General features: G+C 42.0%; 1 protein-coding gene across 1 annotated transcript; it reads left to right on the forward strand.

Moving 5' to 3' along the window:
- Positions 1-15710: 15710 nt before the first annotated feature.
- On the forward strand, positions 15711-50998 carry LOC112433129 (protein NLRC3-like). Its single transcript, XM_076876038.1, has 8 exons — positions 15711-15871; positions 25937-26221; positions 27052-28828; positions 32992-33165; positions 33394-33567; positions 40161-40334; positions 49524-49697; positions 49780-50998. Exons 1-8 carry the CDS (start codon positions 15823-15825, stop codon positions 49781-49783), a joined length of 2811 nt encoding a protein of 936 aa, XP_076732153.1. The 5' UTR covers positions 15711-15822; the 3' UTR covers positions 49784-50998.
- The last annotated feature ends 21091 nt before the right edge of the window (positions 50999-72089 follow it).

Here is a 72089-nt window from a genome sequence, read left to right on the forward strand (position 1 = left end):
AGGCTGCCCAGGCCGATGTGTGTTCTCTGATCAATACTTACCCATCTCTGTTTGCTGACACTCCGTCTCGCACTACTGTCCTCGACCATGACATAGATGTAGGTGACCACCCTCCGATCAAACAACACGCTCATCGTGTGAACCCTACCAAACGTGCACTTTTTCAGCAAGAAGTTTCCTACTTGCTGGAAAATGGTCTTGCTGTCCCTAGTTCGAGTGCCTGGAGTTCCCCATGCCTTCTTGTGCCGAAGGAAGACAAAACTCCACGTTTTTGTAGTGATTTTCGAAAAGTGAACAGTGTGACCAAACCCGACTCCTACCCTCTTCCCCGCATGGAAGATTGTGTTGACAGGGTTGGCTCCGCAAAGTTTGTCACCAAACTGGACTTATTAAAGGGTTATTGGCAAGTTCCCCTCACTCCGCGTGCATCTGAAATTTCTGCTTTTGTCACTCCGGACCACTTCCTCCAATACACCGTCATGCCTTTTGGCCTTCGAAATGCCCCTGCCACATTCCAACGCCTTATGCACATTGTCTTAGGTGGTGTCACAAACTGTGAAGTGTACTTAGACGACATTGTAGCCTATTCAGAGACTTGGTCAGATCACCTTGGAACACTCACGGAGATTTTTGAAAGATTACAGGAGGCATCCCTTACCCTAAATCTTGCCAAATGTGACTTTGGTAAGGCCACTGTGACTTATCTAGGGAAGCAGGTGGGTCAGGGACAGGTGCGCCCCCTGCTGGCTAAAGTCCAGGCTATCCTAGATTTCCCTGTGCCTCGCACTAGACGTGAGCTTCGCCGGTTCCTTGGTATGGCCGGCTATTATCGTGGCTTCTGTAAGAATTTTGCAGATGTAGTTGCACCTCTCACCAGTCTCACAAGTGTGTCAAAACCATTTGTATGGTCCCCCACATGCCAGAATGCTTTTGAGTCTGCCAAAGCTCTCCTCTGCAGCACACCAGTACTTGCCGCTCCTGTTTTCACACATCCGTTTAAACTTGAGGTGGATGCCAGCGCCAACGGTGCAGGTGCGGTACTGTTGCAGGAGGATAGGCAGGGTGTTGATCACCCAATTGGTTACTTTTCGAAAAAATTCAACTCCCACCAACAGAAATACAGCACCATTGAAAAAGAAGCTCTCTCCCTATTGCTTGCTCTACAGCATTTCGAGGTCTATGTCGGTTCCAGTTCAGCACCTGTCATTGTTTACACAGACCACAACCCCCTCGTGTTTTTGACCCGAATGCGAAATTCTAACCAAAGGCTCATGAGATGGTCCCTCTTAGTACAAGATTTCAATCTGGAGATCCATCACAAAAAAGGGACAGAGAATGTACTGGCAGATGCGCTGTCACGTGGTTTCCGGAACCCCTAAGCGCCAAACATCTTTAGGGGAGATGTTTGGTCTTGGGAAGGGGGGTGTTATGGCCCTGTCCATAATCTGTTTTGGTGGCTGTTGTTGTCTGTGCCTTTAAGTCTTTGCAGGTCCCGGAGTGGATGAGCTGACGGCTGCTGATTGGTCCCCTGGCCATGTGATCTTCATTCAAATCCCTCACCAGCAGTTGTCCCGGGGCAGCCACTGACAGCAGCAGCAGACCTGACCCTGGCCTCCAAAACCTGAGACTTTTGTGCCTGTGACTTTGTGCGACTTTTTTGGAGTTTTGTATATAGTGTGTACATTAGTTTTCATTGTAAATAGCCTTGTAAATAGCACTGCAACAGAAGGGGTGAGCTGCCTTATTGTTTTTCCTTGCACTGTTTTCTCCTGTTTATTTCAGTTAGGGAGTTAGGTGTAGCGCTTGTCTTTTGTTTGATGTTTGATTTCACATAGGGTTCTAGATAGCACCTCCTCCTGACTTAGCTTGTTTTGTTTGTTATTTTGGCCTTTGTTCACCCTGGAGCTTCATTTTTGCAGTGTAGATAATAAAACACGATTCACTAAGGAATTGGTTTCCCTTTGTGTATGGTTTTGGGGACCAGGGCGGGGCAGTCTTTTCAAACTTATGTTGCGTTCCTGTACCCCTAGACTGGGGCGTAACATAAAGTGGGGGCTCGTCCTTTTTTTTTTCTTTTGCCATTCTTTTTGCTCATTGTGTTTTGTGGGTTGTCTGCGGTTTTTGGTTGGCAGTTTTCTTGTAGTGTTGGGGGTGGTCTAGTCACGATGACTTTTGATGTGGATGATTTTGCACTACAACCCACCGTGGATAAGTTGGATCGATGCACAAAGGCGGATTTGTTGTTGGTGGCAGATTTGTTTAATGTTAGTGTGCCTTTACATGCTAAAAAGACAGAAATTAAGCAGTGCCTGACAGCTCAGCTGGTGGATAAGGGGGTTTTTGCGGAGTCGAAACCTCGGCCGGTTGAGGCGACTGGAGGTTTGGTGGTGGATGCGGGAGCAGAAGCTGCTGCAACCATCCCAAAAGCTCCCAGTGGACGGGTGTCGCCAGGGGCGGAGGCTCCTGCTGCCATTCAGATCCCAAACGTTAGCCCAGCCGGACAATCAACAGGATTGGTTACGGAGGATCTTGGGCTCGCCCTTCGCCTGAAAGAGGTGGAGCTTGCGACTAAGTCCAAAGAAGTTGAGCTTATGCATCTCCGCATAAGGGCTATGGAGCTGGATCCTTCCCGGCAGCGCAATGTTACCTCTACCCCAGTGAGTAAAGTTGTGAGTAAATCTTCTGATTCACTCTCCTCTGACCAATTTGATGCTAGCAGGCAAATTGCTTTAGTGCCACCTTTCAGAGAAAGTGAGGTTGACTCTTACTTTAATGCCTTTGAACGCATCGCAACCACTTTGAAATGGCCCAAGGATGTGTGGAGTTTGTTGCTGCAGTGTAAATTGGTGGGGAAAGCACAGGAAGTGTGTGCGAGCTTGTCTATTGATGACAGCCTGGATTATGAAATTGTGAAATCCACTATTTTAAGGGCTTATGAGCTAGTTCCAGAGGCATATCGCCAGAAGTTTCGGTCATGTGAAAAATCTGCCAACCAAACACATGTAGAGTTTGCCAGGGAGAAGACTCTCTTGTTTGATAAATGGTTAGCTGCAAGTAAAGTGAAGGACTTTGCTCAGCTAAGAGAGTTGGTCCTGCTGGAGGAATTCAAAACGTGTCTTCCAGAAAATGTTGTTGTATATATCAATGAGCAAAAGGTGGATTCGTTGTCTAAAGCTGCTGTTCTCGCAGATGAGTTTGTGTTGACCCATCGCGTTACGTTTCCAGCTGTGCGCCATGATTGTGCGCCATTGTCTAAACCTGCGAGGAGTTTGAGGGTTTCTCCTAAGCGTCAAACGCGCCCTGATCAGGTCCCCATGACTGTCCGAGAATGCTTTTATTGCCATGATACTGGCCATCTCATTGCCAGTTGTCCGTCGCTCCGTCGCAAAGAGCAAACTCACACATGGAAAAAGCCAAAAAGCATTGGTTTTGTTCAATCGGTTGCTACTCCTAATCCCGTCAGTGATGAACCAGGAAATGACAGTCTTGACAGCAGTTACCGACCATTCATTTCACAAGGGTTCGCCTCACTGACTGGAATAGAGGAGGATCGCGTGCCGATTGTAATTTTGCGCGACACTGGGGCTGCCCAGTCTCTCATTTTGGAAAGCGCGTTGTCATCGTACAGCAACTGATTCCCTGTCCGTCTGGAACAAAGCATTTACATTAAAAAAGACATTTACAGAAAATACAAACACCAACAACACATCTCATCATCACATGATATTTTATTATTTATTATATTATATATTTTTATTGTACCATCAACATCAACAAATACCAGCATATTTTCTTTGAGATTGAGTAGAGTGGACCTTTCCCTTGGTTCACTTCCTGCTCGCAGCATCAGCTGACCTCTGACTTCCTGGTTAAGGTCTCTCAGCGTTGACTGGAATATCAAATCGGACTCACACCATGTTCTTGTAATGTGGTCATGTCTGTCAGCTGTTTGAAGAGCATCTCTGGCCTAAACACAATAGGAAGAACAACAACACGGCAAAAAAAAACAACACATTTCCATATTAGATGAAGGGCACGGTAACTGGAAATGGTAACATTCATCTGATGCTGCTTTGGATTTATCTTCTGTTTTAGATCAACTTTGATCACTTCGAGCCATCTTAAGTCCGTTTGTTCTAACTTCTCACTAACATCTCGTATGATTTCAGATCCCTGCTGTTCCCCAGCTGCCCTGTAGGTTTGTGCTTTGACCTCCAGAGGGCGACAAATCAGCACAGACAGAGAGCTCCATTCAAACTTTGCTGCCATCAGGAATAATTCTTCAAATATAATCATCAGTGTTTGAGCAGTTATGATATCAGGGACAATCTAGACATGTGTGACAATACTGAACATGTCACATGACACACCTCAAACATCATGTGATCCACTCTCAGTCTGCACTTTCATTCATGACTTCAACAGGTTGAAATGAGCTTTGAAGAAACATTCAGTGAAATAAATCTTTCATGGATTCATGTGAGCAGCAGATGAACTTTACAAAGAATCAGTGGATTTATCTTCTGTTTTAGATCAACTTTGATCACTTCGAGCCATCTTAAGTCCGTTTGTTCTTCTCACTAACGTCTCGTATGATTTCAGATCCCTGCTGTTCCCCAGCTGCCCTGTAGGTGGCCTCAGTGTGTCTCACACCATTTACAGATGATTACAGGTCGTTTACAGTTCAAACAGGTCCAACATAAGAAATATGCAGAAAATATCCTGCTATAACAGTTTGGGTCAAAGTGCAGATGTTCCAGATGTTCTGAGTCTGTCTGTGTTTCATGTTAACATGTAGATGTTGGACCAAAGTGAAGCTTTTTGATGTGACAGCAGGAATGTGAAGTGTAACTCTGAGCTGTAGGAAATGAAACTAAACGGACTTTTTCTCCTTTATTTATAGGAAAGTGTAGGAGAGCAACAGATGAACAAGCGTTACTGTAACAGGAAACATCAGAGGACCTTTATGTTCATCATCATCACTGTTTCCTTGTTCTGTCACAAACACACACTTCCTGCTCTCTCTCTGATGGATCTGATTGGCTGTTTCATTCACAGGAGGTCAGGGCGTCACACAAACAGCTTTAACTGCACAACGACACACTTTAAATCATCTGCAGACAAACCTGTGTGTTTGATTTATGAAGAAATAATAAAGACGTGTGTACAGCTGTCCATGAAGCAGCTTCTCACACAAACTCTGACACTTCAGCCACTTTAATTCCTGCAAAGCTGCGTAATAAAGAGCTGTGACTGCTATGAGCTGCTGATGATGACTGCATGAAGCTCTCAGCTGAAGCTTCTTTCATTTATTTTAATGTTAATGTCGCCTTTTTAAGTCTGTGTGAGGATTTTAATGACACACATTAAAGGAGCTTCTTTGATTAAAACCAAATTCATGTTGATTTTCAGCCTGAAATGATAAAAACTTTAATAATTCTGTTTATAATCATCAACCTGGAGACTAATGAAAAGTATAATAGTGAAAAAAAAAGCCTTTATTATTTGAGTAATGCCTGAATCTGCTCAGAGACGGAAACAACACAGAGGTGTTGATGACAGTTTGACATTAACTGAATTAAAAACAAAGTGCTCTTATTGTGAAAATCTGCCTCCTACTTCTTTAAATCATTTTATGTATTTTTTAACCTCACAGTGAAACATTGAGGCATTAATCTGACACAGTTTGATCAGCAGCTGTGTTTTCACTGACGTTTCACTTTGATTTGTTCAGGCTGAGCAGAGAGGATCGGTTCTCTGTGTGCGCACTGCTGAGAAACACAAGCTCATTTCTGCTGTTTCATGAAAAGTGTTATGGAGGAACAAGAAGTTCAGCCTCTAAACTCTCAGCGTGAGGACTGAGTGAAGAGTTTCAGAGCAGAGAGTTTTGGCTCACAGCTTTTAGCGTCTACACAAAGAGACGATTACGCACTTGATCTGAGAACATCTCCACCTCCTACAAACAAACTCTCCTACGAGCAGCTGTCACAACCACAACAGGCAGAAGACTGGATCCTGCTGCAGGTTAATGATTGATCTAAAGGCAGCTGACCTTTGAGCAGGAACTTGTGAGTCTTTTATTGTGTTTAATGCTCACAGTGCTGAAGCCTGCAGACACACCCACATCATATTATTTGTTCTCAGGGTTGTTCGGCGTGGTGGAGTGGGAACAGAAACTTTCTGCAGGTTAATTATTGATCAAACTAAAGTCATATTAAGGAGCTCAGAAATCTGAAATATATCAAAGTATATTAAAGTTAGAGTTTAGAGAACACTGTTTGGTTAGCTGCCTCAAAGGCAGATGACTCTCAATATCACAAGATCAGGTGAAATTTCAGACCAAGGGAAAATCACTGGGATTATCTGTGAAGAGGCAGAAAAGCATAGACCTAGTCTACCTTATAGACATTTTGAAAAGGTAAGAGTGAATCTGTCTTCATTCATCTACATGGAAACAGAAAACCAAAAAACAAACCAATACAACAAAATCACACCCAGTAGGGCTGGGCGATATAAACAATAAATGACAGAATCGATTAAATTTGGTCAACGATAGAGATTTTGACTATACCGCTCTATCGCGACAGCGCATGTGATGATGTCATCAAACTGCACCTGTTTTGGTCGAAAGCATCGCAGCGGTTAAAACCATTATCCTCTGCAATTATGCTGGGTGACAGTCACAGCAAAGAGATGAAGCACTTTTGAAACGCGGGGAAAGCCAAAAACTGCGCTTCCTCCACTTCCGTAACATTGATTCAATAATGTTGAATTCTCTGCAGCTGCTCTATTCCCATGTTGTGGCAGTATATTAATAACTAGCCTAGTGTTGTGGATGAATGATCTCAGTTGTTCTCGTGACTGAAGTTTGGCCCGTGTACAGCATCCTGCTATGCGACTGCATTTGTCCCTGACCACCAGAATCACTCACGTTAACTTTTATCGAGTGGAAAAAGAGTTGGGGTTCATCCTCCAGCTTCACTGTGCTAATGTTATGCTAACATAGCTGTGTCGCTAGCAATCACGTAGCACAACATTATATACCAGCTAGCCCAACTTCAGTAACCCTGCAAACGCCACTGCTGTTTAGTTTTCTGTCTTCATTTATGTTGGAAGTGATAGCAGAGCTGTACGTTTGAATTAGTTTCAAAAATCTCAGTCAGAACATGGTATGAAATGTTTAGGTGTAAACTAGCGAGCTAACTTCCTGTTAACTTCTAACTCCATTAAATTTAATAAATTCTGTTTTCATGGATATTAAACTTAATTGTTACATCTGCTAAAGCAGCAACGCTGATGATTTTATTAAAGATGAAAGAATTTAGACCGTTTTTAACTCTCAGTGTTCGTTTGACTTTGGGACCTGAAGCTGTCGGAGTTTTGGACCCAGATTACTCCGTGAAGCTCCTCACTACGGCAGCCGTAATGCTCTGACGATCCATCAAGCAGTGCGGCTTACCAAAGTTGTGCTAAAACATTTTTAACAGATTTCTGCAGCCAAAATCGGTTCGAGGTCACGAAGCACAACCAGAATTCATACATAAGGCACACTCTTGATTTTTGAGAAAATTAAAGGATTGTAAGTCTGCCTTATAGTGTGGAAAATACGTGATACAGAAGAAAAGAATATATCGCGATATATATCGTTACCGCACATGCTTCAAATTATACCGCGATATGGATTTTAGGCCATATTGCCCAGCCCTAACTCCCAATTTATTTACAACATTTGAAACATACAGTGTAGCTCCGTCAAAACACTCCAAGGCCAAGTGAAAGTGCTGAGAGGGAAAAAAATCATGATTAATGATTTATTTAAACTCATAACTGGGTGCAGCAGCTGAGCTTTGACCTGTGAGCTGCAGCTTAAGCTTCTTTTATGGTTCAGTGTTTAATGTGTAAACTGTTTATCACTGCAGAGACGCCTACAGGCTATCTACTGTTCAAAAGTGAATTGTTATATACAGTGTGGCAGCTGACCTTTGACCTGTGAGCTTCAGCCTCTTTGCTGGTGTGAAGTGTTTAATGTGACGCAGCCTGCAGACACAGACGACTGCTGACGGAGAAGAAGCAGAGGATTTTCTCTGTTTCTACACAGACCTGGTCCAGACAGCAGAGAGCTGCAGAGTGAAGACGTTCATTGGAAGAAGCTGAGTAAGTTCAACGTCCTCTTTGAATCCTGGATCAGGAAGTGAATATTTGGTGTTTAAATAAGGTTTCTGTCTTTGACTCAGTCTGCTGTCACTTTTTAGAGAGAAAAGGAGATTTTAGATTAACTGGTGTTCCTGCTGCTCCAGCATTAAAGCACAGTATAGGTGACTGCGCTGATGCCTGTTTATAATTTCACCAAAGCTAATAAACTGTTGGCTAAATTTTCTTGTTTTCAGATGTAAACAGAGGTGAGAGGAGCAGATAATAAGGATTAAATATTATGCTGAATAACTAAATTCTGCTAGTCTGTGACGTAACTCCCAGCAGCATCGCCTCATTTCTTTGACCTTTAACATGAGTTAGCTTAGCTAGCAGAGCAGCTATCTCTGCTGTCTGTCATGTGACCGAGTCAAGTGTGTGTAGTAGACTTGTTAGCATAGCTAGCAGGCTGACAGAGGCTAGCAAACTGTGTGAACACTTTGTAAGAGGTGAGCAGTAAAGAGAAGGATAAGGAGCTCCTCCAAATGCTGATAATGCACTTAACCTGAATTTTCTGCTTGTTACATTATATGTGATGTTCAGTCAAAAACAATTACTTAAATTAACATTATTATTAGTATTATTATTATTCATAACATGGCTCCCTACTGTAGTGGTTTGAACAACTGATCTGTGGTTATTGTGTCCCTGCAAATTCAACAATGCGCCTCAATGCAAAGCATCAAACAAACATTTTTATTATCAAGTCATTCGACCTACTGGTTGAATCACCGTAGCTCTGACAGTGAAGCACACTCATTTTTATTGGTAGTCACCTTGTGAGCAATGTTCCCTCTAAGCTGCGCACGTGCGCAATTCAACCTGCCAACACGGACGATGATGCAGTTCTACACCGCAATCATCGAGTCCATCCTCACCTCCTCCATCACCGTGTGGTACGCTGGAGCCACTATCAGGGACAAACAGAGACTGCAGCGTGTTGTGCGCTCTGCTGAGAAGGTGATTGGCTGCAGACTCCCATCTCTGCAGGACCTGTACACCTCCAGGACACTGCGGCGTGCAGCTCGGATCTCAGCTGACCCTTCTCACCCTGGACACAGTCTGTTTGACCTGCTCCCCTCAGGCAGGAGGCTCCGGTCCATTCGCACCAGAACCTCTCGCCATAAGAACAGTTTCTTCCCCTCTGCTGTTGGACACATGAACAATAACCGTATGACTGTCCCCGCCACTAACACATGACCCTACGCTGTGTCACTGCATCATTCATTCCATGTTTGGCACTGATCACCACCTGCACTCATGTATATATCTTTCTACGCAGCACTCTTAATTCTTATTCTCATGTATATATCTCATGTATATCTCATGCACATATCTTTCTACGTAGCACTTTTAATTCTTATTCCTACTTTTATTTTTTTCATGTCTATTTAAGCGCAATTTATGACAGTTTGTTTGCACTGAAGCACCGCAGCAATTTCCTAATGTTGTAAACCTGCTCAACATTTGGCAATAAACCCCTTTCTGATTCTGATTCTGAATTGCGCACTGTTGGCACGGTCTCTGCGCAGAGAAAATCTGTGTTGCGCACACAAAAAGAATTCTAACCTGAATTGAAATTAAAGTAAACCAATCAAAACATGGCATTTAGTTGTTAAGAAACGGAGTGACGGCGTGTTTGAGATGTGAGAGATTTGAGGCGTTTAGAGCAAATCTTGTGTAGTTAGTGTGTAGTTAGTGTGTAGTTAGTGTGTAGTGTAGTCAATAGTGTTGTTGTGTGTGTCAGAACAATGAGGCGACTGCTGAGTGTTACAGGTGTTACAGCAGTGACACATCTGCTGCTGTCAGGCCTGCAGGTATCAGGCTGTTGTTCTCCTTCATCTCATAGAGGACAGGAATTATTTTTTGGAGCGGCACAAATAATTTGTGTGGCATCAGATTTGATGCAGAACAGCTGATTGTTCTGTAAATAGTTTGAAATGTTTATTTTAAAAAAACACCTTGGCTGCATTTTTAGGTAAACAGCTGCAAAAAACTTTGTTTGCATAACTCAGTTACTTTTTTGAAGAAGTAACTATATAATTAACTGCCCAACTGTCAGGGGTTTTGACATTTATTTTCACAAGTAAGAGAAAATAAGACGCTTGCAGACCAAATCAGAGAGTTTTAAGACATGCGCATGGGTGTGTGCCTCTCAGCAAAATCACACACACAGAATGCATGTCTTGTTCCTTTATTTATAGGGTAAGAAACTGATTACATAGTACTTCCTCTTTTCAGTTACAGGAGGAGAGTTCAGGCATTATCTCAACCTGTCTGACCTTTCAGACTGGGGTAAAGAATACAGAAGTTTATCATGCTTATCTGACATCACAGATACTAAAAAAGAATACATTGCGTTTGTGTTAACAAATAGACTCAGTTACGTGAAAATATATGAACACTAGAAAATAAAACACACTTGATTATATTGTATTTGAATATAAAGCACATTTGATTATACTTGATCATATTGCATAATAAAAATCCTCTATCACCAACATTGGTCATTATTTACTGTATGTTGCAGACAGAGTTACAGACTCTCTCCCAGACCACAGACTCATAATACAAGTCAGAGCTTTATAAAAAAAAAAGAAAGTTGTGTTTTCAAAATTGGAGTTCAAGTTTTTTTTTTCCTTCCAATAGTGTTAACATACTACACACGTCATGAACAAGATTTTTTTAAATTTTCATTGTAAGTGGGCTAAAGCAGTTAATTAAAAGTAGTCCATCAACTGAAAGGTTTAAAATGTTCACACGTGTTGGACTGACTGAAGCTTCCAGTCACAGTGACTCAGTGTGTGTCAGTGAATGCATCGTGTGTGCTTCAGGCTCCACCTAGTGGACTGATAGCAGAGCAGCTGATGAATTTGAAGAGTGTGGCCTTTTTGCACACAGCCTGTAAATGTCAACAACAAAAGGAGTGTGTAAAACATGTATATTGTAGTGATGCAGTGTACTGTGTATATTTATACTGGCAGTATGGAACATGATTATTTGGAAATGCCTAAAATGGAAATGATCATATACTGTGAGGTGAGGTGTGGACAGTGGTTGTGCTTTTGTAACATTGAGGCAAGGACAGTGATTAGTGTTTAGGGGACACATCATTGGTTTTTGTTAAAAAGAAACAGTTTCTCCACTGTGGCAGGTCGTAGGCGATTTTTTTTTTTCTAAACTGTCTCTAACTCTCACTAACCGCAACTCTCCATCAAACGCCCACATTTTGTCTGAGGGGTTTATATCGCTGTCATAGCTCGCGGCAAAGTTCGAACCGCTTCCTGAACCAGTCACGTGGTACAGCCGGGCAGCGAGGCTTCGGACGTCATCATTTTCAGCTCCTCCCATAAATGAAGCAAGCCTCGATACGCGCTTCGCGGAAACGCCCCCTCCATTACTCGACACACGCTTCGAAGCCTCGATACAGAACGTCCCATCACTAGTTAAAGCTGAGTAAACACTGACCCCAGACCAGCACCGTGATAAAGTGAGCTGCTGCTGCTGAACTTGAACAGGTAACAAAGTGATGAGCAGTCAGGCTGCAGGTTTCTACCTGTTCATGTTTCTACAGTAGAATCACTTTGAAGTGTCTTTGTGCTGTTTCATCTTTGATTTGTGTTCATAAACACTCAGAGAAACATCACGTGACCTCATCAGGATCTGTGTTGGTGTGTGGGGCTGTACCTCAGCTTTATGTTGTTACATGCTCATTTGTTCATTTTACACAGTAACATCAAAGTAATGTTATGAGGAGTAATGAAGTAACGTACTCCATTACTTTTAATCAAAGTGTTCTGTGTAATATGTGTAATAATGACTGTTTTGAGTAATGACCAACACTGATCACAACAAAGAGGAAATGCCTCCAACATGCACAAACATTTGAGCCACAACATGCAGTTAATGTGCACAAATGTCTTTGATATGCTGCTCAGTGATGGTGGTGACTGTCAGAGCAGAGCTACTGAGAATCAATAAGTAATATCAATGATGGGATCAGAATCACTAAATTCTTCTCATCCCTGTCAGTATCATACATGTGCTGTATAATGTGATAAATGTAGAGGTGCTGGCTGTTCTCTCACTCTGCTGTTTAGCTGTAAAGGACGCCTCCCTGCCTTTGTCTCATTCATGACCTTTAATAGTCTCTTCTAACATGCAGAGATCTGTATGATCTGTTTCATAGAGTCTAACCAGCCTGTACAGGTAACAACAACAGTCACTGCATCACTGACACACAAACGTCATCTCTGTCAATAACAACATTCATACATGGAATAAAAACACATCAGTGGATCATTGCTGGAGCTGATGTTGGTGCTCCTGGTGCAAAGGCTCTCAGTTTCCTCCTTGAAATAACATCAGTGGTGGGTCAGCGACATGCTTTCTTTCCCTCTCAGGTTTAAATATCTGGGACTCTCCACCGTTTGGTTTTAGAGCTGAAGAAGCTTCTCAGATGAAACGTCTTCCAGAAACTTAAAGACGTCTCTTTTCTCTCCAAGCTCCTTAGATCACATGACCTGGATGACTGAACCTACAGACACATTGACCTGGTTTCTAGGTAGAGCTGGGCGATAGAACGATAACGATATGTATCGCGATATAACTTTTTCTCGATAGAAAAATTTAACTATTGCGATAGACCTCGCCGCTCTTGTCCTCTTAAAAAAAAAAAAAAAAAAAAAGGTCAGCCAATCCAAACTAAGTAGCCGCACGTGTGTTTGTTTGGGAAGCAGCCAGCGGGTAATGGAGGAAATGAGTGTGCCGACTAGAAAAATCAACCGAGCGTGACCGAAGAGAAAACAGATGATGGTTCCAATACCGGAGAGATTGTCGAACGGAAGAGCCATAGAAGTTCCGTAGTGTGAAGGTATTTCGGCTATTTCAAGTCTGACAAAAAACAGTAGCGTGCACTGTAAATTGTGCCGAAAGCAAGTCTGGAAATACAATAAACTGGTGCATGCGTCACACTGTGCGCCACGTTATTGTTTCGGTGAAATGAATTTCTACAATACTGTTACTGTTAATTCTACTCTCTGCAGTGTTTAAATGCTTACATATACACACAGTTACTGTCCCTCCACACATACGACTCGGTTCTGCTTCTATGCCCCAGCTTTGTTTACTTTTTCCCACCGAGGCTTCTAGACTTCTGATTGGCCAACATTTCTGCACGGTTAGGAATCTAGCGCCACCTGCTGCTTTGGCATGTTCATAGCAGCGTTTTCCTTCATTTCTGCCTTTATGTGTGGACGGGATTATTTTTTAAAACGAAAACGGAAAATCTACGTTTTCAAAAACACCCGTGTACGTGTGGACGTAGCCTCAGTCTCTGACTGGAAGCGCTAATTCGTCATTCGGCTTTTGTCAGACTAAAGTAACTGTTAAAACTGTTTGAAAAGCTCAGCTATACAACAAGGAGAGATTGAGAATTTCCTTTTAGTTCTCAGTTTATTTGATATTGACAAAAGTTAGTCAGTTTTGTCTGTTCTTCTGTAAAACAAACTAAGATTTATTTTTAGAATTAATATTTTGTTTCTAAGTGGAATTGACAATTTAGTCTGTTTCGTTTGTTCTATTTTGAAACTTAAACGCTTTAGCTGCTGCCTTTTGTGTAGTTTGCAATATTTGCCTTTATTTATCTGAAAAAGTCTCATGTTCCTTAAGTACATCTACCCTGTTGAACTTATTATGGGAAATAAATATTTAAATCAAAACAAGCTGCTGATTATTTCACATTTTACTTGTGAGCAACGGCACATTTAAATCTTACAAATATAGTTATTTGGCTTATATCGTGATAGATATCGTTATCGCCTGAAATGAAAAAAACATATCGTGATATGAAAAAATCTCATATCGCCCAGCTCTACTTTAAAGGTGATCGTTTAGGACTTCAGCAATAATACAGACAGCAATGTAGTTAGCAGTAAAACAGCTTTATTGGGAATTAACTTAAAAAACAAACAAACATCTGTCTCCTATTTTCTGTCACACAGGAAAGAAGCATCAATATCTGATGAGAAGAATTATTTATTTCTTTTTGGGGTTTTTTTCAACAGGAGAAGAATATCTAACAAGTTGATTTGTTCACATCTTAATTTTTAAGTGACATGTGCATTTTGAGTTTATACACTCTTTATATAAGGCGACAGTTTCCTTTTGCAGTATTTTTGTGTGGAGTGTTTTTCTATTTCTTAACAAAAAGGGAACAAAGGTGTTTAAGTTCACCTAGGATGATTTGTCTTAACTTTCACATGGTCTTACTGAGGTGATGTGAATTGAAACATGCATTTTTTTTTGGCGGTGAGGGAGGAATGTGCTGGAAAAGTTTGAAAAGGGACCTTGAAAGTGCTTAAGAAGTGCTTGAATTTGACCCTGAAAAAGGCATATGAACCCTGATCATTATCATTAGCCTGTGTAAGTCCTGAGTGTCCTCCAGTTCAGTGTCTTTGTCAGTCCCACATGTGTCGTTTCTGTTCAGCTGGTCTTCCAGTCAGTCATCCATCTCAGACTCTGTCATTCTGTCATAAACACCAGCCTTCACCACCTGTGAGGCCTGCGTTTGGGTCCTCTCTTCTCCACATCCACACTGCGATGCTGTGACATATTCAGTACATAAAATCAAAATTCACGTTTTATGCAACTAAAGTGTTTCATTATGTAGGCTACAGAACATAATTCAGTTATAGACGATATATGAAACATGTATACTTACTGCATTTGAATCATTTAAACCATATGTGATATAAACACCTGCACGTGTGTTTGAAAAAACAAACGCTTTGATTTTGACACCCCAAGAAAATCTTCCTAGATCTGCACCTGTTCAGAGTAAGAGCCGAATAAACAGCAGCAGAAGCTGATTGATGAACAGCTGAATGACATATCAGCTGTAGCTGCAGCATCTGCACAGAGTTTGATTGGCTAACGCTGATTTGTTTGTTTTTTTAAACAGGACAGCAGAGAGAGAGGAGGAGATGAAGAGTGCAGCAGATTGATGAAACAGTGAAGAAGAGGTGAGCATCTGACAGAGCAGAGCCAGTTTAAAGGAGCCTCACAAGCTCACACATGACAGCTTCATCAACATGGAGCTCTGAGTGTTTATTAAAGGATCATTGGACGCTCTGACACAGCTGACTGCAGCCTTTAGCTGTGAGCACACAGTGTCTCACATTTACATTCACTTCCCTGTCAAACTCAGTAACTTTAAACAGCTGCTGTTATCAGGTGAAGATAGCAAAGCTTTCAGGGCTGAGCCCCAGTGTTTCAGGATAATGGCCCCAGAGACCACAGTCACATATGTGGGGAAGGATTTTAAGTTTAAAACTTCCTGTAAGCACTAACAGCAGAGACGCACAAAGTCGCAGACAGGGAACAAAGTATTTTAGGTTTGTATTGTCAGATTATTTAATCATTATACTGAACAAATATGTGAAAAAGTAAAAACCTCTATTATGACGAGGTTATCACTACATTCACATGTCGTCGATGTGTTCTTTCACACAGATCAGTTTCAGTGTGTGTGGCCCGTACACTAAACCATGACACAAATTCATATGATGTGACACCCAGACTGTGTTCACTGTTTCTTTTGGTAAAATCATCTTCTCGTGTTTTTATAGAAAGATGATGGAAGAACCTAAAGAACAGCCAGCCAAAGCAGCTCCATCAGCAGGTAGGAGATCAGTGCTTTGTATGATGAGACGTATGGATGTATAGACTTCAGGCAGATTCTTTTTTGTAACTGTGACAAGTACATAAAATTCACGAGTTGTAACCTGTCCTAATCTTTGCCTTAATCTTTCTGTGGGACATTAATATAACATGAGAACTTCCAGTCTAAGGAGTTTGGCAGAGAAACAACTGGACTTTTTTGTACTTTGAACCCACATATGAGGTTAAAACGATGCCACCTTAAAATGAAACTGAAAAAATATTGAAACTGAAACAAATGTATTGAAAGTGAAATGATAGTGAAAAAACATAAATATAGAAATTTAAAGAAAAAACTCACTGTTCATGTGGTTTACACACTTACATCGTTTTTTTCCACGTACAGTTATTTTTTCAGCTTCAATTAGTTGGCACTGCTTCGGCATCTGAGGAGCTTGAGGAGCGGGGCTTCAGAGCCACATATATGAGCCATATATGTTTGCGCACATTATATTGCTGACCAGTGACTGTAGAAATCATGGACGACCTAATATCTGCAGCAGCCGCAGTCATGAAGAAACTTGCGTATCTCTGAACGGCACATAGAGCGGGGACGCTGAGAGGAGGTCCAGCGTTTACCGACTGTTTCAAACTGACAGACTCAGGTGTTCTTCAGTGTCTGCCTGACAGAAGGACCTGAGAGCCGCCAGAATATTTTTGGTAAGTGAAAGGTGTTTGTAAGCTAATCTGTAGCTAACATCCTTAGCTAGCTAGCTAAGATGGGCACTCGGCTATCGGCAAAACTTGTTTTGTAAAGTTTGTTTAGCTAACCCGTGCAGGTGAACGAAATGAACAGAAACGCACCGGGCTGCTCAGTCAGTAACTAACCACAGTTACTGTACTTTTATTATGAGTATTACACTGTAAGAGCAACAGGCTGCACTCTGCTGCAGCTCCTGTGCAGAGCTGATTATTAAATATGTGCAAACAGCAGCATGTTTTCACTCTTTTGCCACATCTGTAAGGATATTAACACATATTTTAAAAAAGGCTTGCACTTCAGTAACCCCTCATTAATCATTAATTACAGATTAAATAGCAAAGCCTAATATTTATGTACTCAAACCAAATACTTCTGCTTGGCAGCTTAAGTTAAAATGTGTGTTTCATTTTTCCTCGGATTACATTTTTAGCACTGACTCTGTGTATTGTTTTTACTAAGTTTGTTTCAAATATTCAGGTTAAATAAAACAGTCTGAATCATTCTTATTGAGGTAAGTTCACAAAGTTACATGTGCAGTACAGCTTACATCCTTTGAGAGGGAAAAAAGCATTAATATTTGTTATGATACCTCTGTATGTTGGTGACCACGGTGCAGCAGCAGACTGAACCAGGACTGAAACCTGCTCCGTCTGCTCATGTATGCAGATTCACATTCACAAAGCACCAACAACTCAAAGGTTAACATTATATTGGAAAATCTGTTGGTATATACGGCTTTAAGAAATAAACAGCTCGTATGTGAGCAGAGCTGAAGAACTAAAGAAATGTAAGAGAAGAACTTCAGATCCTGGGTGTGTGAGGACAGAAGGATCAGCTCTATTTCAGATTTGAGATAAACTTTATATTTCAGTTTGTGATGGTTCAGTTCTCTTTGTGATTACAGGAGCTGCCCTCAGATTCAGACCTCAACACCACCCAGTGACAGCAGACAGATCATCCAACATGTTCACATGTTAACTGCAGAATGAACTGATGCAAACAGTACAAAGGTTAAAGCACCACATGTGCTGTAGTGAAAGCTGCAGCTGTTTTATTGATAAAAACAAAGTCAAAAGGATTAATCACCCCTGTATCATATGAATGTTGGGTTTTTCTCTGTATCTGTTATTGTACGATCTACTGTACAATATAAAGCACCTTCAGGTGACTGTTGTTGTGATTTGGCGCTATATAAATAAAATTGAATTAAATTGAAATGTAACTGTGTCACTATATATCAGCATTAACAGGACCTCAGCTTGGTGTTTCACAAAGCTGCTGATCTCAGACCTGCACAGCTTCCGTTTTAAACACTGAATGTACTCAGCTGCATGAAGAGCACGTTTGAGTTTCTCTGACACAATTAAATAAAAACTGATGAAGGTGAAAGGTCGTCACTTGTATGTCGAACTACAGACTTGTCATCTGGAATTCTTTCACAGTTTGCAAATTTGCAAATAGTGTGTTATTTACCATTAAGTGATTCAGAGTCATTCATACCAGAGTAACCAGAGAGGATCATATATTTTTAAATATATAACTATCCACAGGACTGAATATAATATCTCTAAGTAAAAGTCCAGAGACTCTGAGGATTATCCAAGTATTTATAACATTACACAAAGCAAAGTTCTCCATCACACAACGCTCAAAAAGAGATTTCTACGCCGAGTATGCATCATTCTCGGACTCCTCTCATACTGCCAATAAACTCTTCCAGCTCCTCCTCCCCTCCAGGAGGCGCTACAGGAGCCTTCAGACTAAAACCAGCAGGTTTAGGAACAGCTTCTTCCCCACAGCTGTCACCCTACTGAACTCAGTCCCCGCTGAGCCTTTCCATCCACACTCACCTAACCCTTCTACACTCCTCCTCCCAGTGACCATGATCCTTTCATTATCAACATTCACCACGTTGGTTACTGCTGTAGTTTTAGGACACTGACATGGTGTAGTCTCTGTTATAGTGCCTACACTGTTATAGTCTGTTCAGAGAGCTTCGCTTCCACTACTGTAGATATTTTCATAGCACTCTGTAGATCTGTTTACCTCACAGTGCTTCATCTTTATATATGTATATTTGTTCATAGTATACCTGTATACTTGCCCGTCTGCAGAGGTGGGTAGTAACGAGTTACATTTACTCCGTTATATTTACTTGAGTAAGTTTTTGGAAAAAAAAATTTACTTTTAAAGTACCCTTTTTGCACGATACTTTTTACTTTTACTTGAGTACATTTGTGAAGAAGAAACGGTACTTTTACTCTGCTACATTTCCAAAATTTGACTCGTTACTTTTTAAAAAATAATTAGTTTAACACATTAGATAACATGCCGCCAGTGGAGTTTCCGGTAACTTTTTTACCAATCAGATGTGGCCATGCAGTCACATGACCAGCTTGAAACTGTGGCGGGCCCAAGCGTTTCAAAGTAGCGGACACACGGAAAGAAGACACACATGAAAACATGGCAAAGCCAGTTGTCTACGCTAGAGCTGAAGAGGATGAACAGCATTTTCCTCACATACAAAGAATGTTTCGCTTAAAGGCAAGGCAAGGCAAATTTATTTGTATAGCACAATTCAACAACAAGGTGATTCAAAGTGCTTTACAGAGACATTAGAAACCAAAACAAATAAAAAGCATGATTTAAAATTGATTAAAACAAGCAAACAAACAAACAAACAAACAAACAAACAAACAAAACAGTATATAAAATCAAAACAGATAAAATCAGAACAGTAGATAAAATCAGTAGTTAAATGTAAGTTTTGAAATTTAAGCTTAAAGTGTGGATTTGGTGCTTTATTCAAATGCAGCTGAGAACAGGTGAGTCTTCAACCTGGATTTAAATAAACTGAGTGTTTCAGCTGATCTGAGGCTTTCTGGGAGTTTGTTCCAGATATAAGGAGCATAAAAGCTGAATGCAACTTCTCCGTGTCTGGTTCTGACTCTGGGAACTGATAAAAGACCGGATCCAGATGACCTGAGGGATCTGGAAGGTTCATACTGGGTCAGGAGGTCACTGATGTATTTTGGTCCTAAACCATTCAGAGCTTTATAGACCAGCATCAGAACTTTAAAGTCTATTTCTCTGACGGACAGGCAGCCAGTGTAAAGACCTCAGAGCTGGACTGATGTGGTCCACTTTTTTGGTCTTAGTGAGGACTCGAGCAGCAGAGTTCTGAATGAGCTGTAGTTGTCTGACTGATTTTTTAGGTAGACCTGTAAAGATGCTGTTACAGTAATCAAGCCTACTAAAGATGAATGCATGGACTAGTTTTTCCAGGTCCTGTTGAGACATCAGATCTTTTATCCTTGAAATATTCTTGAGGCGATAGTAAGCTGACTTTGTTATTGTCTTAATGTGTTTTTCTAAGTTTAGGTCTGCATCCATCACTACACCCAAATGTCTCGCCTGGTTTGTGGTTTTTAGATGTATAGATTGAAGTTCTCTGGTGACCTGTAATCGTTTTTCTTTGGCGCCAAAGACTATTACCTCAGTTTTGTTTTTGTTTAGCTGGAGAAAATTGTACGGGGCCTTGGTCTCCTGGTGACATTGTGATATATATTTGTGTGTCATCTGCATAGCTACGACAGTTTATTTTGTTGTTCTTTATAATCTGTGCCAGTGGGAGCATGTAAATGTTAAACAGAAAGGGTCCCAAGATGGAACCTTGGGGAACTCCACATGTGATACTTGTCTGCGCAGATGTGAAGTTACCTATTGATACAAAGTATTTCCTGTTTTCTAAGTATGTTTTGAACCAGTTTAGTACAGTTCCTGAAAGACCTGCCCAGTTCTCCAGTCGTTTGAGTAATATGTTGTGGTCAACTGTATCAAATGCTGCACTGAGATCCAGTAAAACTAAAACTGACATTTTTCCACTGTCTGTATTCAGACATATGTCATTAAACACTTTGGTCAGAGCGGTTTCAGTGCTGTGGTTCTGTCTAAAACCTGACTGGAAGGCATCGTAGTAGTTATTCTGTTTTAAGAAGTAACTGAGCTGTTGAGAAACTGCTTTTTCAATGATCTTACTTAAAAATGAGAGATTTGAGATCGGCCTGTAGTTGTTCATTTGTGTCTTGTCAAGATTGTCCTTTTTCAGTATAGGTTTGATTACAGCAGTTTTTAGTGATTCTGGAAACACACCTGATAATAAAGAAAAGTTGACGATCTGTAACAGGTCTGACTCTAAAGTCTTTGAGACCTTTTTGAAAAAACTTGTTGGCAGGACATCTAAACAGCAGGAGGAGGAGTTCAGTTGACCTAAGATGTCCTCCAGGTCTTTGCTGTTAATAGGTTGAAACTGTTTCATGGTGTTTAAACAGTTTTTTGGTGGACACAGTACATATCCTGGATCTGCTGTTGATGTACCAATTGCTTGTCTAATTTTTTGGATTTTTTCTGTGAAGAATTTGGCAAAGTCATTGCAGGCCATGGTCGAATGAAGTTCAGCTGCCACTGACACAGGAGGGTTTGTTAGCCTGTCAACTGTAGAAAATAAGACCCGAGCATTATGGCTGTTTTTAGTGATGATGTCAGAGAAGTAGGACCTCCTTGCACTCCTCAGTTGTAAATTAAAATTGTGACGTTTCTCTTTATAGATGTCATAGTGAACCTGCTCAGCTTTCCTACACTCTCTTTTTTCATTTTTCACCAGTGTGGAGTTTCTCCATGGAGACTTTTTCCTTCCAGAGATAACCTTCACCTTAATGGGAGCAATAGTGTCCATTACATTTAACATGTTAGCATTGAAGCTATTGACGAGCTCATTGACTGACCCTCTGGACAGGTCAGGTGTTAATGGGAAGACCTGGTAAAAAATTGCACTACTGTGTTCAGTTATACACCGTTTTGTGATCACTGTTGTTGATATATTTGTGTGGGCTGAGATTTTACTTTCAAAGAAAACACAGTAATGATCAGACAGGCCCACATCAGACACAGTAACCTTTGAAATGCTCAGGCCTTTGGAGATCAGTAGGTCAAGAGTGTGTCCTCTATTATGTGTGGCCTCTGTTACATGCTGAGTCAGCCCAAAGTTGCCCAGAGTGTTACTCAGGTCTTTAGTCCCTTTGTCCTGAGGGTTGTCCACATGGATGTTAAAATCCCCAGCAATAATTACACAGTCAAAATCAACACAGATCACAGACAGCAGTTCACTGAGGTCATTAAAAAAGTCTGTGCAGTATTTGGGAGGCCTGTAAACATTAAGAAACATAACTTTGGATGGGGCCTTCAGCTGTAAAGCCACATATTCAAAAGACTGAAAACTTCCAGGAGATAGCTGCTTACATTGAAATGATTCATTAAATAAGACAGCAACCCCTCCTCCTCTCCTGCTCGCCCTGACCTCACTGATAAAACTGTAGTTAGGAGGGGTCGTCTCGATGAGAACAGCTCCACTGTTACTTTGGTCCAACCAAGTTTCAGTTAGAAACATAAAATCAAGGCTGTGCTCAGTGATTAAATCATTAATTAAAAATGTTTTCCCAGCTAAAGATCTAACGTTTAATAAAGCCAACTTAAGTGTTTTAGAGGTATTACTTGTCCCCTCGTGTTTGGGAGCAGTCTGTGGCACACAAGGTATGTTTACTATGTTTAAAGATCTTTTAGAGTGCAGCTCTCTGTGTTTTGACCAGGCCACATGTCTCCTGTCACCTAAAAGTACAGAGATTTTAAAACCTTCTAGTAAACAGGGTCCCAGCTTCTCCTGGGAAAAGTCACCACTGCCATAATCCTCGCAGCCCGGACCCTAAACACATCAGACTGTGGAGACAAAGCATGAAGGTGGTAAGGAGGAACTAAGGGGGGCGAGGCTGGGCAATGTGACTTCGATTGCTCTGATGAGGGCGGGGCTCGATGGCGAACCTTTGGCCGCTCTGGTGGGGGGTTTATGGGGGACAAAAAGGGATTGGGACGGGGGGTAGATCTGAGCCCAGCATTGACCCGCTCCATCATCTCCTCAGTGAATTTCAGGTGTGGGGAGGAGGGAGAAAGGGAGGGGGAGGAGGGTGATGGCCTGTCAGGGGTTTGGGGGACTGGGGAAGGTCGTGGTCCCTTGTCCTGGTCGTTGGTGTTGTTGAGAGAGTTGGAGGCAAATAGGGACCCCTCTTCTTGCCTTAGATGTCTCTCCTTTCTGAGGCTCTTCCCGGGTGGGGGCAGATGGAGCTCCTCCTCAAGGTTTCTGCTGGGCTTTGTCTGTTCTTGGAGTACTGTTTGTTCCTCTTTATGAGATAACTCCTCGTTTATCTCAGCCTTGGCACCAAGCACATATGGATGACGTATGGAATAAAACAAGTTGGAGGTGAACAGTTTCACCCCTGACTTGTTAAAATTAAATCCATTTGCTTTAAACAGATGCCTGCGTTCCCAAAAAATATTAAAGTTGTCGATAAAGTGCACTGAGTGGTCAGCACATGCTGATATAAGTCATTTATTCAGTGTAAACAACCTGCTGAATCTCTCGTCTCCTCCTCTGACCGGCGGTACAGGTCCACTGATGAATACAGCTGCATTCAGAGAGTTTACAGTATTTAGTAATCCAGTAAAGTCCCGTTTCAGAACCTCCGACTGTTGTTTGGACACATCGTTTGACCCTGTATGCAGAACAATGTTTGTCACAGTTGGATATTCATCTGCAATTTGAAGAATTCTCTCCTTCAGGTTGTTGACCATATCCTTAGGAAAGCAGAGGACTTTAGTGTTCTTACCGCACATCCTTTGTACATCCTTTACGGCAGAGTCACCCACAATCAGAGTTTCAGGCCTAGCCGTTAGCTTTCCCTGTGGTCTTTTACTTTTCAACAGATTTTCAGACCTTACTTCGCTGCTTTTAGATGGATGGTTGTCCGATATAGATCCAGGGTCCTTTGATAGTGGAGCAAATCTGTTGTGCAGTTTCACATTCAGTTGTTTTGGAGGTTTGTTGTTAACCTTCCTATTCACTGTTGTCCAGTCCTGTTTCCTCTCGTATACAGGGGTAGAAGAGCTTCTCTGTCTCGTAGGAAGTGAAGGCCAGTCGGTTTCAGAGATTTCAGCTCGCTGTGCTCTGCCCGTGATACGTCCTCCGCCTTCCAGGAGACATGATTTATGTCTTGGTTTTGCACCAAGACAGTCCAAGGGGGGATTATCACTTGAGGATTTATAATAATGCACAGAGTCTACTTTCTTGGTCATGTTATCTGTGCTCCTTAGCTGTGTACTAGCTTGCTCATCGCTATTGTTTTGAATCAAAGGCAAGGTTGTTTCATTTCCACACAGTCCATTTACCTCCACGTTTACTTCTAAGCGATGAATTTTTGTCTCCAGTACTGCAATCTTCTGCAGGAGGCTGTGGTAGTCATCTGTGGATAGGGAAGGCATCTTGTTGCTAGTTAGCCTAGCGGTTAGCACCTTTCCAGGCTATTGGGGCTGTTCGGTGCCCAGACACTGTAATCAGGCTTCAGCTGTGTCTAGGCCACAGACACACGGAGCGCTGAGGATAAGGTAACTATAAAAATGTTGCTGTTTCTGTTAAGAACACTTTAGTCCTAATGATCTATAAGTGTCCAGAAGCTATCGCAGGTAAGCTCATACGGAAAAAAGGGAAAAAATCAGCATAAAAATCAATAAAAGAAGAAAAGCATTTAAGGAGCAAACAGATGACGCGTCCACACTCGCAAAAGATACCATTGGGTAAAAGCAGCACAAAAGAGCAGCTATGTCTTCAGTGAGAGCCAAAACAAACCAACTTTTCAGCGTGAAACAACTCAGTTCATGTAACCTGAGGAAACTGTAAGTTTTCTCTAAATATCTTTTAGCTGTGGTTAGCTGGATGTCAGTCTTATGTTACAGACGCTGTGTCGAGCTTGAGCTGCGAGTCATATTTTCGGCGCTACATTGTAGTGAGATAAGTTTGTGGGTATTTTGTGCAGCTTCAGCTGTCCTTTTAACTGCTCGCTGGTTAGCTAGCGTGAGCTATAAGCTAACAGCTAGCATGGTTAATGACGCTAGAGTTCCACGCACATGCAAACAGCTCGTCTCTACTGCTTTAACTGTTAAAACAGAAGACAATACTGCAGCTGACAGGGTTTATTATGTGAAACAGCAGCTTGTTTAGTTTAAACAGTCTGCATTAAGCTGGGCAAACACTGTGCGATTTTTTTTTTTCCAGTCGCGTTATTCAGCTCCTGCTCAAACTGTACAATTAAATCGCAGAGGTTAGAAGTTCATAGGTCACGATGCAGGGTCTCACACTATATGGCCTGATGCTCTGATGCGACTCGAGTGCTCAAACTGTGCCTTCATAACATGAAGCTTATCATACAAAATCTGTCCCTCGCTCTCCCTCTCTCTGTCTTACAGACACACACACCATCAACTTTGCTAAATTACTAATGAAAAACATTGACCAGGCAGCTGTGATTGAGTAGCAATGTCCATCCAACTCTTTTCATGGTTGTTGTAGTCATAATAATTTTGTGAGGCCACATTGAAAAGTGTTGGATACAGAAGCGTAGTACGGAAGCATAGAGCCGCAACCCAGGCAAAAGAAAAATAGAGCTATGTCACATTATAACGTGAAAAGTTTATTATTATAGTATACTATTGTTCTAACAATATTAGATATAGTTCTAACAATATACTTTTCATGTTTGTACAATATACTATCATTTAGGTACAATATACCTATTACAATATACATAATTCTCACGTTCGTACTTGCACTCGTTCTTATTTTAAACTTAATCTGGAATGCAGGATATGAATGACAAGATTTTGTTTTTCATATTTTTCATTATTTTTCAGTTTCAATTTTTTCTTCAGTTTCATTTTAAGCTGGCATCATTTTAACCCTACACACCCTAAAATTTAGTATTTGTTGATGAGATGTTGAAGTGTTAATTGAACAAAGTTAGAATACAGTGGAACCCCGACTTACGAAATTAATCCGTTCCCGAGGGTCTTTCGTAAGTCGAAAATTTTCTTAAGTCGAAACAGCCATTGCACCTTTTGAGTGAGGTGATGCTAAACGATAGGCTAATTGCTAACTAGAACAACAATATGTCGTTCAAGTGGAACAGCGAAGCACGAGTACGGAAGCCAAGGGGTTGTCACATGATTCGGAAGGCCTTGTGGGCATTGTAGGCTCAGCCAATCAGAGCCAGCGGATTTCGTTACACCGGCATTTTGCCGTACCATGGGCAGAAATATTGCCGTTCATTGCCTTCGTAACTTGAATTTTTTGTTAAATGGGGTATTCGTAAGTCGGGGTTCCACTGTATTTTTCACATGATTTCGACTGAGAAGCATGTTTATGTCTCTTTCTTCTTCCTGTAGAGGAGGAGCTTGCCAGGGTACGGTCAGCCTTTGTCTGGAGGGTAACAATAGAAATCCTTAAACTGCTCCTTGAGGCCCTTGTAAGTGATGGTATCTTAAATAAGTTGGAGGAAGAATCGATACTGGAGGGGAACCCACTCAGAGCAGACAAGGCACGCAGCTTGATCGACACAGTGAGGAAAAAAGGAGACAAAGCATGCAAGATAACAATCAAGCATCTTCAGATCAAAGATCCTTCTCTTTTCTCTCAGCTGCGTTTGAACTCTGATCCATCTGCTCAACAAGGTGAGGTCATGCATCAGATACCATGAATAAAAATGGTCACCTTGCAGTTTGTTGAGATGTGAAAGTGAAACCTCAGAATTCATTGTAAGAAAAAGGAGAGGGCAAGAACGTCATTCTACGACGAATGTTTGGATTTGTTACATGCCTGCAAATGTATTTTCTAAACTACATGGAGGAATTTTGATGATCGTCATAAACGTGTGAAACTACTTGGATCTAATGTGATCTGTATTTAATTAAACACAAGTGTTCTTTACTTTTAAAAACCATGCAAACTGATTGCCTTAAAAAAGAAAAGTCAGAGTGTTTCTCTAACAAGAGGACACTCTTTAAGCATCGGTCATTTGACTTAAATGTTTAATGAAAAAAATGCCACATTTACATATAATAAAGCAAATTGTGGCCAGAAAGGGTTTACATTATCTTTTGCCATTGTAAATTACGAGAAGAATTAAATGTGAATTACTGAATCTCTCTCAGATGCGTCTTTAAATAACATAGCAGTGGGGAACGTTATGACACTTCAATGTTGTTATTTTTGGTTACAAAGTTTGGAGAAGAGGCACAGAAAGCAGAAACCTGTTTAGCCTGCACATGTTGGCATCAGGTACATATGAAAAGCTGCAAAGCAATGCAGATGTGGAGGTTCAAAACATTTAACGTGGCTTTTTTCAGGAAATACATTTAGGAATTCCTGAAGCCCCTTTTTGATTTCTGGTAGAATGAGTATATTAAAAACTTGATAGGTTAAATAAAGGCCAAAGTACATCACATAGCTCCTTCAGACCAGATTTGTATTTTTCCTTCTTTTTTTCCTTTTTTTGATTCAGATGCTCTTCAGAAGTGTCAGCCTAAACTCAAGTCTCTCTTAAAGAAGAAGTTCCAGTGTGTGTTTGAGGGCATCGCTAAAGCAGGAAACCCAACCCTTCTGAATCAGATCTACACAGAGCTCTACATCACAGAGGGAGGGACTGCAGAGGTCAATGATGAACATGAGGTCAGACAGATTGAAACAGCATCCAGGAAACCACACAGACCTGAAACAACAATCAGACATGAAGACATCTTTAAAGACTCACCCAAAAGACAGGACCTGATCAGAACAGTGCTGACAAAGGGAGTGGCTGGCATTGGGAAAACAGTCTTAACACAGAAATACAGCCTGGACTGGGCTGAAGACAAAGCCAACCAGGACATCCAGTTCATATTTCCATTCACTTTCAGAGAGCTGAATGTGCTGAAAGAGGAAAAGTTCAGCTTGGTGGGACTTGTTCATCACTTCTTTACTGAAACCAAAGAAGCAGGAATCTGCAGCTTTGAAGACTTCCAGGTTGTGTTCATCTTTGATGGTCTGGATGAGTGTCGAGGTCCTCTGGACTTCAACAACACTAAGAGTGTGACTGATATTACGATGCCCACCACAGTTGATGTACTTCTCACAAGCCTGATCAGGGGGACGCTTCTTCCCTATGCTCACGTCTGGATAACCACACGACCTGCAGCAGCAGACCAGATCCCCCCTGAGTATGTTCACAGGGTGACAGAGGTCAGGGGGTTCACTGACCCACAGAAGGAGGAGTACTTCAGGAACCGATTCAGAGATGAGGAGCAGGCCAGCAGGATCATCTCCCACATCAAGAAAGCTCGAAGCCTCCACATCATGTGCCACATCCCAGTCTTCTGCTGGATCACTGCTACAGTTCTGGAGGATGTGCTGGAAACCAGAGAGGGAGGACAGCTGCCCAACACCCTGACTGAGATGTACATCCACTTCCTGGTGGTTCAGGCCAAAGTGAAGAAGGTCAAGTATAATAGAGGACGCGCAACAGATCCACACTGGAGTCCAGAGAGCAGGAAGATGATTGAGTCTCTGGGAAAACTGGCTTTTGATCAGCTGCAGAAAGGAAACCTGATCTTCTATGAATCAGACCTGACAGAGTGTGGCATCGATATCAGAGCAGCCTCAGTGTACTCAGGAGTGTTCACACAGATCTTTAAAGAGGAGAGAGGACTGTACCAGGACAAGGTGTTCTGCTTCATCCATCTGAGTGTTCAGGAGTTTCTGGCTGCTCTTCATGTCCATCTGACCTTCATCAACTCTGGACTCAATCTGCTGGAACAACAACAAACAACCTCCTGGTGGTTTAAACCATCTCTCCACCAGAGTGCTGTGAACAAGGCCTTACAGAGTCCAAATGGACACCTGGACTTGTTCCTCCGCTTCCTCCTGGGTCTTTCATTGCAGACCAATCAGAGTCTCCTACGAGGTCTGCTGACACAAACAGGAAGAAGTTCACAGACCAATCAGGAAACAGTCCACTACATCAAGGAGAAGCTCAGTGAGGATCTGTCTGCAGAGAAAAGCATCAATCTGTTCCACTGTCTGAATGAACTGAATGATCGTTCTCTAGTGGAGGAGATCCAACAGTCCCTGAGATCAGGAAGTCTCTCCACAGATGAACTGTCTCCTGCTCAGTGGTCAGCTCTGGTCTTCATCTTACTGTCATCAGAAGAAGATCTGGATGAGTTTGACCTGAAGAAATACTCTGCTTCAGAGGAGGCTCTTCTGAGGCTGCTGCCAGTGGTCAAAGCCTCCAACAAAGCTCTGTAAGTAAACATGAACTCATCGCTTCATTCTTAAAATCATGGGAAATAAATCAGAGGTGCTCAGTTCAAAGAACACTACCATTTTAGAAAAATTAAAAAATAGTCACTAAAATAGTCATGATACTTTAAATATTTCTCTCCAGCAGGACATGTCAGCATTTCTGAAATATTTTTGTCTTCAACTCGAATCAAAGCACAATCCAGATCCAGCCTATAAGAACATGAGCTCTGATCCTTCAGCCCCTCTGACAGGTTTATTATCCTCAAGTTGTTCACTTGTCTCCAACAACCAGGAGTCTAGCTCTGTTTTTTAAAGCAAATACTTGAGCTACCAGACTGCACCTACATCGTTTTCAGATGTTCTTATTTTAAGGTCTGGTTTGTGTCTCATCTTTATTGCAATCCCCCATGTCTCTCTGTTTTTCAAATATAAATCTGTTACCTCGGTGTGGCCAGAACAACATGGTGAACCCAAAATACAGACAAAGGTGAAGGAACTGAACATTACTAGACGTCAAGGCTTTATTTACACACAGGAACTTGACACTTGGAATTTTTTAACATGAACTGTGAACTATGGTGGAAGTCAAGCACTTGAAGCTGTGAGCATGAAGTGGGCTCTATGGTAGGTTTCCGGAAATGGGTCTTGGTTGATGGTAATCTGAGTCACTGTAACAGAGGTAGAGCAGCATCAGAAAGATCACTGGTGGAGGTTACAGTAAGTGAACGAGGTTATCTTCAATGTCTTATTTGGGGTTTCTGTAGCTCAGGAGGTAAAGCTGGTCTGATCTGACCTACTGATCAGAAGGTTGGTGGTTCGATCCCTGGCTCCTCCAGTCTGCATGTCAAGTATCCTTGGGCAAGATACTAACCCCAACTTGCTCTCCGATGCATCCATCAGAGTATGAATGTGCGTGAATGTACTTAGAAAGCACTAAGTTCAGATAAAGTGTTTGTGAGGATGGGTGTGATTGGGTGGATGTGGCATGTTGTATAGAGCGCTTTGAGTACTCCGGGAGAGTAGAAAAACGCTATATAAGAATCAGTCCATTTACCATTTACTTGTCAGCAGTCGGAAAGCAACTTGGGGAAGGCAGGTGGTGAGGTCTGGGTGAGTACTTGTTAGCTTTGAATCCAGGCAAAGTGGTCCAGTAAGTCTAAGAGACGAAAGGCATTAATGTGGCTGTGAGTGAATCAAGAAGACCAGCATCCAGGAAAACGTGACTGAACTGCAAGGGTGAGTAGATGATCCGAGGATTAGGAGGTTAGCAGAGTTATTGGGAGTGCTGATGTTATATTCAGCCTAGTAGATTACTGTCAGGTGTGGACAATGGACAGGCTGACCAGGCTTCACCCAAAGGCAGAAACCAGAGTCTAGTGGGAAACCACCGCCGCTCACACAGACCATGACAGCAGCATGACCCCCCCCAAAGCATTCTCTTTCACTTGGCATCATTTACCTCTCCTTGCTCCAATTTCTGATGTGTCCACCTTTGCAATGATAACTGTGATCAGGGTGAACCAAAAAGGTGCCGTGGTGAACAGATACTTAAGTTTGGTGAATGCAGTTTCAGCTTTGGGGACCAGATGCATGCTGAGACTTGAGTGGTGCAGCTACCTGACTATAGTTGAAAATGAACAGTCTATAAAAATTTGCTATTCCCAAAACCCATTGGAGATGCTTCTTGAATCTACAATGGGTACAAGGGGTAGGCCACTCTGTTAAAGCTTTCACATTTGCCAGATCCGTCTTCACCTGCCCCCGTGCCAAAATGTAACTGAAAAAAGTTATTGATGAGGAATGGAATTCACACTTTTTTGCTTTGACATAAGGTTTATTCTCCAGCAAACGTTGGAAAAATAGCATGGACATGAGACTGATGTTCCTCGCAGGTTTTGGGAAAAATGAGGATATCATCCAGATACACCAATACGAACCTGTCAAGGAATTCCCGGAGGACATCGTTAACTAATCTTGAAACATTGCGGGAGCATTAGTTAACCCAGGCGGCATGACCAAATACTCGTAGTCCCCCAATGGCATGTTTAAAACGGTCTTCCACTTGTCTCCCTGATTGATCTGGAAAAAGTGGTAAGCGTTGCGGATGTGGGGTTTTGTAAACCCAGTGGCACTGTGAAATGGCCTGAAAGCAGAGCTAATGAGGTAATAGGTACTTATTCTTGATGGTAATATCACTGAGGCCCCTGAAGTAAATGCATGGCCAGAGAGAGCCATCCTTTTTCCCCACAAAAAAGAAGTTCCAACTTGAGATGACAATCGTTGGATTATGCCTGCACCGAGGGATTCCTTAATGTACTTTTCCATAGCCGCACACTCAGGTCTAAGCAGGTTATACAGCCAGCTAGAAGGCCGGGTGGAGCCAGAGAGTAGTTCTATGGTGCTGTCCTGTGGTTTGTGAGGTGGCAGTGAAAGCGCTTTACTTTTGCTAAATACTTCCTGAAGATCATGACATTTGGTGGGCACAGAGGAGAGATCTAAAACAGTCTCAGTGTTGGTTGATGGTTCCACAGGTTCCGGTGGACGGGCAGAAACAAGGCAATTTGAATGACAGAACAGACTCTAACTGATTACCCTCTGACCTGACCAGTCTAAGTGGGGGTTATGTAATTCTAGCCAAGGAAACCCGAGTATGAGTGGTTTGTGAGGTGCATGAAAAGCAAAAAAGGTAAGTGTTTTCTTGTGATTGCCAGGGGTGACAGGCTCTGTGCGCTGAGTTATGTGAGGGGACACTCGGTTATTTAATGACTTAGTGGGAATGGGCGGATTAAGGGGGCATAGAGGGATGTTTAACTGTCTCGCTAACTCAGACTCCATGAGGTTCTAATTGAACAAGAGCCTGAAAGGTCTGGTTAACTAGAACAGAGAGTTGGAGTTGCAATCTGGGTTTTTATGTTTGTGTGAGTATCCTCCACCCTTATCCCTGAACTTTCCAGTGGGCAGACCCTGGTGTGGAATCGAAAACAGACAGGTTCATCACGAGAAGCAAGCTGATCTTTCATGGTTTGATTTAATGACTGAAAAACATACAGCGGTGGTTAGCACTGTTGCCGCACAGCAAGAAGGTCCTGAGCAAAAGTCTTTACAAACTCAACCAGGAAATCATCATGCGAGCAGAAAGAAAGAGGATGAGCAGATAGGTAAGCAAGAGAAACCCGCCAGCGTCCCAGGTTTCCAGAGAAGGTTCAGGTTCTAGGTACCTGAAATGGGATGTAATTCAATTCAATTCAATTTTATTTATATAGCGCCAAATCACAACAGTCACCTCAATGCGCTTTATATTGTACAGTAGATCATACAGTAATAGATACAGAGAAAAACCCAACAATCATATGACCCCCTATGAGCAAACACTTTGGCGACAGTGGGAAGGAAAAACTCCCTTTTAACAGGAAGAAATTTTTGGTGTCAAAGTCAAAGCACAGATCCATCCAGTCTCTGTATTTCAGCTTATTTCCTTTATACACACATTTAACAGGAACAGTTTCAGACAGCTAGTGTTTACCTGACATTACCTGCGTACCTCACAGTTTGCAGGTAATGGGCATAATAATTACTGAACAGAGACATCCTGCTGTGAACTTTGTTGCTGTGGATCTAAAATGTAAAAATACATCTGAGAAGATTTCTAATCATGATTTTATGAGCCCCCAAAGTTTGATTCTGTTCATCTGGACGTAGCGCTCTCAGCGGGAGAAACATTTTGTCACTCATCAAGATGACTTCTTCAGGCTCAGCTGACTGCAGCTTTCCCCAATCTTATAAAGAGTACATCTGCATAATGACTCAAACCTAATGGTCAAGGAACTGACCTCCCAGCCTTATTGTTCCTTCAGTGGGCTGGTTTCAGTCATTATGCAAATGTACTTTTTATAGGGTTGGAAACCAGAAGTCAGCTGAGACTGACGAAGTCACCTGGATGAGTGACGAAATGTTTCTCCCACTGAAAGCGCTACGTCCAGATGAACAGAATCAACTTTTGGGATTTACTAACCTGGATGATTGAGCATGGATCAAGACGGGTTTTTATGAGGTTTACAGTTTCTTATAATTTCTAAACCAGAAGGTTGAGGAGATGGAGCTCATGATAACTGGCTACTGCCCTTCAGCGTGCTTGTTTTGTTGTTCTTGTTATTTTTTTCAGGCTGAGCAGCTGTAACCTGTCAGAGAAAGTCTGTAGAGATTTGTTGTCAGTGGTCAGCTCCCAGTCCTGTAGTCTGAGAGAGCTGGACTTGAGTACCGACAGCCTGAAGGCTTCAGCAGTAAAGCTTCTGTCTGCTGCAGTGGAGAGTCCACACGCCAAACTGAATATTCTGAGGTCTGACCGATTTGTATTCTTTTTTCTTTTGTTTGTTTGTTTTGTTTTGTTTTTAACTGAGAAAATAAATCCAGCAATTTAAACAGTAGAGGTAAACTTGATCAATTTACTGTTGTTTCGTACCACATCTGCTCAGCATAAAACAACAAGGATTCTTAAAATATAAGATTAGTTATTGCACCCTGATTACACTTTAACATCAGTCTTTGTTCATGTTTTCATTTTCAGACTCAACGTCTGTGAACTTCTAGCGGAAAACTGTGAAGCTGTGTCCTCAATGCTCAGCTCTCAGTCCTCTACTCTGACAGAGCTGGACCTGAGTATCAAAAATGTGCAGGATTCAGGAGTGAAGATTCTGTCTGCTGGACTACAAAGTTTAAACTGTAAACTAAATACTCTGAGGTCAGATCAATTGACATTTTGTTTTTTTTAAATGAACCAATTAAACATTTTATTCAAGGCTTCCGGTTCCGGCGCTCGTGGGGATGGACACCTAGTACGAGAGCTCTCGACTGAAACTTATTAAAACTGCCCCAAGTAAATTAATACACTATCTAAGTGCACATAAAGAGGAAAAAGGGGTTTAAATGATGTCCAGAAAGAACAAAATAGCTAAGAAGTTAACGTTTGAAAACGTGGAAGATGGCAATGTGCAGCTAACAGAAGGGGCTAACGTTAGCCCCTATAGGGCTAGCCGAGGCCACTCTCCCACTCCTAGCCGCGAGGATTCTGGGACAGAAGATGAGGTTGACCCAGCAAGTTTGACGCTGATACTGAAAGAACTGAGAGGCGTTGGGAAAGAGGTGAAAGAATTTCGAAAAGACACGAAAGCGCAACTGGTGGAAATAAGGGGTGAGTTGGATAAAGCCAATGCGCGGCTTAATGATGTGGAAACCAGGGTTGCAGAACACAAAGATAAGCTCCAGAACACAGACGAGATTTTGTCTGAGATACTAACAATGCAATTCAATGTTATTTATATAGCGCCAAATCACAACAAAAGTCACCTCAAGGCACTTCATAAATACAGAGAAAAACCCAACAATCACATGACCCCCTATGAACAAGCACTTTGGCGACAGTGGGAAGGAAAAACTCCCTTTTAACAGAAAGAAACCTCTGGCAGAACCAGGCTCAGGGAGGGGCGGGGCCATTTGCTGTGATTGGTTGGAGTGAGAGAAGGAAGACAGGATAAAGACATGCTGTGGAAGAGAGACAGAGGTTAATAACAGATATGATTCAATGCAGAGAGGTCTGTTAACACATAGTGAGTGAGAAAGGTGACTGGAAAGGAAAAACTCAATGCATCATGGGAATCCCCGGCAGCCTACGTCTATTGCAGCATAACTAAGGGAGGATTCAGGGTAACCTGGCCCAGCCCTAACTATATGCTTTAGCAAAAAGGAAAGTTTGAAGCTGATCTTCAAAGTAGAGAGGGCGTCTGTCTCCTGAACTCAAACTGGGAGCTGCTTCCACACCCAGTCCAACATAGCCAGGCTTTCTTTGCTGCTTTGACAAAACCTCAAATCCCAGTCAGAGATGATGAGCATCATCACAGTGATGATCATTTCTCTGTAACCCAGGCTTTCTGCTTCGGGATCTGTGCACGCTCAGAAAACAAGGAGACCTTTAAACATAATTTCACTAAATGGATGGATTGAGCTCAGCCTACAGATGAACTGGTGCCAGAGATCATAAAGAACATCAAACAGTCAAATTCAACACTTTTAATGGAAATATGAGATTAATCTTAAAAGTAGAGATAGTGTCTGTCTCCTGAATCCAAACTGGAAGCTGGTTCCACAGAAGAGGGGCCTGAAAACTGAAGCCTCTGCCTCCCATTCTACTTTCAAATACTCTAGGAACAACAAGTAGGCCTGCAGTGTGAGAGCGAAGTGCTCTAATGGGGTGATATGGTACTACAAGGTCATTAAGATAAGATTGGGCCTGATTATTTAAGATCTTGTATGTGAGGAGCAGGATTTTGAATTCAATTCTGGATTTAACAGGAAGCCAATGAAGGAAAGCCAATACAGGAGAAATCTGCTCTCTCTTTCTAGTCCCTGTCAGTACTCTTGCTGCAGCATTTTGGATCAGCTGAAGGCTTTTCAGGGAGTTTTTTGGACATCCTGATAATAACGAATTACAATAGTCCAGCCTGGAAGTAATAAATGCATGAACTAGTTTTTCAGCGTCACTCTGAGACAGGATATTTCTAACTTTAGAGATGTTGCGCAAATGGAAGAAAGCATGCAGGAAAAGTTTCAAACAAAACTAACATCACTGGAGGCTTACTCGAGGAGGGAGTCGCTCAGACTGTACAGGGTGCCGGAGGGAGAAGAATCGGGAGCTCCATCTATGGCCCACTTTGTGGAGAAGCTACTCCGGGAGAATCTCGCCATCCCACCATCAACACCGTTACAAATTCAGAGAGCACACAGAGTGTTATCATTACTCCCTCCGGACGGCTCCCAACCCAGATCGATCCTGGTAAAATTCCTGTGCTTCACGGTTAAAGAAGAAGTGCTGAGGCTCGCTTGGCAAAAGAAAGGTTTTATGCTGAATTCCAGCAAGATCAACCTCGACCACGATTACCCCCCTGAGATCATGGCTATGAGGAAGGAGTATGCAGAGGCACGAAAGGTCCTAAAAGAGAAGAATGTACGGTTTAGGACCCTCTACTCAGCGCGCCTTAAGGTTTTTTTCGAAGAAGGAGTGAAAACCTACAACACGGTGGAGGAGGCAATGGCTGACCTGGCGAGTCGGGGCCTGCCGGTAAAGGTGATTACACCACCGGCAACCCCCAGAGAAAAACTACAAAGATGCCCGCTGTGGCGGGGAGTTGGTGGTCGGCGTCCGCGTCAGATCCGAGGAGCTGCGGGATATAGAGAGAAGCTGCAAGTATACAGACGTGAAGAGAACGAATTTAATGTTATGTATTAGCTATGGACAACATGGTGAAATATGGTTACTGTCGAGCTAAAATGGGTGGGGCTTCTCGTGCTGTGAGTGACGTCGCAGTGGAAAGCCCCCTAACTCAGGGAGTAATAAGGGGTTTCCCTTCAAGTTGTGAGGGTGTCAGTGGAAGTGCTCCACTGTCAGAAGCCAGCTTAGGAGCTTTCAAGCTCCAGTTATGTTCAAATGTTTTCAGTTCATTCCTAACTTTTTTCACTTGTTACTGTTTTAAGAGGGGGTTGCCTGCTGCTATTGAGTTTATGCGCTGTGGTAACTTAATATATCTTTATGGGAAGTGAGTCAGTGAAAGTAATCTCTTTTAATGTTAACGGGGTTCTGAACGTGATTAAGATGAATAAGATACTGTCCAAACTAAGGAAGGAGAAGGCCCAGATTGCATTACTTCAGGAGACACACATGAACCAAGTAGATCACTTGAGATTGAAAAGAAAGGGTTTTAAATATGTATTCTCCTCTTCCGTTAAGTCCAAACACAAGAGGGGTGTGGCTACACTTATCTCTGGTACACTTAACTATGAACATATCTAAGAACTCTGTGACGAGGAAGGCAGATTGGTTAGAATAACAGAATGGATAGAGGGGTCTGAAATCACAATTTTAAATGTTTATGCTCCCCCCGGGAGCGATTGGCTATTCTATAGGAATAGGTTTGATTTATTGGTGGATTCTCAGGGGATAGTTGTCTGTGGGGGGGGTTTAACTTTAGACTTGACCCTAAACTAGACTCCTCCTCCCCGACCAACCAGGTAACAGCACTTACTAGAAAAGTCAATTCCTATATGGTAGAGATGGGGATAATAGATGTATGGAGGGACCGCTACGCATCTACCAGAAATTTCACTCATTACTCTGGTTCCTTTAAAGTGTATGCAAGGCTGGACTACTTTTTTATGTTTAAAGTTGATAGGTTTAGGGTCAAAGACTGTGACATATTAACAAGAGATCTATCTGACCACAGTCCTATCTCTCTGTCTTTGCAGGTGGCTAGGAAAAAACGTACCACACTGTGGAAATTGTTATCGCACCTTAATGATCCTGCCATAGTTTCCAAATTAAAGGTAGACATTAAAGAATTTCTAGATGTTAATGACACAGGAGAGGTATCTCCAGCTATTCTTTGGGATACGCTCAAAGCGGTAATGAGAGGTACATTAATTTCTATCGCCTCCCACTTAAAGAGAATCAAAGGGCAAAAATTAGCAGAACTACAGGCAAATTTAAAGTTGAAAGAATAGGAAGACATAAACACCGCAAATCCTACTCTGAAGCAGGATATCAGGAAAATACAGGATGAAATTAATGATATTTACACCCAGGAGGCCCAAAATAACTTAATTTTTTTGAGGCAAAAATACTATGAGACAGGAGGGAAATCTGCAAAATATCTGGCACATAAATAATGCAAACAACTAGAGGAAAGTACGATATACCAAATCAAGGACCCCAAGACTAATATTCTGGAATCAAAATTAGAAGACATTCAGAAATGTTTTGAGACCTTCTTTAGGGAGCTGTACTCACAGCCCAATGCTACGGAGGAGAATTGTACTGATGCCTTTCTTAGCTCTCTAGAATTACCTTCACTCCCGTCTCTCAAAAATGAGCTTCTAACACATCCCATTTTAGTGGAAGAAATTAATGCTTTTTCCAGATTAAAACCAGGTAAGGCAGTTGGGCCGGACGGGTTCAGTTCTCAGTGGTATCGCACCCTGAGGGCAGATCTAGTCCCCACATTGCTGAAGTCATTTAACTACATCCTACAGGAGGGAGAAATCCCACCCTCCTGGAGGGAGGCAACTATTTCAATTATCCCAAAAGAGGGGAAAGATAAACGAGAATGTGGAAACTATCGACCAATCAGTGTCCTTAACTTGGATTACAAACTATTTACTTCTATTCTTGCTCGTAGACTGGAGAAGTTTTTACCTGACCTCATCGATTTAGATCAGACTGGTTTCATTCACTATAGACAAACAACTGACAACATTAGGAGAATATTACACATCTCTACTCAAATTTACAGTAAATCGGGATAATGAGAAAATTAAGTACCTGGGAATATATTTGACTGCGGACCTCTCGCTGCTCTTTCAGGCAAACTACGAGCCAATATCTGCAAGTATAAAAGCTGATTTGCACAGATGGAATCTGGTCCCCTTTATGCGTCTCAGCTCCCGGGTAACCGCAATCAAGATGGACATGCTCCCCAGACTGCTTTATCTTTTTAGAAACTTGCCAATAGAAGTGAGCGATTACCAATTTATTGAGTGGGACAAATGGATCTCCAGATTTATCTGGCAGGGCCGAAAGCCAAGGATTAAATATGCTACCCTCCAGCTCCCCAAGGAAAAGGGAGGACTGGGTCTCCCCTGCCTCAGGAATTACTATTATGTCGCTCAAATAACCCCCCTCTTATATTGGTGTAACAAAACATACACGGCTAGGTGGAAGGAACTGGAGTCCAGCCTGTTGGACCGATTCCCCCTACAAGCTGTAATGGCAGATAAGGGTCTAATGTGCCGGCTGGAAAAGCTGGGGAACCCCTGGTTAACCCACACCCTCCAAGTTTGGCAGAAGGTAATCAACATCTGTGGGATACACAAAATGCTAAAAATCTTCAGGTGGGTTGCTTTCGACTCGGATTTTATTCCAAACAGACACGACTCTAACTTTGAAGCATGGATATCCTATGGCCTTACAACATTCCTCTCTCTTACTCATAGAAATATTGTGCTCAGATTTGAGGCCTTACGGGACGATCACAACCTGACAAAATACAACTTTCATAGAAACTTACAGCTGAGATCATATATTGATCATGAATGCAAACTGTCCGACTTCAATGATGCTGAGTCGCATTTTTTCCTCATCCTGAAAAATGCCACAACCATGACCCCTACTAAATCTATTTCTAAACTATACAAAGCCCTCTCTAGTGCCAGCAAGGATAATACTTTATACACTAAGGATAAATGGGAAAGGGAATCAGGGATTGCTATTTCTGTGGGGGAGTGGGAAAATGTTTTGTACTGCCAGTGGTCCACGTCCAGTTCTATGAGCTGGAAGGAACATGGCTGGAAGAATATTATTAGGTACTTCAAGACTCCATATCAGGAGAGGTACAAAGGGGCTTATATGCAATGCTGGAGACAATGCGGCTCGACTGTTGCTAACCATTTTCATGTCTTTTGGGACTGTCCCAAGTTAAAAAACGTTCAGGTCTCCTTAAGTGCAGTCTTTAACGTTCAAATACCTTTCGATTTTAAGGTTTTATACATGGGTTTGGTCCCCTTTCTGGAATGTAGGAGTGAGATTAAGTTGGTGCAATTACTCTTGGTGGCAAGTAAAAAAACAATTACTAGAAGATGGTTAAGCCCAGTCCAGCCTACCCTAGACGACTGGTTTGGGATCATTTTAGAGATATTTAGGATGGAAAAACTTACATATCTGTTAAGAAATCAAAAAGCCAAATTCTACCAAATTTGGAACAATTGGATCCAATTCATCACCCCCACGAGGGCTGACTTCACTTGATCTCACTATTACTTGGTTGTTTTTTGTTTGTTTGTTTTTTACATTTACTTCTATTACTATTGTTTGTTTATTTACTTATTTGTTCACAATGATTGCAGCATGGGCACCCCTCCCAGTTTGTGTTTATAGTTCCATGTAATGTGTTCTATATATCTCCTTTGGGAGAGCATGCGAGCAACTGTCCTAGTAATAGCTAGTGGAGGTTAATATGCACCCGCTGATCACTTTGTTTATCATTTGCTCTCCTGGACTTAATCTAAAACCTGGAAGGACTTTGTTCCCATGTTATTCATATACTGCTATGCAGATGTTTTTTTTCTTGTCCAATCCAAATAAAGATATAATTAAAAAAAAACATTTTATTCAAGTTCATCCATATGATGTTGTATCTTAGTATGTTAAAGTTTCATCAAAAATAAAAAAGATGGCATGTAATATAATAACAAACTTTACATAAGTATTATAGATTATCTTTTGTTTTTCAGACTGGGTGGCTGTAACCTGTCAGAGAGAAGCTGTGAAGCTCTGTGCTCAGTCCTCAGCTCCCAGTCCTCCAGTCTGAGAGAGCTGGACCTGAGTAACTCTGACCTGCAGGATTCAGGAGTGAAGCTTCTGTCTGCTGGACTAAAGAGTTCACAGTGTGCAGTGGAAACTCTCAGGTCAGGATTCAAACGTTAACACATATGATCATTTAAAATGTGAATTATATTATTGATTGACTTATCTATAGAGCTTTTAGCTAAACTTATATTTATATTTGAGTGGATTATTAGACTGAATTACTGTGTAAAATTTGTCACAGTCATACGATTTTGTTTATTTATTTATTTTTTAAATTCATGTACTGGCCATTTTACATAAATTTGGCTAATCTTCTACAATATATACATTTGATTTCGTTAGGAACAAAATGTTCAAATTACATATTTTGCTGGATATTGGGTATTAATGAAATTATTATGTCTTTAATGACACCACATTTCCATATGTAGGAGGTTACTGGTGGTATTGTTTCAATGTCTGAGTTTTCCTTGCAAAGAAACATCTGGAATTTAACAATACATATTTTAAAGCTGTTTTCTCCAAAGGGATTTGTATTAGTGATGGTAAATTTGATTCTTTTTACCGAATCGAGTTTAAATGAGTCACTCACCAAAATGAATCGGGTTTTTTAAGTCATTTGAGTCTCTGAGTCAGTTGCCCAGAGAGTGCCAAAAATGTACTTTTTCTCTCAAACTTAATTTGTTTTTATTTTCATGTAAATCCTACTGCTACGATGAGTGACTGAAAAATAAAAACAACTATTTTATAGAGCAAAAAAGAATAAGATTTCTAAATTGGACATTTATTTTTGTTTATATTATTAGTATTTCCTCTTTATCATCTTTGCACAAAAACAAAGTGTAGACTGAATGTTATATTGCATCAGTCAGACTATCAGGCTTCATCTCAGATGAAGGAGTGACTCTTCCGTGGTAACAAACTGTGAGTTTCAGCAGCTGAGAGGCAGGAGGGAAGGGTGAGTGAGTGGTCTTGATGCATTCTCAGTCTAGACTAGACTAGAAAGAGGGGCGCTGCTCTTGTGGCGAGCAGCAGGTTGTCTCTCTCTGTCAGTGTTTTAACTTATTTTATTTCATTCTTTTATTCCTTTATATATATTTTTTTTTGCCTGAGGAAATTCTATAGCATCGGCTTGTGCTTTGTGGAACTTCTTTTAACGAAGATGGGTTTTTTATTTCGCATGATTTTATTGGCAATCCTGACGGTTGTTTGGAGTCATTCCTTTACCATCAATAATCCTGGCTAATGTGCAGTCTCTGAGGAGTAAATTGGATGAACTGCATTTGAATGTCGCACACTTGCGTGGCTACAGGGATACATGTCTAATGGCATTCACAGAGACTTGGCTCAAGGACTCTGACCCTGATTGTTCTCTGGAACTAAATGGCTTCGGGTTTCCCATACGTTTGGATCGAGACCCCGGAGCTATCCAGAAATCTCAAGGAGGAGTGTGTTTGTATATAAATCAGAAATGGTGTAAAAATGTGACCGTTCGTAGACAAGTGTGTCTGCCTGACATTGAGCTCCTCTCTGTGTCTTTGAGGCCGTTTTATCTGCCGAGGGAATTCCCACAGATCAACGTCACCATTGTTTACATCCACCCTAAAGCGAAACCTAAGAATGCGACTGACACCATCTCCATTTTTTTCCTAATAACAAACCATGGTCTTCAAAAGGTCTTATGAGGCTGATTCATGAAAGGAAAAAAGCTTTTATTGAAGGGAATATCTTGAAAGTTAGAGAAATTAGGAAGGAGATCAGATCAGAAATTAAAAAAGCCAAAGTAAAATACAAGGATAAGGTAGAGGCGGAGATGGGTAGCAATAACTTAAGGGTGGCCTGGGCAGGCATGAAACACATGACTGGTCACTGTTACAGTGACTGTAATAAGATAAGTCTTCCTGGTTTTAGTTCAGACTCTCAGTTAGCAAGTAGAGAAGCTTATAGACCCTCTACAATTTGCATACAGGCCTCGTAGACGTGTTGATGATGCAGTGGTCACTCTGTTGAACTTCCTTTATCGCCATCTTGATGGCGCCAAAGCTCATGCTCAGCTCTTATTTATTGATTTTTCTTCAGCTTTTAATACTATCCAGCCACATCTTTTAGCTGATAAACTTCTTAACCAGTTTACACTTGATCTTAATCTCGTTGGTTGGGTTTTAAACTTTTTAACTGACAGATCTCAGTGTGTGAGAGTGAACGGCTGTTTTTCCAAACAGCTGAACTCTTCCACTGGCTCACCGCAAGGTTGTTGTCTCTCTCCTCTACTGTATATTTTGTACACTAATGACTGTCGCAGTACACAGGCCAACAGGCATTTCATTAAATACGCAGATGACACAGTCATTGTAAGCCTCCTTCATGGTGAAGAGGATTCCCATGGGCCTGTTGTGGATGAGTTTGTTTCGTGGTGTGATCAGTCCTTCTTAATGATCAGCACCTTGAAAACCAAGGACATGGTTATTGACTTCAGGGAGACATCCCCTCATCCTGCGCTAACAGTGGTAAATGTGCAGCCATTGAACTGGTGGACAGTTATAAGTATTTGGGGGTTGTTCTTGATAAAGCTCTGTGCTTTGAGTCACATCTTGCTGCTACAGTGAAAAAGGTTCAACAAAGACTTTTTAAGGAGGTTGAGAGGTTTCAATGTTTCATCTGCAATGATGACTCGTTTTTTACAAAAGTTTTATTGAATCTGTTTTAACTTTCTGTATCATTGCTTGGTACGGTAATATGTCTCTGAATAATAAGACCAGACTTAACAACCTGGTTAAAGTGGCTGGTAAGATTTCAGGGAGGTCTCAGGTCCAGCTTGTGGACTTTTATAACAGGCAGGTGCTGAGGAAGGCGACCTCTGTCATGTTGTGTTCAGATCATCCTCTCTTTAATGATTTTCAACTGCTTCCATCAGGTCGTCGTTATAAAGTGCCTGCAGTGAAGACAAAGAGACATAGATTGTCTTTTGTACCTACTGCTATTATCATAGTTAATAACACTGAACCATATGTGTTGTTGCCATTGCACATTGTACTTTTTTGATGAAAAATCTAGGTTGTTTTCTCAGGCTTATATTATATTATATTATTTTGGAGTGTGTATGTGATGTGTTGGTTGCCTGTTTGTTTGTTTGTACGGACATACTGCAAATCAATTTCCCATTAGGGACAATAAAGTTACCAATAACCAATAATCATCCAGGTAAGTAAATCTCCAAAAGTTGATTCTGTTCATCTGGACGTAGCGTTTTGTGGGAGAAATGTTTCATCATCATCCAGGTGACTTCTTCAATCTCGGCTGACTGCAGGTTTCAATCTTATAAACAGTACATTTGCATAATGACTGAAACCAGCCCACTGAAGGAACAATGGGCTGGGAGGTCAGTTCCTTAATCATAATTATGCAAATTCTCATGACCATTGATCAAAGCCCACTGATCAAAGCCCACTGATCAAAGCCCACTGATCAATAGCCATGAGAACCATTCACAGAGAGTTGGGGAATGGCTGCAATCACAGCATTTTAATCATTATTTTAAAGGCTGTAGATTGGAGCCATTGCTCTAACAGTGTACAAATGTAACAGGGCTTGGTGCTGATGCTAACAGTGCTAGCTGCTTCAGCCTTTATTTACACATTATAAGCACATTTCGCTTATTTTAAACAGTATATAAAACAGCTAGTACTGCTGGGACGTTATATTTTCACAAGCTAACATGAGCCAATCAGTGAGATGTCTAGCCATGACAGTTGTATGTTGCTGTGAGAAGAGTCGGGCTACATACAGTGATGATAGTGTTAGCCATGTTAGCATTTAGCTTCTATGTTTTTATAGTTTACACTTCTTGTTTATTGCTAGCTGCTCTGTTTAGTTGCTTTAGGGTTTCTTAGTTTACTTTTCCTGCATTATTTTGGTAGTTATCGTGCTTGGTGTCATAAGTTCAGTTTGACTTCCTCCCCTGACATTGTCTACATTAGTTTCAGCTGTGGAAGGATTTATTGAGTGTTTTCTATTTCTTCCATTTGAACAATAGTGGTGCACTCTATGCTTGTAGCTGCTGTGTGCTACGTTCTTCTGTCAAACAAGATGGCGCCTGTGTTTGGCTTTGCCGCCGCTGCAGCTTGCTGGAGGCAACAATGTAGTTTTTCACTGTCGTCAATCATTTTTTGTAATGTCATTTTTGCTCTTTTGAGTTCTGACTTAATTTCTGCTGCTTTAAATTATGATTGGGAGATACTGTTAACCCTTTAAGGCCGGTCAGAGTGGGAACGCTCAGTTTTGCGTAACTATTTTTAAATGCCTGTAGATCGGCAACCACACAAGCTAGTGCAATAATTTTTATTTTTGCATGTGAAACCGGAGTTGTACTTACATCTTATGTATCCAGCTTATCCTAGGTCACCGTTTCCTTCCACACATAGCTTTGCAAAAGTTGCATGAAAAGCACTTGCAGCAACAAAAAAGTAATATTCCAGAAACACGCTTTGCCAATCCGATCAGATGTTCATAGCACTTCCTACGTTGGAATAGATGTCAGCCCAAACTATCGTATGTCCGCCATTACCTGCCCGAAACCTGAAGTGACGTCGTTTTTGCGAAAATTCTAGTTGTTTGTTTGTTTGTTTTTTTTACCTTGAAGCCTACACTGGTGTTTTTAAAAGTCATGTTTGAGTTTACCCTTTCAGTATAGTTTCTGGGAGGCTTAGAACTCAAATTACACAGTTGGAAATAGTTTATTTTGATGCACTGAAGTTTTTCTTGCAAATTCACATGGTAGTATTTATTTTAGTTTTTCATGCAGTATATACAATTTGGTGTATCTCAAAAATACAGCTATGGATACACTCAAATTACATTTCCTGTGGTTGGAAACTATTTTGTGCAACTTTTTTAGTTCTTCCGTTTTGAGGGATAAACCTCTTAAATTTCTCTAACTACAAATATATGTAAAAATACAAAACAAAACAATTTTCAATTTGTTCTAGTTTATTGCACTTTTTGCTGTATATGTATATATGTATATGTAGTTACTATGGACTGAATGCATACATATTATTAAAATTTGGGCTATAACGGTTGTATTGATGTATAGGAACTTGAACTGCTCCCCAAAATGGCACTACAGCAGTGGTTCCCAAACTTTTTTTGCTGGGCCCCCCTTTGTTTTACACGAAAAACGTTCGCCTCCCCCCCGGCGCGTGAACAGCACGCACACGCACTAACACATCCTCCAACCACACACGCCCATATTTTGCTCCATTGCGGTTTATTTCACACATCAAACATTTAGTAAACAATTAAGCAAATACAAGTAATCTGCAATAAATTACAGGTAGTAAGAAAATAAACTACTAAATCTTTTACGCTACGTCCGCACCTACACTGGTATTTTTGAAAACGCAGCTGTTTCATCCAAACAGCGTTTCAAATCACCAAAAACTGAGATTTTTTTAAAACTCCTTTTTTGCGGACGAGGAATACAGAGTTCATCTGGCAACGTCAAAGGTTGCGCCTTTTTTCACGTCACGTTATTGTTTATGTGAGATGAATTGCAGAATGGCAGACAGAGACAAAATACTGTTAATCTGAGTATCTGCAGGTTTCACACGCAGTTACTGTCCCTCCATTTACAAAGGCGTCACGGGTAGTTGTTTTTTCTTCTTCTGTAATACTAATCAACATTGCTGTCATTTTCAAAAAATGCCTCTCTGTGCAAAATGGGTTCAAAAACATAAACAGCTGTGGGATCCTGTTTGTCTGTGATTTGAATCGAGGGAACAAATCGTGGCAGGATCAGCCTGATGTTATTTGTATCCCGCTGTAACTTTACTCTATAAAGAGCAAACATCTCCAACATGTCAGGAGTAGTTAGTCACTACAACAAGTGTTTGTGAACTAAAAATTAAGAATGTGGGATCCTGTTTGTCCATGATTGGAAGAGCCCAGCGCTGCTCCCGACGCAGGGACCTACCTCAGCACCTGTGCAGGTGAAGCCAAAGGGCAGATTTGCTTCACCATATTTTCTAGTCTTTGGCTTAGAATGAAGTTGGTTTGGAAACATATTCAGCGATGCTTCATCTCCTGCTTTGCGTTTCTGTGGGCGCCGTGCTAGCAGTGTTCAAGCGTTTTGTTCCCCTCCCTTTTCATACCGCGCCCCCCCTGCCATGGCTCTGCGCCCCCCCTAGGGGGCGGGCACCACAGTTTGGGAAGGTCTGCACTACAGCATGTAAAAATCTAAAGATAAGCTCTGGCAGACTTGGTTCTATGGTAGGTCTTAAAGGGTTTAACATCAAAGATTCAGTGGAGAGCTACTGTAACAGCTGAACAGAAAAACTCTTCCTCCCCTGGTGTGCTACTCTTCACAACCCGCAGGACTTTCACCCTCAAGAGATGGAAAAGGGGAACGAGGGCCGACGTCCAGGTGAAACTGAGAAGCTACCAGAGGCTAGCTTCTTGGCTGTGGGGAGAATCCTGGTGCCTGCGTCCACTTCCTCTCCTGACATTTAGTTAATATGTTACGCCGGTGACTGGGACCTGGGCTCTGTGGCTCAGAAGCAGTTTTTCTCACGGTGTGTCCGTCAAACGTTCACTGTTTTTATTGATAACAGCTATGTCTGCTCATCGATCATTGCTTCCCCCAGCTCTGGAGTCGCTGCCCTGCCCAGCAGGTCCACAGGTCTGCATTGTCTTTATTTCAAGTGCCGCTGCAGTCAGCTGTTGATTTTGCAGATCGACCGTCATCAACTCGGTTGGCCCCGCTTAACGTTCGCTCCATAACAAACAAATCATTTATTCTAAGCGATCTCTTTATTAAAGAGTCTCTAGATTTCATGTGTCTGACTGAGACGTGGCAGCAAAATAAGAATTATGTCCAATGTTCCCTCTAATGTTTCATGTGTCTGAGCGAACACACAAACTCCCTGAGCGGTCCCTTGGATCACTGGATCACGTTGTCATTAACGTGGCTTCACTCTACATCAACCAAAACACCGGTGTCGGCACATGAGGACGCTGTCATAGCCCGTCAGCGACGTTGATTAGCTGCGTATATACGAATGTGAATCATTGGCTGGACTATGGGATAAGGCGGCATCGTTCTAAATACTGGAGCAGCCAGTCACTGACTAACACTGCAAAGCAGAATTGTTAACGTATTTATTTTAATTTCAATTCAGGTTAGTATTTAGTATTTAGTATTTATTTATTTATTGTCATTGTCAAGAACAATGAAATTGCGTTTGGGGCTTCCATACAACCCAAAAAAAAAAGAAAATAATAAATACCCCTTAAAACCCAAGTGTACATATTTAACCCAGTGTGACTCCAATGCAATAAGACAATCCTTAGCAACAACATGAGAACATGACAAGTAATGTTCGTAGAAAATCAGACAAAGACCTGAGAAACATGACAAAGTACAACAATGCAACCCATTCAATATTATTGTACTGTGAGATATGATATCAGATATGATAGTTATCTATTTAAGAAGGAGGGGGGGGCAGGAGGGGGAAGAGAATAAAGATATGATGCACCAATGCAGACCAGTTCATTGCTATTAAGAAGTTGGATATGGTTATTGTCCGTGAGAGGGGGGCAGAGAGTTCAGGAGCCTCACAGCCTGTTAGATATCTTTTTGTGCGCAATGCAGATACTCTGTGTGCAGAGAGCGTGTCAGCGGATTGCGCCCGTGCGCAGCTTAGAGGGAACATTGATTATGTCCACTTGAATGAAATCTGCCCGGCTGGCTGCTCCGTCATCTGAACTCCGCGTCTTTTAGGACGTGGTGGAGGACTCGCTGTTGTTTACCAGGACAGATTCACATGCAGTCTGATGACCTCGGACTCCTTTTCTGCATTTGAGTCACAGATGATGGTCAGTTCTCTAAAAACCAGTTATTGTATTTTATTCTACCTGATGGGGTCTTTCTAACTGAATTTAATGACCTTCTGACATCCATCATTTCATTGGAGAAGGTTGGGAGATTTGAGCCGTCATATTGATGAAGCATCCTGTAACACTGCTGCTGAGCTCATCACTGTCACTGAGTCTTTTAACTTTAGGCAGCATGTTTCTGGCCCCACACATACAAAGGGTCACACACTGGATCTTGTTTTCTCCCTGGGTTTAAATATACATGATGTATGTGTGGAGGATGTCCATGTGAGTGACCATAGCTGCATATTTTTTAACTTGTTATTTTACTTGGATCCTTCATCTCCTAAACTGATGATCCAAAGGCGGATTATAAACCAAGATGCTGCTGGAAGGTTCTCTGCCATGTTTGACCCTCGCATGGCTCGTAGTGACCTCGACTCACGTATTTTATCCTTTAATGATCAATGCAAGTTGTTGGAAAGCCCACTGATAACATGTTTACATGGCTAAAATGTTATGGCTCATTCATTGATAGTATTTTCGCCATAGAAATTGTTATGTCCTATATTGTTGAACCCACCATGTCTATGCTGATGCTCTTTGAACGCACCACATACGTACTCGAGGCCATGCAGTGGCTGCTAGTCTGTGTTCTCAGTATTTTTATGTGTCAGTTCCAGTTTTAGAGCTCTAAAGTGCAGCTATCGTGTTAGGAATATGTTAGGAATAGACAGGAACACTGAGCACACTGAGGTCAAATCTTTATTTAGGGCGACCGTGGCTCAGGGGGTTGGGAATCGCATCTGTAACCGGAAGGTCACCGGTTCGATCCCTGGGCTCTCTGTCCTGGTCGTTGTGTCCTTGGGCTTTACCCTACTTGCCTACTGGTGTTGGCCAGAGGGGCCGATGGCGCGATATGGCAGCCTCGCTTCTGTCAGTCTGCCCCAGGGCAGCTGTGGCTACAACCGTAGCTGCCTCCACCAGTGTATGAATGTGAGAGTGACTGAATAGTGGCATTGTAAAGCGCTTTGGGTGCCTTGAAAAGCGCTATATAAATCCAATCCATTATTATTATTATTATTTTACCACTCGCTGCATTCTTGATGTTCATGTTCTTCTCTTTCCCCTCACCCTGCAACCAGTCATGGTAGATGCTCCTCCTGGAGCCTGTTTTCACTGGGAGGATCTTTGTGTCAAAGGGAGTTCTTCTTCCCACCATCACCAAGTGCTGTTCACAGTGGAGGCGGTTACCTTACACTGTTAAACAGCTTCAGATGACTGTTGTTGTCTGTTGGGTATTGTCACTTATAAATAAAGTTACATTGAATGGATGTATGGATGGATAGATGTTATTGTGACAAAGAGAAAACGATTGTTGACAGATTGATTGTTGTTTTGTGTGTCTGCAGTCTGTCAGGCTGTCTGATCACAGAGGAAGGCTGTACTTCTCTGGCCTCAGCTCTGACCTCCAACCCCTCCCATCTGAGACAGCTGGACCTGAGCTACAATCATCCAGGTCCCTCAGGAATGAAGCTGCTGTCGGCTGGACTGAAGGATCCAGGCTGGAGACTGGACACTCTCAGGTATGGAGAGAATGTCTGATAGAGGAGGAAGAGCTGGAAACATTTCCTGTGTCCTTACTCACTTCCTGTTTGTTTCCTGCAGATGAGACATGAACAATCACACATGCAGGAATATTTTCAGGGACAGACACACTAGTCTAGCTGGATAGTTCATGGATATTTATGTAGGGGTCTCCAAGGAGTCTGGTTGCAGGAACATTTAGGTCACAGGTGTACCTGAGATAGATACCAGTGTACCTAATAAAGTGTCAGCCATGTGTATGTTTCCCATGCTGTATGTCCACAGTGACAGAAGGATGAAACAAGGCTGTGAATCATTTCAGTCTGTGTTTGTGACAAAGAGGCAGACAGGAGCAGCTAACATTTGGAAATGGAAGCTTAAATAATGACAAACTCTACATTCACAGCTGAATTAACAATAAATTTGTTCTCAAGTGCACATTTAGCAGCTAATGCTATTACTGTTTTCCCTTGCTTTCTACAACTTGAGCAGCTATTGCTAAGTAGGCCACTTTGCTCTGCTAAGGATTTATGTGACCATGATGGAAACTCTGATAAGCTAATGCTGCTAAGCTAATACTGTTTATGGGCCCTGTTAGAATCAATATTTCATTCTCATTCTGTTGTTTGAGAACAATATTAACGTTTCACATCATTATAACACAAGAGAAAAGGGTATTAGCGTTAGCTACTAATGCTTATTCACCTCAAATTAGCTTTAGCTGCTAATGGTAGCCTACTTAGCAATAACTGCTCACTAATATAATGCTAATTCACATCAAATTAGCATTAGCTGCTCAAGTTGTTATAAGGAAAGAGAAAACGGTATTAGCATTAGCTGCTAATAATTGTTCACCCCTAATTAGAGTTAGCCCCTAATGGCAGCCTACTTAGCATTAACTCCTGACGTCGTTGTAATGCAGGGGAAAAGAGTTACCATTATCGGATAATGCTAATTCACATCAAATTAACATTAGTTAACAACGGTAGACTTCGTATCATTAGCTGCTGTCATTCTTACAAAGCAAACAGTATGAGCATTAGCTGTTAATGCTTTCTCATCTAACATTAGAATTGGCCACTAATGGCGTATTGTTAAAAAGTAAAAAAACACATTGTTAGCATAAGCGGATGATGCTAATTCACCTAAATTAGCATTAGCTAATGATGGCTACATACCTAGCATTAGCTACTGATATTGATATAAATCAAGAAAATATGGTATTAGCATTAGCTTTTAATGCTTTTTCATCTAAAATTAGAATTAGCCACTAATGGCGTGCTATTTAGCATTACCTCTTCACATCGCAGGGGAAAAGTTAAAATTAAATAAAAATAAATGTTCAGATTAGCTACTCATATTGTTAAAAAGTAAGAAAAAACATTGTTAGCATAAGCGGATAATGCTAATTCACCTCAAATTAGTATTAGCTAATAACGGCAACCTACTTAGCATTAGCTGGTCACATTGTTATAATGCAAGAAAATATAGTATTAGCATTAGCTGCCAATTCCTAAATACCTAAAATTAGCATTACCTGTAATGGAAGTCTACTTAGCATTAACTCCTCACTAATGTAATGCTAATTCACATCAAATTAGCTTTAGCTTTAGTATTAGCTGCTAGCATCAGCCTACCTAGCACTAGCTGCTCACATTGTTAAAAGGGAAGAGAAAACGATATTAGCATTAGCTGGTAATAATTATTCACCCCTAATTAGAATTAGCTGCTAATGGCAGCATACTTAGCATTAACTCCTCACATCGTTATAATGCAAATGAGGCTAACTTACATTAAATTAGACTGCTGTTATTAGCTAATGCTATTTAGCAGTAGCTGCTCACATTGTTATAAAGCAAAGGAAAACGATATGAGCATTAGGTTCTAATGCGTATTTGCCTTTAATTAGACGTAGGTGCTAATGGCGACCTACTCAGCATTAGCAGCTCAGATGTTGTATTGCTAGGGAAAAGAGTGTTAGCATTAGCCGTTCACATTGTTATAAAGTTAAGGGAAATAGTGTTAGCATTAGCTACTCACATTGTTAAAAAGTAAGTGTTAGCATTAGTGCATAATGCTAATTCACATCCAATTAGCATTAGTTAATAACGGCAGCCTATTTAGCATTAGCAGATAATGTTGAATTTGGCCCACTGGAAAAGTTAAGAACTCAAGATTTAGGAGTGTTTCTCGATAGCTCTTTCTCATTTGAGAAACAAATAAATGTTGTTATTAAAACCAGCTGTAAGCTTTATATTGTTGATTGTCATTTCCCATATGGAAAAGATATATAAATCTTATAAAGTTTGTATCTGTCTTGTGTGAAACTTGTATGAAAAGCATACAAGAGTGAAAACAGATATAAGATCCCTTGAAAAATTATATAATGAAACTTGTATGTTTTCGATACTTACTAAAACAATATATGAAAGTAATGAGAAAGTGGCCACTTTCGTGAGTATGACTTTCATCATATAAGTTTTTAGTCTTTTCCATATGGGATATGCTTAAAAATATTTACTCATACATGCTTAGTTTTATAATCGATTGGATGATGATAGAGGTTTGATCCTGAGTAGTCTGTAAAGACTCTGTGTGCCTTCCAGAGTGCTCTGGCATGCACACACCACTTGGGGCCATGAGAGAGGTCGTACCCTCTCTTACTGATTTATGGTGTAGGACAGGGGTCTCAAACTCAATTTAGCTGGGGGCCGCTGCAGGCAGAGTCTGGGTGAGGCTGGGCCGCATTAGGTTTTCCACAAGAAAGGCATGGTTAAAAAATTCCAATCTTCTCAAATCTCTTTATTTTTATTTTTTAACACAAAATATGAAAAATAAATAAACAAATTAAGAATTAATAAGAAAATAAATCAATCTGTAATACATAAATAAAATAATAATAAGATATTTTTAGTCAGTGAACTTGTGTTTTTCTTTCAGTCTTCTATATCTGCTGTGTTTAGATTGAAATGTCTGTATTAACAGTTCTATAACCTTCTTCTGAACATGAATGGAACACTGTAGAAAATGAACTGTTCTTCTGAACATGGCTTCTCTTGCCTACTCCTTGCTGCTAGAGACCTGGCAGCGTTTCCTCTCGCATAGCCGAGCCAGATTTGGCCTGAGGGAGGAAGCAGTTGCGACCCTCAGTATGTCTTGAAGATGATCATCCGTAAGTCTGGACCTGTACTTGGACTTATTGAAGTTCAAAGTGGAGAAGAGCTTTTGGCACAAGTATGTGCTACCAAAAAGGCACATGGTCCGCTTGAACATTCGGGAAAGCCGAGGGAAACTAGGGCTCAATTCTCTCAAAGATTGTCCAAGCTTGTCTGCTTTTCCACTCACCTCCCTGAACTTTGCTTTGAGTTCAGAGTTGCACTGCAGCTCAATGAGCTCCATTTGAAGCACAGAAGGGGCATCTTGCACATCAAAGGAGAAGGGGTCCGCAAAAATGTGAAAGGTGGCTCTGTGTGTCTTGAAGTCAGCAAATCTGTGATCAAATTCCTCCTGTAGCCTCAAAATGACATCAACATACTCGTCAGCACTGAATGGTGTGCCTGCATCCACGAGAGCCTTGCATGCTGGGAAATGGCAAAGGTTTGTCTGAGAGAGCTGAGCTTTCCAGAGCGCCAGTTTTGTGGAGAATGCTCTCACGTTGTCATAGGCAGCACTGACAAGTTGCCCCTGGCCTTGTAACGTCTTGTTCAGTACATTAAGCTCATGTGTCATATCAACAAGAAAAGCTGAGTCCATGAGCCATTTGGGATCAGTTAGCACAGGAACACTAACTCCATCCTTCTCCATGAAGGCTTCACTTCTGCTCTCAACTCAAAAAGTCTCTTTAATACATTTCCCCTGCTGAGCCAACGTACCTCAGTGAAGTCGAGCACATCCCCATATTCTGACTCCATTTCCTCTAAAAAAGCACAGAACCTTCGGTGCTTTAAGCCCCTGGATCTGATTTGGTTGATGCATTTCACAACAATAGACATCACATTGTCAAACTTCAGGCATTTGCTGCAAAGGACCTGCTGATGGATGATGCAGTGCAGAGCAATGGCCTCCTCCACGCCTTCCTCTTCCAGTTTGTTTTGTGCCACCAGTCCATGTTTCCTCCCTGTCATTGATGGCGCTCCATCTGTTGTTATTCCAACAAACCTCTTCCATGGCAAACCAACATTCTCAATGGCATCACACAGCTTGTAAATATCTGCTGAGCGGTGGTCTGGCCATGCATTGGAATTACTGTGAGCAGCTCCTCCATCACTTCAAAACTGTCATCAACACCACGGACATACATTGGGAGCTGGGCAGTGTCGGTGATGTCTGTGGTCTCATCAAGAGCGACTGAGTATACACTGAAACATTTGGCTTTCTCACACAGTTGGTCATAAATGTCACTTGACAGGTCAGAAATGCGATCTGCTGCGGTGTTGGCAGAAAGGCTGATGTTGCTAAACTGACCTTTCTTTCCCGGACAGACTATATTTGCAGCCTGCAATATGCACTTTTAGACAAATGCACCTTCTGTGAATGGCTTCCCTGCTTTAGCAATCATCTCACTAACCACGTGGCTCCGACTGCTGCATTATTCTCTTTGGTTGCTTTCTTGGAGAAATCTTGCTGCCTCAGTAGATCTGTTTTAAGACTGGCAACCCGGTTCGCTCTCTCGTCTCCCTGGTATTTTGCATCCAGCTCAGCATGTCTAGTTGTGTAATGACGTTTCAAATTGTATTCCTTGTGCAGCGCAACTTTCTCTGTGCAAATAAGACAGGTCGGGGTGCCCCTGTGCTCAACAAAGAAATATTGCATTTCCCACTTTTCCTGAAATTGTCGGTGCTCATCACCAACCTTTCTCTTCACCGCAGGCTTTGAAAAAGACATGTTTGGGGCTATGTGACATTTATAATTCTACTTGGTGTCACTGTCGCATTGAAGTTTCAATCAAGCGTTTAGCCGACGGACGGGGAACGTCTCAACGCGTAGAGAACGTCATTTCTGCTTCTTTTTCTTGCAACCGTAGCACGGCGATCGGCAGATAAAAAGCCGGTAGCAGTCTCCTTTGTTTTTACGCTCGATGTTCATGTCTTTCATGACGACACGAACACCGTGGCGTTTGCAGATGGTAGAAAGTGCAGGGATAGCGAGCGCAAAAAAGGCGACTGCTCACGGCGCCGGGCTGTTGTTACAGGAGAAAGAAGCGGAAATGACACCGTGACATATAACAAATAACATCAGCTGTTTCTGATGTTAGTTGTTTTGACTGCTTTTACATTATATTGAAATATATGTAATGTTCATGTTTGCTGCAATGCAAACGCAGTGATGCAAATAAAAACATGGAGCCACAAATTACGGTGCGACCCTATAATTAGTCCGGGTTACCGGGGACTGTTGTTGCCGATGAACAGGTGTCGCTATGTGACTGCAGACTAAATTGGGCTGCATTGAGTTCATGACTTTTCTTTTATCCCGCCGCCTACGCATCACTGTGAGAGTTAATATGAGATCTCTCTCTGTGGAAAAATAACTTTAAATCCCACTGACGTGTGTATAAATCTATATACGTATAATGTCCCGCTGGGCAGCAACTTAAAAAAACAACTTTTTTTTGAAGTGTTGTGAACGCAGCGCGCTGGGGCGAATGTCGGCGTTTGCCCAATAGAAAGGAGGAAGCCAGCCAGGCACAGGAAAGAAAGAAACACTCCAGGGCAACGCTGCTGGAACTTTGACTCATTGAGAAATGTTTCCCTGCTTGCATCAAGCCCGGCTGGTGTCCCCTGAGATCCATATCCCACCCTGATTGGTGGGTTAATTCAGCTCCGCCCACAACACTGTAAAGTGTCATACATTATCAAACTAACATTACATTTTCATATTAAGGTGGGGCCAAAAACTATCGTCCTGCGGGCCGCAATTGGCCCGCGGGCCGCGAGTTTGAGACCCCTGGTGTAGGAGGACACCTACTCTGTGTCTGGTTAAGTATAAGAGCCCTTTGTTAGGGGGACCGCTGGACTCTTAGCACCAGCTTTGGGGTCACAGGGTCACATCTGGAACACACACACACACACACACACACACACACAGACACACACACACACACACACACACACAGACACACACACACACAGACACACACACACACACACACACACACACACACACAGACACACAGACACACACACAGACACACACAGACACACAGACACACACACACACACACACACACAGACACACACACAGACACACACACACACACACACACACACAGACACACACAGACACACAGACACACACACACACACACACACACAGACACACACACACACACACACACACACACACACAGACACAGACACACAGACACAGACACAGACACACACACACACACACACACACACACACACACACACACACACACACACAGACACACAGACACACACACACAGACACACACACACAGACACAGATACAGACACACACACACACACACACACACACACACAGACACAGACACACAGACACACACACACACACACACACACACACACACACACACACACACACACACACACACAGACACACACACACACACACACACACAGACACAGACACAGACACAGACACACACACACACACACACACACAGACACACACACACACACACACACACACACACACACACACACACACACACACTATGCACAGACTGGTACTCTTTGTTCATACCTGTGTAAGACGTCATAATGAACTTGTGCATATTCATGTAAGCTCAATAAAGAGCAGTGTTACGAGGGAGCAGACGAGAGCGACTGAGGTCAAGTGAAGGAACGGCGCTGTCACAGTTCTCTCCCTCATCAATTGTCTGGTTCCAGCGGTGGGTCTGTGCTAGACGACCCATCACCAGCTTTTTCCACTGGTTACCAGTACGTGGTAGAATCCACTTCCAGATCTGGTTGTCTTTAAATCTGTGAATGGATTGGCTCCATCTTATCTCTCTTTAACAAAAGAATCCAAGTGGAGCCCTCAGGTCTGCAGATAAGCAGCTTCTGACCAGAACTAGACGTAAAAACAGAGGTGAGCTTTATCGATGGCTGCAGCCAAACTCTGGAACAGTCGCCCTTCACATCAGGTCGTCACCAACACTGGACATTTTTAAAAGCCGGTTGGAAACACATTTGTACTCTGTAGCTTTCAATCCTGACCAGTCTTTATAGTCATTACTGTGTATGTTTCCTATTTTCTCTCTACTCTGTGCAGCACTTTGGCTCAAGCTGTTTTTAAATGTGCTGATAAATAAATGTAGATTTCTTTGAATAAAACAGTGGAGCCGAGCTTTGAGCTCAGTGTGTAACAGTGTGTGTGTGAGAGCCATGTAATGTCCATGTGTGCATGCTGACTGTGCTGCTCTGACCCCCCTCCTCCTTTCAGGGTGGAGCCTGCTGGAGTCCGATGGTTGAGACCAGGTCTGAGGAAGTGTAAGTGTGTTTTTAATGGGATTCATGAAAACAAAGCAGCACACATTCAACCATCTTCATCATGTCAGGAGTCATCATCAAAGTGTCAATCAATGAACAGATGATGGATCAATAACTGCAGCTGGATTGTGTTTGTTCTCTCCATCAGATTCCTGTCAACTCACAATCGACACAAACACAGTGAACACAGAGCTCCAACTGTCTGACAACAACAGGAAGGTGACACATGTGGAGGAGGTTCAGTCATATCCTGATCATCCAGACAGATTTGATTACTGGTCTCAGCTGCTGTGTAGAAATGGTCTGACTGGTCGCTGTTACTGGGAGGTCGAGTGGAGAGGAGACGTTGAGATATCAGTGAGTTACAGAAGCATCAGAAGGAACGGAGACAGTGACTGTTTGTTTGGATTCAATGATCAGTCCTGGAGTCTGTACTGTGATTATAATGGTCCTCAGTCTGTCTGTCACGGAAGAATAAAAACACTCATCTCCTCCTCCTCCTCCTCCTCCTCTGTCTCTAACAGAGCAGCAGTGTATGTGGACTGTCCTGCTGGCACTCTGTCCTTCTACAGAGTCTCCTCTGACACTCTGATCCACCTCCACACCTTCAACACCACATTCACTCAAACTCTTTATCCTGGGTTTTGGTTCTTGTCTCCTGGTGCCTCAGTGTCCCTGTGCTGAGTGGAGTGTAAAGAGTGTCTCCTGTTACAGAAACACTCTGACTGTTGAACAGATAGTTCAGTCTGTACATGTCTGTCTCTTTCACTCACAAACACGTTTTCAGATTCATGGATTCAATCAGTTGATGTTTGAAACTCTTCTAAATGATTCCTTGTAAACTTCTTCAGTCACAAACAAACAGGAAGTGATGTCACATGTGTTCCTGTCCACACAGCAGAATGAGTCTATTGCTGACAGTGATGTACAAACAGAGTGAGCATTTCTGAGGCCCAAAATAAACTGAGTAGTTCACTGAATGAACAATGGACTGTGAGCTCAGTTCCTTCATCATTAGTATGGATTATATATGTATATGTATTATATTAGTATCATATATATCAGGTGCTGCTGCTTTCAGTCATTGTGCAAATGTGCTGTTTGTAAGCTTGTAAAGCTGCAGTCAGCTGAGACTGAAGAAGTCACCTGATCAGTGAGCAAACGTTTCTGAAAACGTCCAGATGAACAGAATCAACCTTTTGGGATCAGCCAGCAATGCAGCATCATTGTTGTTCAGCTTCAGAGGTTTGCAGGAATGAACTGATGACCAGAAACAGCTGCAAAGTCCAAGAAAATACCAGCTGGAGTTCAGCTGCATTTGAAGAAGTCAAAGAAAAGTAAGGATGGCAAAGGGCGACGTTTTCTTCCAAAGAGCTGCAAACATGGTCGACGCCTCATTAGAAGAATCATCTGGACATTTGTGAGGAACTCTAACCAAGAAAGCAACGTCACACAGATCCAACAGACAGTTTCCATGACTGCAAGTGTTGAGTGGAAAAATGCTACATTGCATTATTGCATCCTCTCACCACAGGAGGCGCTGTTGGCACCACTGATTGCTGATCAGCTGTTCTCTGATGATCTGATTGATACTGTGAATAACGGGACTCACTGAACTCTGTGACACAGTGAAGATTACAGAGTTGAACTTCAACATCTGACTGACGTCACACAGACAGAAGGATGAACCAGTGAGGCACAGAACACAGTTACTGGAGATACTGGATCAGCTCCATGTGAACCTCTGATGGAGAAGCTGCTGAGCCAGAGAAACATCAGGACATGACAGCAGCTGCACTTATCTAACAACATGTAGCAGAGCTGATCTATGTTAGAGGATCTATCACAGCAGCTGAAGCCAAAGTCCAACACTGGATACCAGCTGAGCCTGTGCTGAGTGTAGTGTTACAGGAAAAGGGCAGAAACACTGGTAGCTCCCAGTGATGCTGACTGGGGCACAGAGCTGAATGATGCAGCATCAGGACACTGTTTCAGTCTGACTGACAGAGAAATCTGTAGCTGTATCTACATGTGAGGCAGAGGCCACACAAGCAGCTTTCTATGTTTCACAGTGACTGAGATCTTCAGTGGGGGTGGACATGCTCCTGTACAGACCTCTGAGGAGAACCAAGGTGCAGTCAAAGAGTCCAGTCTGTCCTCACAGATGTGAACATGTGCTTTCATCAGGTCTGCTGTCAGCTAGCAGGCTCACATCAGAATCACTGTTCCTGAAAAACACAGTCTGTGTGACATCATCAGTCAGCTGATGGTCCCAGATCTGAATGGTTTCTGTCTCTACTGAGGAAGTCAGAGAATATCACTGAGGTGTGGATCAGGTCTGAGTGAGCTGTGGAGGGACAGCTTTAAACAGTCCACAGGTCTCACGTCCTGCTCAGTCTGGTAGCAGATACCTCGTATTGTTCCAGATGTGCTGACATCAGCAGCAGCACAGCTGTGTGATACCATGAATCTCAGTTATTGATCCAACACACAGTAAATACAAAGATCAGGATTTCTGAGAGTAATCATTATGAGTCTGAACACATGATCACTGAATGTTAGTCTCCACAATAATAAGCTAACACAAGCAAACACAGCTTTCAGCTCTTATTTTGAAACTGGCTTATTTAGAGAGCTGTGATGTGAGCGTGCCTGGCTCTGAGGCACTTGGGTCAGCCTCTGTTGTTTAGAAGTGTTACAGACTGTGAATGACACAGACCTGTCAGTTTCCATGTTTGTCTGTAACACAGCTCAGGGCTCCATGCTGAACGCATCCATCCAGTGTTATTGATCCAGGACTGATACCAGCATTGGGATCAATACTACAACACACAATCACATGTGTCCACGTGATGCAGTTTGAAGAGCAATCAGATGTCTCTGTATGAGGAGGCGGGGTCACAGGAGGTTCACAGAAACTCTGCAGCAGCATCATCAGCTCACATGGAAACTTTGATGATTCACTTCTGTGGTGTTTTTACAGAAACACGTCACAAAATTAGCTCCACCTGTTTTGTGAGCTTTGAGTTTCTTGTCTTCATCCTGGATTCTTGTGTTGCTGTTTTTACACACAGCAGATATTTCCTGGTTGCTTCCTTGATGACCACATGAAGCTTTCTGAAGCTTGGATTGAAAACGCTTCATTGCTCAAAGCTTTCCAACACAGGCCTCTGTGCTGCCATCTGGTGGACAAACATGTGAAGTGCAGCGTGAAGCTACAAATGAAACTGCTTCAGCTACGTTTATATATAACATACTATAACCTATATAATGTGGAGATCAGGGAAATTATTTTGTTGCTACTGTTAATAATCATCATCATTACCATTGCATTAATAATATAATCTACAGCATTGATATTGCATTCAGATGTTTAAACATTTTGGTACCCAATTAGCCTTTACTACAGGTGCAGTTATAACCACTTTAAACTGTTGAGTTGAATCTATGATCTTAAATGCTTTTGAATGCTTGTTATAATCTTAAGTGTGTATGGGCTGATTCTGTTGATTCTGAGTCCATCTGTGCAAAGTCTTGACAGGAAACTGCAGGTTTGCAGAGCGTGCTTTTGCAAAAGTGAAACTAAAAGCAGAGTGTAAGTGCAGCTTATTCTGAGGAGCTGTTTGGATGATGCTATTTGAATAACCAGGTTGTTCATTATTATCTTTTATACTTTTATATTCTTTTATTAAGCTTCTAGTAGAGGTTCTTGATTAAAACATTTATTCAATATACTACATATATAGTTTTAGTAAACTGCTGACACATTTGAGAGTGGCCTCTGTTTGACTGCGAGCGTTAGTAGGTGAGAGGTGACACAGAGTGCCAAGTGAGGTCGTGACACACACACACACATAGTAGATACATTCAGTTATAGGTGAGAGGTTAATCATGTTTGCTTGCAACTGCGGGCGTGCAGAAGTGGTATCTTACTGCAGAGCATGGTCTGTGGTTTTGGAGAAGCGGCAGTCAAAAGGTTGACAGGAAACATCTGCCATGAAGATAGAGATAATGTTCTTTTCAAACTGTGTTAAAAGTCATTGTGGTTTTGATTTGACGTATGTATGTATGTATCTGTGTGACGTTGAAGGGGCGTCATTAAATTCAAACCCCGATGGTATAAAATATCTGTTTATGCTTTGATTAGTCGGAGATCAGCGCTGTCTGCGTACGGCGCTGGTCCCCCCACGCCTGTGTTCATTAAAATCAATTGTTTGACCAAGCTCTTCTGGACCTGGTTGTTTGTACTCTCCTTCCTCAATATTTGAACCTTAACAATAACTATATGTATAGTGTATTATGTAGGTGTTAGAGCTGGGGGTAGAACTGCTGATGGCCTGGTTGTTATTTATGTTCCCCATGGTTCACCAGCTCTCACACAACATCAGCACCAATGATCCACGTCCTTATAAACCTCTGAATCAGGTCCTGAAGCAGTGACGTCCTGAGTGAAGACCTCACTGATCACATGACTCTGGTCACCTGGACTCAGTGTTTCTGAAGCAGTGTGCTGGGTTTTTAAAAATACGTGGCTGCTGCCTGATGTTGGGCCCACAGAGGAAGACGACTCACTCGCTCTTCTTCACTTCCTCCTTAAACATGTGGAAGGAGAGCAAAGTGCTGCCAGACTCTTATTTCTGACAGGAACAGAAGAAACCACAGCAAACTGGTCCAGTTCTTCATCTTCATCACAATCTGTTTATTTCTGATGGTGTCTTCAGTCTGAGGTTTGAAGTTTCCATGTCTGTGTGATGTGTGGTGTGAAGGCTGCTGGTTAAACTGGGACTCACTGTTTAAAGCACTGAGTGCTCATAGAGAGATGCTCCATGAGTCCCAGTACAGACTACAAACATGGTGGAAACTTAGCTTTGATATCCACACACTCTGCACGTCTGTGAGTAACTGTGATGAAGATGTGCAGAGATCTGTGTCCAAACAGGAGAAAGACTGTAAAGACTCTGTGCTTCTAACAGCCTCTGTTAACATATGTGAGGCTGTTTGTTGTTGTTGCCATGGAGCTTTGCACTGTTTGGGTCAGCAGGTCATGTGATCAGTTTGTTCTGCTGGACGATGGTTCAGTGTCAGGTTTGTTTGCATTCATCAATAAATATCTAAATAAATCAAAGACTCCATGTTTGTTCTTTCATCATGTGACCTCTGCTCATCCATCTCTGTGTGTATCAGGATACATTTGGTTCATAATACACAGAAAAATCAGAGTTATTACCTGTAATAAATGTGAAAGATTCCTGCAGTGATAACCAGGCAGGACTGAAACACATCCAAGCTGTCACCACGGTAACAGCACCGCCCATCCACAGGTGAGGGGAGGAGCAAAAAGAGGGACTTTGACCATTTTATACTAAAAACACTCAACTAATGTTTCTAATATGAAACAAATAAGCCCACATTAATGTGAGCGTTTATTAAATAATAATAATGATGATTTCCTCCTGATCTCATTTCCACAGCAGAGAAAACTGTGGTGTATATTGAGGTGGAGGGTGTGGTCTGTGGCTCAGGTGTAGAGTGAGGGTGGGGTGCACCACAGCAGCATGCTGGGACTGCTGAGGGTGGAGGAGGGAGTGATGATGACATCAGAGCTGCAGCACAGAGACCAGTGAACACACAGTCTGTTCATCTTTGCATAGATACAATATACAGCACAATATTGAATGACAGACACGCTGTGGGAGCTTCCACAGATACACTGACGTCAGCATCCAGAGTCCTCCTGCTGCTCCCCCCTCAGAGCCCCGTGATCAGCACCAACACATTCAGTTAGATGACAGAGTCCAGCTGCAGCTAGAATCAGCTCCCCTCTGTGAACAACAGCACAGCGTCAGTGTTTCACACTCAGTGAAAGGAGGAAACAGCAGAAGAACACCATGTGTGCTACGTTTCCCAGGACACACTACAAACTGCACAAATACAGAGCAGCACGTGGAAGGACCTGGAGCTGCATTTACAGAGCTGCAGACAGCGTGATGTCCTGTATGGACAGGTGGAAGGAAGCAAGTCCTCAGCTGGAACACTCGTGTTTGTCCACAGACAGGAAACACAGCAGGAAACTTCCTCACAGAAGTGCAGCTCATGGATAACACACTTCCTGTCAGTCAGAATGAGGCTGCAGCCAAACACAGAAAGGTGTTTTTGTCCAGATGAGCCCAGAGAAGAAACACGAGTGTTCACAGACATCAGAAGCTCAGAGAGGTGAAACATGAGGTTGGAGTCCTCGTCAGCATCCAGAAGAGCTGCTGTGAAACCCTGAGTACTCATGACAGACTCTGATGGCACAAACACATCATGATTCAAACAGAAAGACAAACATGGAGCTCCTGATCCTCCTGCATGAGAACAAGCTGACATGAGCGCTGTGTCTGAGAGTGTCTCCCTGTCACAGTGACAATAACACAGCTGCTGCTCACAGTCATTAAACTGACCTGAGGTCAGCTGTGCTCCTTACATATGAACCATGTGACCTCACATCAGTGCTGTGGATGACTGTAGTCATAGAAGAGTAGAGCTGTAGCAGGTGGTGTGAGGAGGAGGTGGTGTATTCTAGTTAACGCAGTACTGAAACACTCCAGCAGAGGGCGCTGTTAAGTCCTTATTGTAACACAGTTACTGTGTGCAGTTAGACTTCATACATAATCTGCACTTATTTCCATCAGACATGCTGTCAGTAAATGATTGGTTTCTATTGATTCTACTTCCTGTTGACTCGTTTGATGACAGTGAAACAATCACAGCTGATTGTGTGATGATGTAAACTGTCACTGTTACATTCAGTGTGTGTGACATAATGTTAGTGCAGGCTGATAACAGCCTGGTTCTGTTAGAAACACATGAACGTGTCCATAGATCAGTGTGTGTTTAACATGAGAGCTTCAGCCCTGCTGATGTGTTAAATAAAGACATGCAGGAAAACTGATGAGACTCTGAAATAACTCTTTATATTTATAATGTAACTCTGCATCAAAAGAACAACAAAGGATCCCAGACAGGTTTCTGTGAACAAAGACCATTCTGATGTTTCTGTGTTTCTAACACTTTGACATTATTAGTAAACAGACTGCAGTGAGCAGCATTTATAAAGAGCTTCTATATAAAGATATGACAGCTGTTTGACAAGTTTATCACTCTGTGTTTGGACCTGATCAGTCCAGCTGTTTACTTGAAACATGTTCATTTACCTGTTCTGTTATATTCATGTTCTTGTCTCTGTTGAAAACACATTTTAATGTCCCTCAGATTTTTCTCCCAGATGAATAAATATAAAAATGACACAAACTGACTGCAGCTACTTTTTGTCCTTTCTGTCAAAAACCTTCATGTGACTCATGAGAGACACGTTTCAGCTGTTTGTGACAGATCAGAGGCCAACAAGTCATTTATAACACTTTCCATCATTGTTTAAAGTTCTCAGTGTTTCTGTGTTGCTGCGTATAGGATCTCCCAGCATCATCACTGTGCTGTCCAATCATTGTGTGCGAGGTTACCCTTATAGTGCGATGTGTGTTTGCACAAAGAGAAGCATGTGTGTCAAATATAAATAAGCACAGAACAGAAACAGCTGCTCGTTTCTTCTGTTTAGAGTCAAGTTAGTGTTTTGTGTCTTTGTTTGAGGCCTGATGTCGAGCAGAGGTGTGTGTAACTGCACTGGTCTGTTATATGTGTGAAGTGTGTGCTTCTCTTCAGCATCATCTTTGTCACTGCTGATTCCTTTGTGTCATCATGTGTTGAGAAGAGAGAACAGTTATAACGGAGGAGCAAAAGGAAGCCCTGAAATCTGCATCAACAAGGAAGTGTTGGCTCACCAGTGATCCCAGCAGAGCCACTGGTTTGGCTCCAGTTGTTCTAGATTCAATGATGTTGTTGCTACAGATACATGTCAGCATCTTTATTGAATTTAATATGAAGCAGAAATGGTGTCATTAGGAGAAGAAGAGGAGAACAAGTCCGGCGAGGAGGCAGCAGCTCTTAAAGATGAAACAGCAGCTCAGCCCTGAGCTCAGAGAGCTGCACATGAAAAAGCTCCTCAAGCAGATCCTGTCAGAGGTTTGTCATCAACAGGAGGAACTGTTCACATCATAGGATGAAGATGCTGTCAGCTGGATGAAGAAGGTTATTTAATGCAAACGTTCACACTGAAGTCAAATTGTTGTCGTGTTGAACAGATTCATGTACTGATCGTCTCCAGAATGTTAGAAGAGCTTCAATGAATCATTAGAAACAACTTACAGCTGCACAGCTGTGTCAAACACATCTGTGTGTCATTGTGGGATTGTTGTGTTTCTACATGTGACACACGTCTAAAACATGCACACAATCTGAACACAAACAGGGACTCATGTGTTCCCACAGCCAGATGCTGAGAGCCATTTCCTTGTAGTCCTGTGTCTACATACATGAACCATTAGATGTTATTGGAATGATTGTCAGCTCTGATAGTTTCATGTGTGTTTAGCTGGACGCTGTTTGATCCTCGACATGTTTAAAGGTGTCCAGTCCTGAGACACTGGGGCTGGAAACAGCTGTGATGTCATTGGACTGTCACACAGACAGAAGTGCATGAAGCGAGCAGCCGAGGAGCCGCTGATGTTTTGGATTCAACAGCATTTGAAAGGTCGACACAGACACATTTGCACACAGAAAGCTGAATCTGTCATATGCCACAGTGAACTCACTGTTCAGTGTTTTTCAGGAAGCTTCTTAACTGCCTCTGCTGCCAAACAAGCAGCTGATGTCCTTGAGAAGAAGCTGAAGAAGTCTTCAACAACAAATACAGGAAGTGGACTTTCAAATACTAGATTCACTTTAGACTCACAGAGAAATGACTCAACCAGCTGTGTTTGACTATATGAAAGGTCAGTGTGTGTCTGCACACAGACTGTTGTGTTGGACTGTTATTCAGTTGTCTGCTGAATGTTTTCAAATGTCTGCATCTCAGCTGTGATGAGGCTGGGGGTCATGGGAGGCCACCGTAGCAGCCTCTTCAACATCATGACATCATCATAAATGCTGCTGGACTGTCTGATGGGCTGACGGTGAAAAAGCCGTCGGGAAGGAAACAGAAGACATTTCAGAGGCTGCAGCAGATTTCTTTGATTCGGGGCCTTTTTCAGCTTTATTGGACAGAGCAGTGAAGATAAGTGACAGCAAAGCAGAGAGAAAGGGGGCGTGGCCCGGGTCAAAGCCAGGCCAGCTGCTCTCCACCTCGTGGTCACCTGCTCATCCTAGTGAGCTCCACCAGCAGCCCTTTCACACACTTTACACTGTCAAACACTGTGTGTGGACCTCAGCTAACAACAGGCTACATTTAAGTCTGGACTACATGCTTTTATATTGTTTTTATTCCATCAGCAGCTCAACATCATGAGCAGCTTTGACATAAAGACATCAAACTCAAGCTGACTTTAAACTACTTTTAATACAGGGGCTCAAAAACAACATCTTTATTATATATCAGGACAGAAAGTCATTTCATCTCAAAGGGAAACAGCTTTATTTGGAATAACCAGCACTATCAACTGGTTTGGGATCTCCACCAGTTTCATGTCTTTGCAGCTTCTCCAACAAAGTTCCTGTAAAATCAGCATGTTTGTCTTTATTGGTTTGATAGTGATTGATTATTCAGTCCCAATCTGCTGTCATCTAAAGAACAAAATGATGTTTCTATGAGTCACAAAGCTCCAGATGTTGTCGGCTTCACAAAGAAAACAAAGAACTTAAACACAAAGTGTTTGGAGCCAAAATGTTCCCAAGCTGCTCTTTTTGAAATGGCAGAGGTACAGTGGTGTCTAACAGCACACTGTGGAAGGCAAACATGTTATTGTTGGATGAAACTTCATGAATCCTTTGTAGATTTGAGCTGTTGGAGCCTTTCTTTTCTCTTCAGGTGTACAGATGCTGAGGAGGCAGGTGAAGCAGGTGGAGCTGTTGTGATGCTGCAGAGGGTGTGTCTTAGTAACTCTGTGAGGCAGAACTGGATCCAACATTGTGGATGTGTTGATGTTGGAGCCATTAAGAGTCTCTGGCCACACTGTAGGATTTCCCTTTGATCCACTGTGGGGGCATTTTGGAGTCTGTCAGTGAAACTCTTCATGTTTGTGTTTGACTCCAGTTTATAGAAACAGAGAAATGTGTCATGCTTTTGTTCGGCCTCCACAAATACACACATTTGTTCATTGGTTGGACTTTTTGGAAGGAGACACATTGAAAACCATGTTAATAAGATCTTGTTGTTTCCTGTGGATCCGACACAGAGAGTGGACTTCAGACAGAAAGCGTGGAAGAGATTTTAGAGGCCGTGTGTGGCAACAGGAAGTTTCTGTGTGTTTGCTGATCTTACATGTGGAAAACAACACGTGATGTTTGTGAAGTTCTACAATGATCATTGTTCTCACAGCATTTTGAGTGGGAACAGTTCAAACTGGGAGTAGTGGGAGTTATTTACTGATTGAAACAAGCTGAATGTTTCTGTGACGATGAAGATCAGCAGCTCAGCTGATCAATGAACTGACATCTATCAGTCGTTTCATGAGATGAAGTCATCAGCAGACATTTGTTCTGACTGTGTGATGAATGTCAGAACGTCAGGGCTCTGCTTTAGTCACTGCTTGATGATCATTGGCTCATTGTTGAATCCAGGGCCCAGTCTGACCTCTGACCTTTGCTGCAGGTCTTCTGTGTTATCTCCACTTTCATGTCTGATCTTCTGCTGTATCGTCCAAAATAAACATCTGGATCATTTCCAACACTTCAGCAGATCTTTAGTTTGGGCAGTGCAGCACAGAATAACACATATTGTACTATACTGCCCACTTCCTGATCTTATTGGATCTGTGTGTGAGGTTGGTGAAGGAAACACATGTTTACTGAGTGAGTCGCTGCCATTAGGAACTAGTTTTTATATCACAGCCTGGAAATCACACAGGACCATTTCTGCAAGTGAAAAGTCGTCATTGGAGGAAAATGATTGTGTAGTTTGTGCGACTGAAGAATTGTCCCAACTACATGTGCTGCTGACCCTTGACCTTTTCTTTAGGTGCACAGAGGAGTCTGTGGGAACATCCAGAACTGAGGCATCTTGTGTACAAACGTGTTCAGACCAGATGTCAAATGATGTCAGATGTCATCCGTGAATGGATGCAACTGTGGATCGTTCCAATAAAATGAGGCAGTTTTGTAAGTACAAGCCCACTACAACCCATCATCAACATTTTAAATTACATTATACATCTTCACTGATATAAAGCACCACTATTTTAACCTGATTCACTTTTTCCACCCTAACAGTTCATTCCTCAAATCAAACAAGATATTTGACCCTAAAAAAATGCATCAACAAATAATTTTGTAATAAAATATTTATTCTTCAACTTTTACAAGTGAAATCAAACAAGTGTGTTTAAGAGTGAAACCAGAGTGGAAGCTGCTCATATAGAGTCCAACCCAGGCTAAAGTAAGCTGAGTAGAGCAGCACCATCAAAGTGTCGGCTCTCTGGACACGGTGCAAGATCGCCATCTGCACGACAAAACTAGTTTTTCTCGCCCTCCTCGTCAACATCAAGATGATGTCATCGTACAGCAACTGATTCCCTGTCCGTCTGGAACAAAGCATTTACATTAAAAAGACATTTACAGAAAATACAAACACCAACAACACATCTCATCATCACATGATATTTTATTATTTATTATATTATATATTTTTATTGTACCATCAACATCAACAAATACCAGCATATTTTCTTTGAGATTGAGTAGAGTGGACCTTTCCCTTGGTTCACTTCCTGCTCGCAGCATCAGCTGACCTCTGACTTCCTGGTTAAGGTCTCTCAGCGTTGACTGGAATATCAAATCGGACTCACACCATGTTCTTGTAATGTGGTCATGTCTGTCCGCTGTTTGAAGAGCATCTCTGGCCTAAACACAATAGGAAGAACAACAACACGGCAAAAAGAAAACAACACATTTCCATATTAGATGAAGGGCACCGTAACTGGAAATGGTAACATTCATCTGATGCTGCTTTGGATTTATCTTCTGTTTTAGATCAACTTTGATCACTTCGAGCCATCTTAAGTCCGTTTGTTCTAACTTCTCACTAACATCTCGTATGATTTCAGATCCCTGCTGTTCCCCAGCTGCCCTGTAGGTTTGTGCTTTGACCTCCAGAGGGCGACAAATCAGCACAGACAGAGAGCTCCATTCAAACTTTGCTGCCATCAGGAATAATTCTTCAAATATAATCATCAGTGTTTGAGCAGTTATGATATCAGGGACAATCTAGACATGTGTGACAATACTGAACATGTCACATGACACACCTCAAACATCATGTGATCCACTCTCAGTCTGCACTTTCATTCATGACTTCAACAGGTTGAAACGAGCTTTGAAGAAACATTCAGTGAAATAAATCTTTCATGGATTCATGTGAGCAGCAGATGAACTTTACAAAGAATCAGTGGATTTATCTTCTGTTTTAGATCAACTTTGATCACTTCGAGCCATCTTAAGTCCGTTTGTTCTTCTCACTCACTAACGTCTCGTATGATTTCAGATCCCTGCTGTTCCCCAGCTGCCCTGTAGGTGGCCTCAGTGTGTCTCACACCATTTACAGATGATTACAGGTCGTTTACAGTTCAAACAGGTCCAACATAAGAAATATGCAGAAAATATCCTGCTATAACAGTTTGGGTCAAAGTGCAGATGTTCCAGATGTTCTGAGTCTGTCTGTGTTTCATGTTAACATGTAGATGTTGGACCAAAGTGAAGCTTTTTGATGTGACAGCAGGAATGTGAAGTGTAACTCTGAGCTGTAGGAAATGAAACTAAACGGACTTTTTCTCCTTTATTTATAGGAAAGTGTAGGAGAGCAACAGATGAACAAGCGTTACTGTAACAGGAAACATCAGAGGACCTTTATGTTCATCATCATCACTGTTTCCTTGTTCTGTCACAAACACACAACACTTCCTGCTCTCTCTCTGATGGATCTGATTGGCTGTTTCATTCACAGGAGGTCAGGGCGTCACACAAACAGCTTTAACTGCACAACGACACACTTTAAATCATCTGCAGACAAACCTGTGTGTTTGATTTATGAAGAAATAATAAAGACGTGTGTACAGCTGTCCATGAAGCAGCTTCTCACACAAACTCTGACACTTCAGCCACTTTAATTCCTGCAAAGCTGCGTAATAAAGAGCTGTGACTGCTATGAGCTGCTGATGATGACTGCATGAAGCTCTCAGCTGAAGCTTCTTTCATTTATTTTAATGTTAATGTCGCCTTTTTAAGTCTGTGTGAGGATTTTAATGACACACATTAAAGGAGCTTCTTTGATTAGAACCAAATTCATGTTGATTTTCAGCCTGAAATGATAAAAACTTTAATAATTCTGTTTATAATCATCAACCTGGAGACTAATGAAAAGTATAATAGTGAAAAAAAGCCTTTATTATTTGAGTAATCAATCAATCAATCAATCTTTATTTATAAAGCACTTTTCATACAAAAAAAATGTAGCACAAAGTGCTTTACATGGTTAAAAGCAGCCCACCCCACCCTCCAACTCACTCCCCACACTTTCATTAACATAAACGATGTGAATACACACATATCCCCCCCCCCCCCCCACACACACACACACATACACACACGCGCACACTTAAAGAGTAAAAATTGGGCTGGGCTCGCATGAGCCAAGTGAGGAAACACTATAACAGGGAGCCGTCTGCACCGGGAGCCGGTCACAGACCGCAGCCTCCAGGCTGGGCACACAGCAGGAGGGAGGCCAAGGAGCCCCCCAGCCAGGCTGAGAGGACCCCAGAGACCCAGCAGCCACGGTCAATAACAGCCCCGGTGCAGAGAGCGCCCTCCGAGGAAACACTGGAGATATGACACAATAGGATATATACAGGATAAAATGATAAAATAAATAAGAACAGGATACAATATAAATATAAATAGAGTAAGAAGATTAAAAAATGAATAAGAATAAAATCAAAAAATATTAGGTAAATCCTAAATTAATAATAGAATAACAGGATAGAATAAATAAGCATAAAATAAATAAACGCTAAGTAAAAGCTAAATTAAAAAGGTGGGTCTTGAGCCTGTTCTTAAAAACATGTACGTTCTCTGCGGCCCTGAGCTCCTCCGGCAGGCTGTTCCACAGACGAGGACCATACCACTGAAAAGCTGCCTCTCCGTGAGTATGTGTCCTGACTTTAGGGACAATTAAAAGGCCAGTACCAGAGGACCTCAGGGTCAGCGAGGGTTCGTATGGTAAAAGCAGATCTGAGAGATAAGAAGGTCCAAGACCATTAAGACATTTAAAAACCAATAAAAGAACTTTAAAATCGATCCTGAAACACACGGGGAGCCAGTGCAGCGATTCTAAAACCGGTGTAATGTGGGCCCGCCCTCTGGTCTTCGTCAGCACACGAGCTGCCGAGTTTTGCAAGAGTTGTAAAGTTGAAATATTCTTCTTAGGAAGACCAGAGAGCAGGGCATTACAGTAATCAATGCGACTGGTAATAAAAGCATGCATCAGCATCTCCGTGTTGGCCCGAGAGAGAATAGGGCGGACTCTGGCTATATTTTTTAGATGATAAAATCCAATTTTGGTTACATGTTTAACATGTGGGATAAAACCAAGCTCAGAGTCAAAAATAACACCCAGGTTTTTCACTTGTAGCGAAGTAATGCCTGAATCTGCTCAGAGACAGAGACAACACAGAGGTGTTGATGACAGTTTGACATTAACTGAATTAAAAGTGCTCTTATTGTGAAAATCTGCCTCCTACTTCTTTAAATCATTTTTATGTATTTTTTAACCTCACAGTGAAACATTGAGGCATTAATCTGACACAGTTTGATCAGCAGCTGTGTTTTCAC

Source organism: Maylandia zebra, linkage group LG2 (genome assembly GCF_041146795.1).
Source record: "Maylandia zebra isolate NMK-2024a linkage group LG2, Mzebra_GT3a, whole genome shotgun sequence".
In the NCBI taxonomy this organism is placed as follows: Eukaryota; Metazoa; Chordata; class Actinopteri; order Cichliformes; family Cichlidae; genus Maylandia; species Maylandia zebra.

Excerpts from the sequence above, each read along its gene's own strand:
- LOC112433129 (XM_076876038.1), top strand. The coding sequence starts at position 15,823 with ATGATGGAAGAACCTAAAGAACAGCCAGCCAAAGCAGCTCCATCAGCA. Across the intron at positions 26,222-27,051 it reads TGATCCATCTGCTCAACAAG|ATGCTCTTCAGAAGTGTCAG; the intron begins GTGAGGTCATGC and ends TTTTTGATTCAG. Across the intron at positions 40,335-49,523 it reads TGTGCAGTGGAAACTCTCAG|TCTGTCAGGCTGTCTGATCA; the intron begins GTCAGGATTCAA and ends GTGTGTCTGCAG.